At 36.9% G+C, this 58,411-nt stretch overlaps 5 protein-coding genes across 9 annotated transcripts; 1 reads left to right on the forward strand and 4 right to left on the reverse strand.

The window, feature by feature from the left end:
* Nucleotides 1-822: 822 nt before the first annotated feature.
* On the reverse strand, nucleotides 823-6,260 carry LOC128855573 (E3 ubiquitin-protein ligase MARCHF5). Of its 2 annotated transcripts, none has more exons than XM_054090582.1 (4): nucleotides 6,163-6,260; nucleotides 4,948-5,602; nucleotides 4,690-4,886; nucleotides 823-2,282 (listed from the first exon to the last, which is right to left on the reverse strand). In XM_054090582.1, exons 1-4 carry the CDS (start codon nucleotides 6,243-6,245, stop codon nucleotides 1,817-1,819), a joined length of 1,401 nt encoding a protein of 466 aa, XP_053946557.1. In that variant the 5' UTR covers nucleotides 6,246-6,260; the 3' UTR covers nucleotides 823-1,816. The 2 variants fall into 2 exon arrangements, with proteins under 2 accessions (XP_053946557.1, XP_053946558.1); XM_054090583.1 differs by lacking the exon at nucleotides 6,163-6,260 and adding an exon at nucleotides 5,812-6,131.
* Nucleotides 6,261-8,772: 2,512 nt separating this feature from the next.
* On the reverse strand, nucleotides 8,773-15,564 carry LOC128855570 (contactin). 3 transcript variants are annotated; one of them, XM_054090576.1, is made up of 10 exons: nucleotides 15,413-15,564; nucleotides 13,324-14,322; nucleotides 12,363-13,240; nucleotides 11,496-12,300; nucleotides 11,262-11,428; nucleotides 10,312-11,184; nucleotides 10,075-10,243; nucleotides 9,842-9,975; nucleotides 9,605-9,788; nucleotides 8,773-9,544 (listed from the first exon to the last, which is right to left on the reverse strand). In XM_054090576.1, exons 2-10 carry the CDS (start codon nucleotides 14,192-14,194, stop codon nucleotides 9,438-9,440), a joined length of 4,188 nt encoding a protein of 1,395 aa, XP_053946551.1. In that variant the 5' UTR covers nucleotides 14,195-14,322; nucleotides 15,413-15,564; the 3' UTR covers nucleotides 8,773-9,437. The 3 variants fall into 3 exon arrangements, with proteins under 3 accessions (XP_053946551.1, XP_053946552.1, XP_053946553.1); XM_054090577.1 differs by lacking the exon at nucleotides 15,413-15,564 and adding an exon at nucleotides 14,912-15,273; XM_054090578.1 differs by lacking the exon at nucleotides 8,773-9,544 and having other exon boundaries at nucleotides 9,588-9,788.
* A 1,624-nt stretch (nucleotides 15,565-17,188) lies between these two features.
* On the reverse strand, nucleotides 17,189-18,464 carry LOC128855575 (uncharacterized). The gene is made up of 3 exons (XM_054090585.1): nucleotides 18,061-18,464; nucleotides 17,827-18,002; nucleotides 17,189-17,766 (listed from the first exon to the last, which is right to left on the reverse strand). The coding sequence occupies exons 1-3, from the start codon at nucleotides 18,364-18,366 to the stop codon at nucleotides 17,349-17,351; spliced, it is 900 nt and encodes a 299-aa protein (XP_053946560.1). The 5' UTR covers nucleotides 18,367-18,464; the 3' UTR covers nucleotides 17,189-17,348.
* A 1,622-nt stretch (nucleotides 18,465-20,086) lies between these two features.
* Nucleotides 20,087-22,288, forward strand: LOC128855574 (uncharacterized). Its single transcript, XM_054090584.1, has 5 exons — nucleotides 20,087-20,268; nucleotides 20,438-20,611; nucleotides 20,817-21,188; nucleotides 21,254-21,522; nucleotides 21,591-22,288. Exons 1-5 carry the CDS (start codon nucleotides 20,235-20,237, stop codon nucleotides 21,858-21,860), a joined length of 1,119 nt encoding a protein of 372 aa, XP_053946559.1. The 5' UTR covers nucleotides 20,087-20,234; the 3' UTR covers nucleotides 21,861-22,288.
* Nucleotides 22,289-23,523: 1,235 nt separating this feature from the next.
* LOC128855572 (glutamate dehydrogenase, mitochondrial) lies at nucleotides 23,524-52,323 on the reverse strand. Of its 2 annotated transcripts, XM_054090579.1 has the most exons (7): nucleotides 51,611-52,323; nucleotides 29,774-30,208; nucleotides 29,531-29,688; nucleotides 29,304-29,465; nucleotides 25,925-26,129; nucleotides 25,083-25,121; nucleotides 23,524-24,476 (listed from the first exon to the last, which is right to left on the reverse strand). In XM_054090579.1, the coding sequence occupies exons 1-7, from the start codon at nucleotides 52,020-52,022 to the stop codon at nucleotides 24,205-24,207; spliced, it is 1,683 nt and encodes a 560-aa protein (XP_053946554.1). In that variant the 5' UTR covers nucleotides 52,023-52,323; the 3' UTR covers nucleotides 23,524-24,204. The 2 variants fall into 2 exon arrangements, with proteins under 2 accessions (XP_053946554.1, XP_053946555.1); XM_054090580.1 differs by lacking the exon at nucleotides 25,083-25,121 and having other exon boundaries at nucleotides 51,611-52,321.
* Nucleotides 52,324-58,411: the final 6,088 nt, after the last annotated feature.

A 58,411-nucleotide genomic window follows, 5' to 3' on the forward strand; every position in this document is an offset into this window, starting at 1 on the left:
GCACAATTTCTGATGACACTTCCTTCGTCATTGCAGAACTAATTCCGGTTGACATTTTTGCAAAAGAAATGAAGATAGTATAGTAGGCTATCCGAACACGGCGGTAGAACAAGGCAGCAGAAATGCGTCGTTCGATCGCCCACTGGCAAGACCGCTGGAACAGATCACCTAAAGATAGACGGGCATACGAGTTGATACCCACGGAAACATGTGATTACAACGGAAACATGGTGGAGCAAATTACTACCTAACTCAATTGCTTTCTGGGCACGGGGTATTTAGAAAGTACCTCCACAGATTTCGCCATGACAGCTCACCAAACTGCTCAATCTACACGGAGAAGGAAGATGTTGATTACGTCCTGTTCCAATGCCCACGCTATGCGCCCGAAACCTATGGAAGCTTAACCGGGAAAAATATTGTAGACTTTATGCTGAAGTCTGCTGATAATTTGAAAGGAATCTGTCAAATCCGAACATGTCAAACATATTCATAATGATCGAAATAGCGCAGAGCTTCATAGACGCCAACAATAATCAGCAGCCTATAAGCTAATCGGAGAGTGGTAGATTGTGGAGAGGTGTTTAGTACGAAGGTATAGCTATGAGGCTATAAGTCGTGCATACTCCTCCAGCGGTATAGCAGTACTCATGAGAGTTTCCTCTTCACTGACTTCTTCTTCTTAATTGGCGCAATAACCGCTTACGAGATTTTGGCCGAGTTTAACAAAGCGCGCCAGTCGTTTCTTCCTCGTGCTAACCGGAGCCAATTGTGAAGTGAAGTGAACTTCCTTCCCTATTCAACACAACTGATTATGCATAATTTATAAATGTTTATACTTTTATGTATTTACGAATGTTACAAATCGAAATCACAAAATCAAGTCAGAATCGCAACCTTAGGTTTACATAATTCATTATTTTTAATTGTTTTTAATTTCTTCGTCTTTTCTATAACATTATTAAAAAATATGTACATACGTATTTATATGTGTAAGTCTGGATGCACTAAACATTTTAGTATTTAACAAACAAATGTATTTAACTGAATCCAAATAACATGAAATTGGAGCCAATTTAAACACTAGGTTTTATACAAAAAAAAACAACAATTTTTACCCGATTATACCACAAAACGCATACATACAGCAAGCACCAAATTATACTTATTTTTTCAAAATTACCAACATTTTTTCTTTTAAAAATTGTAGAGGAAGTTCTTATTTCTTAACTATTGGCGTTTCACGTACATATGTATGTATATATGCATGTATATAAATACACATTATCATAATGAAATACATGCTCGCATATTGTATAGAAGCCCACCTAACCGAATTAATTTGTATTTATTCATTTTAAAGAGTAATTGTGCATTGAGCGAATATGTAGTTTGATTCGAAAGTTCAGTTTACAATTTCATGTTAATTTTTACTTTATTTAATTTAATATTTTGCGCTACCAAATGTAGCACAAGAAACATTTTAATTGTATATTGTATGATATTGGGTTTGTCTCCAGTTTAGATACAAATGCCTTTTTAATTTATTAGTTTTTTTTTTAATAGTTTTTGTAGCGATCCACATATGTATATTTATAAGTTCATTTCATGCAGGATAGCAATTTGGTGTTTCTAACAAAATTTTGTCAGCACAAAAAAAAAACAGACATAGAGCATAGTTTGCGCCCTGATTTATTACAACATGTATGGATAATAATAAATCTGCTAATAGCACTCTGCTAGATGCCCACAGCATTATTTTTTTGTGTTGCCGCTGTACTTATCAAAGTAATTTTTATGTCGGCTTAGCGGTAATCTAAACAATGCTGACACGATCGGTTGGCGGTATCGGTATTGCGTTTGCATCCCCTTGAGACTGTGCACTTGTACTTCCAGCAGATGTCGGAGCATCGGCTGCTCCAACATTTACACCACCAGCAACTCCACCGGCTCCAGCCCCAGCGCCATGGTGGCGCGTTGTGCTACGATTTACGTATATGCGCACATTCTCATCTGTGTAATCAACAATGCGGCGCTTCTTTTTCCGCGTGTACTGTTGTTGCTTAAGATAGATCTTTAGAATACCTTTAACTGCAATGAATGTCAGTCCGCCGAGAAGTGTACGATGCAGAGTATTTTCAATCGATTCGAATAGCAAGCGCCCAACTATAGTTGATATGGTTGGTAGTATCAGGGCTCCACAAAATATGCGCGTTGCGGAGACTGGATCCGACAATGTGGGTGTGGCTGGATTTTGCGCTGATGGTTCTTCTTCCTCCTCGCTGAAAGTATGCATAGGAAAGTATTTTTTGTTAAGAAAAAAGTGGAAGCTTTGAAATATTATTATTATTATTATTATTATTATTATTATTATTATTATTTAGTGACTGGTATGAATACCAGTACTACAATTATGTTTGAGCATTGGCTGCAGAGGCCATCAGCTCTGTGTCGTCTGTGGGTGTCTGGATTATTTGTTATATTGTCATTTCGATAGTTTTAATGAATTTGCTTATTTTTTCGATGTTTGAATGACTGGGAATGGCGAGGATGTCGCTTATTTGTTCTGAGTTTAGTATTTCTTTTCTTGCGTTGGCGTGATTTGGACATTTGTTGAGGATGTGGTCCAATGTTTGGTTTGTGTTGCAGGTTGTACAGATAGGGTGATTTTCTTTTTTTAAGATACGTTCATGGGTCTGTGTTGTGTGGCCTAGGCGAAGACGGGAGAAAATTCGGGATTTAAATCCGTGTATATTTGTTGGGTAGAGTGGAGGGTTTCCATTCTTATTAATATTGGAATAGTGTTCGTGCTTGTAGTTTTTTAATGATTGCCGCTGTTTGTGTATTATGCATGTATTTATATGTCGTTTTATATCGAGTCTTTCTGTTTTTGGGCTGGTTATAATAGCTTTGAAATAATAGTGTATTTTATTGTATTTATTTTAGACCAATAAATAGACCTCGTTACCGAAGAATAACAAATGCATATCATCATCAGCTGTTTTTCTCACTTGCAAATTCTTACAAGTAAAAATTGATCCAGAAAAACTTTGAACTTCCCCTCAAAATGAAATCTCATTTAGCTCTCTCACTTTCCCCTACTTAGCCAGCCATGATACCCAAAACTTGATAACTTGAAACAATTGAAATTATGAATTTAATAATGGAATATTACAATTGGCGCGAAATTCAGCATCCAATTTTGTTCAAGAATAACTTTTTATAATACTAAATAAAAAAAGTTTTGAGTGATGGAAATCTTTATTTTGTCCTTTAGGCGTCCCATTACTTGTCTGTTTGTTGTTGTTGTTGTTGTTGTTGTAGCAGTATCTTCGCCCTGCCAGTGTAGTGTAATTACCGGTCGTCTTCGTCTAGCTCATCTAACGGTACGCCCAGGAAACTAGCAATTTCGACGGGTTGGGTCCAGAGGGAGAGAGGTGTTAGATGAGTGGGTTCAATGGGGCATGTGAAAAGGTGGTTAGTGTCGTGCGGGGTGCCTTGACATGCAGGACATATGTTTAGTATGTCGGGATCGATTCTGGATAAGTAGAAGTTTAACCTGCTACAATATCCAGAACGTAATTGGGCCAATGTGGAGCTGAAGCTCTGCCGTAGGTGGTGGTTGGATTCCGATTATGACATTCGGTGATCGGGAGCATAAGAAGATGGTAAGGGTCTCCCGATCGTCTTTTGTTTGTTGTTGTTGCTGTAGCAGCATAAACATTCTTGGCCGGATATAAATCCGGGTCGTTTCGGTAACGTAGAATCGACTGTTGTGAAAACGTCTTTTGTTCGTTAGACCGAGCTCCATCTCCATTTTGTGGTGTACGTGTCTTGACGATGTTCCACAAATGGAGAGACATACAGCTAATTTTACACCACTCCGAACGGCAGAAGGTATTTTAAAATCTTTTTCATAGCAGAAATACACTTAGAGGTTTGCCATTACCTGCCGATGGGTGACTATTAAAAAAAAAAACAAAAACACGAATATTAGTTGTGTTTTTTTAACCCGCATATGCGTGTGCGGTATTGCGAAAAATCTCCAAAATTATTCAAAGTGTAAAAAACTCGAAAGAAGTTGAATTTTAACGCCAAAAATTCTAGGTTCCAAATTTTCCAATCAAAGTAAGACTAGATTTTTACAGTTATAAAACGGAATTTAAGTTTTAAAGTATTTCAGCACATTTTACCAGGTAATATTACAAAACATGTTAAAGTATGAGTATTAAGGTTGCACTACAGCCGTGGTTGGATTTCATAAAAAAAAAAAAATGCATGTCAGCGAAGCCATCCAGTTATTGGCCCAAGAATTGGACTGTTTCAACGGCGTTGGACTATTTGGGATTTCAGTTTGATTGGTTGAATTTTTAAATTTCGCAGCCTTAGCAAATCATATTAATGTACATATAAATTTCTTCTAGCGTATTTTCAAGCTTACTAGGGAGTAGTACCGCAAATAACTGTTGCAAAAGCAACTCTTGAAAAAAACCTGCGTTAGCACAATTGACTAATAAGGTCAAATAAGTTAAAAGAGATTTGGAGTAAAAGTACCAGAAGTTTTACAGTTTGTGCATAGGTATTTGTGTTTGCATATGGATAACGAATAATAGTATACAGTTACACAACATTTATTTTAAGGTCAGCTAAAAATTAATTGTCGGTATTAAGTTGGATTTTAATACTCACGGAAAGGGAATAATGAAATTCATCAGCGGGAATTTTCGCGCAATACTTCGTCTGTTACGAATCAATCGAATAACTGCGTCCTCCCAACGAATCATGCGGCCAAGCACTAAGCCAACTGGTATGGCAGGCAAGCCGATCAATAATATTAACGGATCACCATTTTCCATCAACGCCAATCCTTTTTTATGACCTACAATCTGAAATATATAACAGGAGCTTTATTGAATACTTTGATCTACCGTTAGCGGTTTGACACACCTGTAGAAAAGTGACGGCGCCATAAGTAACAGCAGTCCAGTATATTGAACCGACAAATATACCGGCAGCCAGGAAGGGACTTAAACGTTTGATTAAATTATCGAAAGCTTCCAATATATTGGCTACTTTACCCATTTGTGGGAATACAATAATATATTCCGTTTGGCACTGTTGACAACTCACTGCCCGCATCGCATTTCCTTTTTGCTTCTCGTCTACCCAACGATACAAACAACTCTGATGTACCCATTTCGTGGTGCCACGGCATTTACATGGCTGGACCCATGGTGCCAGGCGATTATCTTCGTCGGTCGCAAAACATATCCAACAACTTCTTTCACCCATTTCATCACCAGCTGTGTCACCTGTTATTGCTTTTATACCCCCGCCGACGGATAGTGCATGTGCCGATGTGGACGCTTTCTGTTCATCATTTATTCCAGAGTGCTCTGAGGTTTTGGGCTGTTGGGCCAACGACGTTAAGGGTGTTAAGGACGTTGCTGATGAATTTCGATTCATTAGGGATGAAATAGCAGCTGCGGATGATGATGCCTCATTTATTCCAGATGTGGTGGAACTATTCTCATGGTTGTCCTGGGAAACTGTGTTACTTATCATTTCGATTATGCTCTGATTTATGTCGCTCCTATTCATGCTGAATCACAATTTGAATTGGGCGTGGACGCAATTTATTAATATAGCTCCGAATATATATATACATAAAATTGAAGCCCTAAACTTTACAACACATTTTTTCAATTTACGTCTAGTTCTTGTGTATAGTAAAATCTTGTTGAATGATTATGAAAAAATAAGTCTTCAATTTTTTACTTTTTTGGCTTTTGCTTTCATCAACAACTTCACCTTGTGTACCGCTACTTTGATGCCGTTCCCCTTTGATTAAATAGCACAACACCGTTTCCCACACAAACACTCTTACAAATGCAAGTGTCAGCGCTAGTTTCTGCAGTGCAATCTTCCTTATTATATTATATTCTCCCCCTTTTAGCACCAATTTTATTTTAGCAACAATTTAAAGTTTTACACCGACACTTCTCAATTATAATTTAAAAATTTTCACGAAATTTTAAAGTTATTCGAGTGTTTCCAAAATTTTTGGAAATACTCTGAACAGGAAAAACGTTGCCGGATGAAAAAAATTAACCCTTTGCAAATCTGTCATACTGAAAATTTGACATGTCAATGTTAACTTACAAGTACACCTTCCATCGTTTCTTAGTATCAGTCAGAAAAATGTGTAGACCAGGCAAAGAACATATTAAGACAAGAACGTGCATTTATCCACCCTAATACAAATTGGAAGCCAATCTAATTCTATTAAGCTCCATTTGGTTTTTGGGTGGTGAATTTCATACCCGAGTTTTGTTAGCGAATGGAGCCGGAAACTGCACCTTCTTGTTCGTGGCCCAGGTATATTCCGCTACTTCAACAAAAGAACATAGGTATAAAGGCAAGAAATTGCAACATCTAAAATCCAATTCGTCTAAACTGATTCTAATTAGTTCCATGAAAGTAATAAGACCAATGGAATATTGCTTCCAACTGACAACAACTCATTTTGATGAAACTTTCTTCGACGAAACTGGAGTATTGGCAACTCTAGTACTATTCCACCAATTTGACGTGCTAAATAGAACTGCAGTGGACAGCGAGTAAGGGGCTGACAGAAAAAATAGCCATGGGTCTAAATATTTTCCCGCCGTAAAAATAACCGACAGCAAGAAATCCGTCCCTCGCCACAATTCTGTGCAATTTACGGTGGGAGAATATTTAGATCCACTTCTAATTTCTACTCCGACTTGGAGTTTCAGGGCTGCATTTCTGATCAGTTCAGGACAAACGGCTTGTTTACAAACACACCAGGCAAATAATATTTATTCGCTTTTCCCAAGAAAACCTGCAAATAGCCATGATTCAATTATTAATAATTATATATAATAATTATAAATAGCAATAATTTGAGAAGTTTTGATTTTGTAACAATGAGCTTCAGCGGGTTGCTGATACAGGAAGTACGAAAATAAAGGTGTGTCTACTATTTTTCTCTGAAGGAATACCGGAACGTGCAGAAGGACCAAATTTGGGAGAAGATTGGGGAAATGGTAAATGCAAGTTATACTACTTACAGCTGCATAATGTGTTAATTGTGTACATAATTTTGATCATTCGCAACAGCCTTTCAATATTGTTCATTTCGACATGCACTCAAAAATGTAGCAAACGAAAAGATTTCACTACAAAATTTATTTTATTGCAACCACAAAATGTCAACTGACAATGATCTCGTCGCAATTGTGTTTAATCGACCGAACGGGAGTATATCAGCTGGTCACCACCTGTCAACCATCGCCCACTGCAAATCTGTTTAGGGCATGAATGTCATAAGATGCTTTCGATTCGCTGTGTTAGCGAGAGGTGATTAGATGAAGCTGTAGTATGATTATAAGTTGAACATGCCTAACGTAGAATACTCAGTTGTTTTGAATTAATGCATGCTTCATATTTCAAAGTTTCATTGCATGAGCTGCACAAACTGACAAGAAGCATTTTTCGGCATGAGCCTAAATTGCTTGTCCGCACACTCAATGGAATCAAATTACATTTCTCTTTGTTGCTAAAATTTGTTAAATAAACGTTAAGTAAACATGTATTATGGAATATGTAGAAATAAGTAAGTATAAAAACTCGACCATATCTTAATGATCAATCAATAAATATTTGACAATACAACCTGCCGGTTATCCAGCATTGGTTATCAAACAGAAAGTCGTCTTTTATTTATTACAAAGCAACTGGTTCAAATAAACACGTATTGACAGCACTGATAAGCTGCCTCAAATTACATATGTTTGAAAGCACTAATGTCTATTAGTTAGACCGCGTTCATACAGGGAAACATTTGGTGCTTCAACTTATTACTATGTTGTTATCTATGAGTTGTGATGCTTGTGATCTGCTAACACTCTTTGTGTTCTCGTTCTTCTCATTGTCAAAGTTGCTGTGCAATACCGAAAGAGAATTTTTTTGTGCGATGATTTATTATGAATTTTAAAGTAGATTAACTCGAAAACATTGCATCGATCAACTTAATTCTACTTTTGCCGATGAAACCCTCACGACTTTATACACGGTTTGACACAACAGCCGGTTCTACGTTACAGGAACTCCCCGGATTTATATCTGGCCAATGACTATCACTCCATCAGTATTCCCGTACACGCATGGGAAATGCTATGTTACTACAACTACCGATTTAACATATTCTATCCTTCCCGTCATTCATTCCCGGATGGAATTCGCTGAGTCCGTATAAAAAATATACAAAAAAAAATATACAATATATATATATATTATATATACAATTGGCGCGTACACGCTTTTTGGGTGTTTTGCCGAGCTCCTCCTCCTATTTGAGGTGTGCGTCTGGATGTTGTTCCACAAATGGAGGGACCTACAGTTTGAAGCAGACTCCGAACGGCAGATATTTTTATGAGGAGCTTTTTCATGACAGAAATACACTCGGAGGTTTGCCATTGCCTGCCGAGGGGCGACCGCTATTAGAAAAATGTTTTTCTTAATTTTGAGGTTCGAACCGACGTTCTCTCTGTGAATGGCGAATGGTAGTCACGCACCAACCCATTCGGCTACATAATTGGCGCATACACCCTTTTTGGCTGCTTAGCCGGGCTCTCCTCCTATTTGTGGCGCGCGTCTTGATGTTGTTCCACAATTAAAAAATATATAGAATGTAAAATAAAAAAATATAAAATTTAAATATGTAGAGCATTGAAAAGCATTAATAAATATATGAATTTACATTTTTCTGTATGTAATTTATTTTCAATTCCATGAAAAGTATACAAAACTATCGAAATATAGTTATTTATTTAATTATAGAAGCACTAGCTGTCGAGGCCTTATGCTCCAAGGAAATTTAAACAAATCGGTTTTCGTCAGAAAGTGTAAAAGAAAATGAATTTGATTGCAAAAATAATTATTCTACGATACTGTATAATTAAGTAAACTACAAAAAATTTAATTTTTCTTATAGTTAATCTTTTTTTTTGCACTTAACTATGAATAATAAGGTCACTTTCATTATAAAATATGTATGAATTGTGTGATTGTATACTTTTATTACAATACGAGTTGGTAGAGATTCAGTTATTTACTAAATATATGTACTTAGAAAAGTGAGATAGAGCTTGATTTATACGCGCACATATGTGCGTATGTATGTAAAAAGACGGAATCGTTGCGTTGTAAAATAATAACAGTTGTACAATATTCTTAAAAACTAAATGCATTCGTTCTGTGTCACATAATTACTTCATGGAATGCTTTTTCGCTTTTCTTAAAAAAAAATCTAAATACATTTCTGGACATACTCTCCCACATTAATCGTCGAGTACAAAATGGACGGAATTTAATTCGAATGTTTTAAAAATTATACGCATTTGTGGCGCTACTCAGTTATTGTTTAGGTACTTTGATATGAGGTACAATAAACTAACGACTAATACCGTATTAAGGCCACTGCGGTAGTGACGGTTTCCATGATTGCGCGTCGTTTTACCTAATAGAAAACGAAGAGTTAAGTGTATTAATACTTTTTAAGCTTAATAGTCAATTTTACCCATTTGGAAGCGCAATGTAGGACTGGACATACGGCCATCGCCACCATTACTGAATGCCAGTACACGCATATTATAGGTTTTGCCCGGTGTAAGATTCGTAATGTATGCCTCTAACTTTTCGCCTACCGGGATTACCGTGTTGTTGGCTGTTATCATATTTTGATCACTTTCCCAAACGCGCACCTGCAGTAACGAAACAAATTTAGTAGTACACTCAATTATAGGACAATTTTTACCTTATAGCCTTCGATTGGCTCTTCATCTTGTGCTGGTGATACATATCGCCATACAACACGCACTGTAGAAGGATTAATGCCATACACATGCACTGATGATGGCGGCTTTTGAGGCGCCTTTCGATACGTGCGTTCTATAAATTATTGTGTTCAAAAAAAAAAAAAAAAAAAAATATATATATATATATTTAAGAGAGTTTTGCTAATATATTCATTAAAAGTCGTTCTTATACCTTCGAAACGTTCACTTTCTGGCCCCTCGCCAGCCGCATTGTAAGCCATCACTTTCACAAAGTAATATGTGTCCGGCTGCAAGCCAACAATCAGCGCCCAATTCCTTGTAGTGCGGGACAAATAATATACAGAATCCTCTTCATTATGTGTCGTTTTCCAATATTTCAACTAAATATAAATGGAATATTTTTTTGTAAAAAACTGAAAAAAAGAGACATTACATCGCCTAAACTCACCCTGTGCCCAATCAATTTGCCGCGTATATTTTCGCGTGTCATTTCGATTGGCTGCCAAGTTACATTGAAAGCTGTGGAATTGTATGGAATAGCAAATGGTTTTTGGGGCGCCACCTGCGGCATATCTTCTGCCGAATATATAACTACCGGTTCACTCTCTGGACCCTTCCCAATATTGTTAATGGCTTGCACCTTTACCTCGTATTCGGTGTAATAGTTGTTGAGCGGTATATTAACGACCGCCACACCATCGTTATGCAGCATTTTTAGCTCCTCTGACGCCCACTCGAGTGTGCCTTTCAATTTCCAGAACACTTTGTAGTGTATACCATGACTATGCTGTTCTTGTGGCAATAATGGATCCCATGTAATCGTCAAATCACCAATTTTCCCACCGCCACCACCGACGTTACGCGGCGCAATATACGGCTTGTCTTCGTACGTACTGTAGATCGGCGATGGAGTGGATGGTATGCCAATGCCCAAGTCATTAACCGCAGCTACGCTAAATTCGTATGAGCACCAGGGTATAAGATTCGAGACTTCCGCCTGCTGTCGACTTGTATACCGATCTACCTCACGGCCACGAACATGTGTGGACACATTCACCCAGGTGCGATTCCAGTTGGTGCGGCCAAGTATGTTATAGTAACGTATGGGTCGTCCATTGTTAGCGCCGTCTACCCATTCAATAATCGCTTTTGTTTTGCCAATTTCAACCACTTGCACACCACCAGGTGCGCCCGGTGCGCCTTCAATGACCACAGCAGTTTTGGAAGAGATCTCATTAACAGACGATTTCACTACACACTCATAGTCTCCACCATCCAGCAGTGTTACATTATGCACAGTGAGGCGATTCCGATCTATTATCTTAGAATTGAAGAATAATTATAATTAGAGCGCAGTTTTTAGATTTATGTGTGTGCGCATTTTTTAGTAAGACTTACAATACGTTCGGTACCGTCGTGATTGTTGCGCAATATCTCGCCGTTATGTTTCCAAACGAATGCAATGTCGAGTAACTCATCATAGGTGGCATCACACTGCAGGAATATTAGATCGTGCTCTTGTGTGGTAATGCGTAAAGGTGGTGTCTGTATAAAACGCATCTCCTCTTTAAATAAATAAAAATTGCATTTTTTTAAATATATTTTTAAATTGAAAAATTTCAATTTACTCACGCAAAACGATGACGCGCGCACGCGATTCGTCCGTGCCTGCTTTGTTTGTGGCCACGCATGTGTATAGGCCTTCGTCGTCACGTGATGTCGGTGCTATTATCAACGTCCCACTGGGTAATATGCGTCTATGCCCGCCAGCACCAATAAGCTGGCCATCTTTTTTCCATTGGAATTTAGGTCGTGGCGACGCTTCAGGATCACAAACGATGGTAGTGTTGCCATTTTGCACAGCATAAATCTCCGATTCGAGTGGTCTTTTCTTGAATGACGGCTTCATGGAGAGAACGCGTAATTGTGCGGATGAGAAAGCAGTCTTCAATTGGTTTGTAGCACCACACTGATACATGGCATTATCCTTGTCTGGGTCTAAATACTTTATAGTGAGCACATTATCCTGTATTATATAACGATCTTTATCTATGCGCTCAGGATCGAAGCGCTCCGCATTTTTATACCAAGTGTAATTAACATCTGGTATGGCAAATGCTTCACAAATAAACGTCACATCGCCATTGTAGTCCTTGATTTTGTCCTTTAACGGAATTACGAATTGTGGCTTCATTTGAATATTGATGTGAATCGATTTGTGTATAGTTTTACGTGGGTTGGAGATGGTGCAAATGTATTCGCCATTGTCATTGATAGTTGCATTCTCAATGATTAGGACACGATTGTTGCTTGTTGCGAATGCGTTTCGTTGTAAGGGTTGGCCGCGTCTAGTCCAATTATACAAAGGTATTGGATAACCGAAACCGACACATTCGAGACGGATTTCATCGCCAGCGATGGGCGCTTCGGGGAAAACCTACAAATATTAATTGAATACAATTTAATAAGATTTCATAAAAACTATTGCTATAAGCTGACCTTTGGGAAAGCATTTGCGAATATCAGCGATTGATAGTTGCTGTTCGGCACAACTCGTAGTGGGAAAAACGGGCCATTGCGCCCCGTATCGGAAACCGAAGTTTGCACACTGCACGAATAATTGGCGCGATCAACAATTTCGATGGAAGAAAAATATAGTGCACCATCATTCGAAACAAAAACACGTTGATCTTCCTGCACGAAATTTGGAAAGTAATCGCGCGCCCAATAGTACTTAACCTCTGGATAATGTTGTGGCGGATCACAAAATATCGATTTTCCCCAATTCATATCAGCAGTTTCAGCTGAACGTTTAAGATTAAATTCCATAATAAAACCGAAATTCAAATGCGCACTCTCGGAACGTATGCGTCCGAATTTGTTCTCAGCCACGCAATGGTAGGCGCCCTGGTCTAAGGCCTGTTTTGGATCATATATTATAAGGTTGCCACCAGAAATTGTGTAACGGTCGTTCGTTAGCGGATCGATGGTTATATACTCGAGTGTATCGTTGACATAGACTTCACGGTACCAGCGGTAAGTGGGCGTGGGATACCCACCAGCCAAACAACTCAGTGTAACATCATTTATCAAACGATTTTTACTAGTGTCGAATGTTGTATCGTTGGGTTGTTTTACAAAATAAGGACCACGTGGAATTTTCTCAAAATCGCGTATATCTAATCCATAGTGAAAGGGGCGTTTGTCATCTAATTTCAGATTTACATTTTCAGGATTGTAGAGTACTTTCGATTCACAAATGAACAAGTTCAATTCGATGTCATAGGCAGGCATGAACATCCAACGATCACGTTTTTTTGAAAAGCCATAAACAACACGATCTCTGGTAAAGGGATTATCACCATATTGATTCGGGCCTGTAAAGTTAGAAGTGATGATTAATGAAAATATGAAAAGAAGTTTTACACAGTCAATACACAAAATCTATATAACCACTTACCGATAAAACCACGCAAATTGTTTTGATTTCGATTATTTATTGAACCGGGTATGGTATTGTAGAACTGATTCGGATTATTGCGATTATATTCTGTCTGGTACATATTCTGTACCAGGAAGCGGTTGTCATGTAAATTTTCGTATTCAAGGGCTTGATTTTCGTCGAGTGCAAAAGAGTCTTCCAACACAAGGAATGGTGAATTATCATCATTTGCCCAGCTATTGGGTCCAGTTTGACGCGCAGATATCCAAAAGCGATTTTGCCGCTGATTCTGTATTATCAATTGTTTAAGTATGAACGAATGTTTTTCAATACTATCCACATTTAAGAGTTCAGCATTGTAAGCTTTACAGATTTTCTTTGCCTCTAGCCAGTTACGTTTTGGCGAACGAATAAATCTATAGCAAGTTTGTCGAAAAGGTATCCAATACTCTGGGCAGAAGTTCTGTTCATCACTGTAGTTATCGCCATACTCAAAACCTATGGACGAGGTGCCACGATTGAAGGGATCATAATTACTTATACTACCACCGCCACCGCCGCCGCCACCATAAATACCACCGCTCAAAGTGTTTGATGACTGATCATAGAAGTTGTTTTGGTTCGGCGAACCAACCAGTAGACCCCCTCCTCCTTGTTGTGGGTTTTGTAGGTCTTGCTGTGATTGAATTAATGGGTTTTCATATTGGGAAGTGGGTGGCACTTGTTGATTATTCGTATAGAGAGGATTGTAGCGCGGTTGATACTCTTTGTTGTACGTCGGCTGATATGTTTGTGGATCATTCGGCGCTTGGGCTCCAGCAAGTGCCTCAGCTTTGCTACACCCAAATAATACGAGGAAAACGGCGTAGCTAATGGCTAAATATGCCATTTTCGCTAATAAATATACTATTTAGATTAACGGTATATATTATAAATTCATAGATTCTTGTATTCTAAAGGCACATTTTTCTGCAACATTTGCGTGCTCTAAATTCCAGGCGGTTGCACAGCGTTGAACTACAACAAAATAAAAAGCAAGAAGCTTAATACAGTTTTATTTCGTTTAGCAAATGTTAATAAAGTACTTTGCTTGGCTAATTTTTAATAAGCTGTGAAATACAAAAGCCAGAAAGTAAACAACCTACCTAAGTGCACAGGGCAACACACAACTCCTTATGATAACAGTAACATGCAGAGCAAGCGCGTGAGTATTTCATGGGAAAATATTTAGTTTTATATATACATATGTATGTATATATGATATTTATGACTTATGTAGGCATGTATGCATGTTGTTAAATCAAATTTTTCTAAAATTATTGCTTTTGCTATTTATTTAAATCCGAAATGAATATCCATGTACACGCATGTGTAAGTATATGAACATACATATGCACTTACATATATATTATGCACACAAGAATGGTAGACTCACTGTTCAATTCACCTTGCTATGCACATACCAAGATGTATGTAGTCACACCCAAAACATAAACTACGATTAAGGACTAAACCACATATTTACCGTTATAAATATATTACTCCGCTTTTAAGGGTACATACATACGCACATCAATTAAAATAACTTTATTATTAAAATACTAACGTTCTTGTGTGGAGCCTTAGGTGTGGCACTCATAATTTGCTATAATCATTTATATAGTTTTTGTATTTTCAGATTATCTTTTTCGTTCATTATTAAATTTTTTCGATATTTCTTCTGCGCTTTGCGATATATACTCTTCTTCCTGTCACTTATTGCAGGATGTGCTATAATTTGTATGTTTTCTTTTTGCAGCAGTGTATCAAACGTTAGCTGCGTAGTCTGCGTTACCAGAAAATTGATAACTTGTACCTTATTACTCCCTCACACCCTTTTAAAAAAGTAAATATAAAAGTCTTTTAACTAGTTTTTTTCTTAAGATAGCTTATTAACTTTAATTATTGAGATTCCACTACTATTGCTACCAACTGAGTCACACAGTCGACTCAGCTTCATTAAAGCCCAGCTTACACATAGCCACAACCACACCTTAAAATTTTATGCTCTAAAATTCCGCACAAAACACTGAATAGAGAACTGTTTCAATAAAAAAATGAAAGTTACCTCTCGAGGATTCAATTTTCCGGTGATAATTTTAATGATAAGTATTTCTTATTAGAATTTTTAACTGAAAATTAATGGAAAACAAAAATTACGATTCCGCGAACAACGTACAAATGGGACACAACAGAACGAGTCCAAAAAGAAGAATGAGTGAAAGAAAGATAAGAAATTGAAAAATCAAATTGAGTAAAAGAAAATTAGTGCGTTATTGAATTGAGGAATCTATGCGCCAAAGAACTGGCATAAAAATGCAAAATAATGAGTTTGAGTAGTTTACGCGGTTGTTTCTTTGATTTACGTTAAACGTATTTATTTCAAATTTAAATTACTGAGATATATATAAGTAATGATGAGTTAATGTTAATATCAAAAACTGCATTTTTACTATATTTTTGTTTTAATTTTTATCAAAGGTTTCAAATAGTTCATTTGCTAAATCATGTAGGATATTTCAATTATGCCGACTAATTTAATTTGTTTTATTACAATGTGCCTGTGTACTTTTAATTCTCAAACAATTTTCCAATGATCCATTTGCTTAATCATATCATGACAAAGGCAATACTGCAACTGAATAGGGTCGAAACGCCTACTCTCCAGCGTCTTTAAGTTGTGTAGCACTTTAGGGGCGTACACACGACTTGCATCGCAAAACTCTAAATGTTGTATATTCTTGCTATCCAGCCAACCATAATACTGATTCGTATATCGTGGTACACAAAAAATGTCTCGAGCAAAATAGTTTGTAATTTTATCTAATTCATTTTCATAATGCCTGACCTCTGGTGTGTCGCAGCTTTCCAAATGTTCGTATTTCGAATAGAATTTCTCAGTCAAAGGCAGTTCTCTGTAGTTTGGTTTGAATTTATGACCACCGCCTTCATCTACAGTGCCTTGACAACGGAAATTCGGCTTACATTTAGGATTATTATGCAGCCCGACTCGCACAGTTAACTTATTTGGGGGATAATTTATAGCGAATTTGTTTATCTGAAGAACAAAAAACAAAACAAAAACATGTTAGCAGGAAAGGCTCTAAAGAATGAACTTCTTGATATTTTAATCTTTTCATCTAACCTGGTTGGTTGGTTCAGGCTCAGTGCACGAGTATAGATTGTCTTTGCTTAGGCACTTTTTTACGCCCCCTAACATACGGCAGCATACGCTCATAGGATCACAACGCTTCTTTTCGTTAAAATAGCTAGGTAGAGGACTGGAAATGCACTTAATAGCTTCTGCCAATTTCTCATCCCGCGTCATCTCCTTTTTTTTACAAAGCTGGCATGGCGTTTCTTTCCCTCCTTTCTTGTCCATTTTTACACAAATTCCACACCCCTTTGGTGTCTCATCTTTACTATCGCCATATTTGTATTGAATATTCACATTGTGGTTGCAGAATGTATCAAGAGTTAATGGTTTCCGGTTAGGCCTATCACAGGGCTGGACCGGCTGCTTGGTAGCAACGACTCTGCGACATTCTTTCGCCACCTCATTGGCAAGTAAATTAAATTGTGTATCATTGATATCTGATTCGAGACACTGCATAATTTAGATTGAAAAAATATATAGATTTTTTTATTTTTTTTTTTTAAATTACTTTTTTAAGTTATACAATTTTATTAATTTGAAAGGAAAATAAAACCTTGTCATTATTATGTTTCCAATACATTCTTAAAAGTTGCTCGGCTCTCTGCTATAATTATGAGTAATTTCGTAGTAATATTTCACCGTTCATCGAAATTAGTTTAGTTTTTTATTGAAACAGAAAATCGGTCATATAATTATAAGCATAGAAAAAAGTCACACATTTTAGGGTCAAAGTGGTCATTTTTGTTTTGGGTCAAAGTGATTATTTTTTTTTTTTGTTTTGTTAAAAATTGTATACGTCAATTTTTGATAGAAGTATTCTAATACTATTGCTATTTCTGTATGAATATCATTGTGCCCATATGTTCAAGCCCTTTATCGGTTTCTCTTTGAAACCTCGTACTAATACATCTGCTTCCCACCAAGAAGGCGACGGTTGTATTTCTTTCTCGCCCGCAAAATTACTGTTTTTTGACTGAGCATCATTTAAATTAAGGCTAATTATACCATCGAATATTTCCAACTCTTTACAACAATTTAAAGTTAGTGCACCATTAATTAATGGAAACGGTGAATGTTGCAAATGGAAATGGATATCCTTACAACTTGGCGGCAACTGCGACACATCTTTAGCCATTAACTGTGCCTTCGCATTTGTTTCCCTTAAAAGGCCTGGCTCAGACAATATTTCCAGCTCGAGATACAGATTGGTTGGATATAGATTATGTGAAAAAATGTTGTAAAGACTTTCGTTGGTGAGAAGCGAACTGTAAAAACAAAATATCAGCGTTGCTTTTTGATAATTAAGAAATATAATTTCCACTCACATTAAGGTTTGATTAAGGCGATCGTGTGGAATGCGGTGTTGGCTGTGAAAGTGAAGTCGAGATATGGAATCAATTGGTATGTGTATGGTGTAGGCTTCTTTTGCTGTAAATGTCGTAGGTCCAAAAAGAAATCTTAAACGCCGAACAATGTTTTTATCAAATAACTTTTGTATAAGCTGTTGGAATATTATCAAATAATAATTGTTTTAGTATTTTAAATTTCAAGGCTCTTACCTCACGCATTGCACTTATAGATTCTTTCGTTTGTGTAGCCTGTTTCCGTTGTTGATCCAACTGATAGGTGTGCAGAGTACTTGTACATGTTTTGTCTCTTGTAACTGCTTTCAAATTGGCACCAGTACAGCCTTCAGTTTCTTCTGTCCACAATCCCACATAGTATTTATAAGTCTTGTATACAAATGGAATTTGATTTCGTTGGAAGAGTAGGAATTCAAGAATAGCGTTCACAACATCGGCAGTGGAACCTGCTGTTAGAACATCTACTTCGATGTTGAGATCAAGTTTTTTAGTTGGCGGCATTTCTTTTGTGCCCAATCAAAATTTGTAAAAAAATACTTTTTTAAACCAGCTACAAACAAGCTGCAAAAATAAACGGCACTGCCAAGCAGAAAGGCAAAAGGGATAAAAAAAAATATTGCCAAGTTTCTTTGAAATAATATCCTGTACAGTGAATTCATAGAAGGTGCCTTCGCTAGAGCATCGTTATTCAAAACTTACATGGATTTGGTAGTGTGATTGTCAAAATTTGAATAATGTAAACAAATAAAAACGCCATTTACTGAAATTTCACAAACATGCAATTTCTGTTTGTTTTCTATTGGCAGAACTTCAGCCGTTGTTGCTATCGATCAACTTTTCATTCATGACGTCACTCTCCTTGTTCAATTGGTCATCTGACATGTTCTATTCCACTTCAGTACGAATACTCTATTGGAAGAGTTTTAGTAACAAATTAAAATAACTGAATATTAAAAAGTAAAAGCTTGTAAAAAGTTTTGTTATCAATGAAAATGTGCATATTCTATACCGTTGTCTATAAAAATTCATGTTAAATGAAATTTTAAATAGAGTGGAAAACTTTAGAGAAATTAATTATAGAAGTGGTTTCTAATAAAAGCTTCTCACACAGCTCTTGTTCATTAAAAAAATATTTATTTATCATACACACAGCTCCTTATTGGGCACACCATAATAATTAGCGCACACTTATTTTAGGGTAGTATATCCAACACCTGCCTCTTCTGCCAAGCCACAGCCAGTGTGCGTCACCTACTGGTATCCTGCCTAGAACTTGCTTCTCAAAGGTATCACCCCTTCAGCAATAGAGATCCTCTTCAACTTTAAAAGATGCCACTGAAGATAACATACAAAAATGTACAAATTTCTAAAGGGCACCGACCTACTCCGTCGTATCTGATCCAATACACATCACCAGCCAGCCGAAAGCCTCTGCTGCTAGCGCTATGTTTGCTTGAGTTTAATAATAATTTTATTATCATGTAAGCTTTTAAAAATAAAAAATAAATAAAATCAAATTTTTATCTCATGTATATTTTCCCGATGTTGTACAATACAAAACGCGGTTGATCCGATTTTACACATTCCTTGTTGATTGCCATACCATTTCTCTCACTGTTCAAAATTTTGCCGGTTAATGCTTACTTTGAAACACTTTTTCTTGACCAATCAAGGGAATAACCTTGAAAGTTCCAAGAATGATAGAATAAGATATTGCGTCTTTCGAGTTCGCCTTGTGAAAACCCCCATAATTTTACAGATGTAAGCACATTATTAAATGTAAATATATTATTATTATATTAATGGGAATACCATTTCTTTCGTCACAAAACGTATATTCTAGTTTTTGTTATTGAAAGCAAGAAAAAAATCATAAGGAATGCTATTCTTAGAGGCAGTTACTTGATATTAATCGCGAACCAAGGCGAATTTATTATAGGTGACAGCAACCACATATAAGTAAAACCCTACATGTATTTGTTGTTGCCTTTGGTACAAGCATCAAGTCAAAATACAATACAATACGCATGTAAACATACCAATACATACAAACAAATCATATCATTTTGACGTAAGCCATATCTACGGCGAAAAATTCAGCTGGGTGAATGCTGTCACCTATAATAAATCCACCTTGTCGCGAACGATTGTGATATTCTATCATTCTGAGATGATTTGGTAATTCCATAACAACCTGTCATCTGCCTTTTTTTATTAAAATCCAAATCATCTGGATGTGGCAGCTCTATTTATCACTTGTTCGCTTGTTTCGTGCTGTTGATTTCAAAACTGTTTGTCCTACGATTTGCATAATTCCACATAAACTGATCTGGTCAGCTTCGGAAATACATTATATTATTTAATTAACAATGGAAAATAAACCAACGGTGCTTGTATTAGGTGGTGAGTTATTAAAAAAGTATTGTTGTATTGTGAAATTCTGACCCGCGTTTGAGGTGTAGGTCTGATATACATTGGTCCCTATAATTGAATGAAAAGTTTTAAAATCATTACTTTTTTGTTTTGTATTTGCATCGTATTTTCTGTAATGCCATCGCCCAACTAAAAATAGGGTGTGGATTTATCGGACGTAATATAGTTGCTTATCTGGTTGAAAATGACTTGGCGGAGGAAATACGTGTGGTGGACAAGACTCCACCACAAATGGCGTGGCTAAACGAGCGCCACTCTCAGGCATTTGATAACAAGAAAGTGGAGTTTTGCAGCGCTAATCTCATCAATGCCGGTTAGTATTATACTATATATTGTATTTCCACTTCTTGCTTATTGTGAGTCATACTATGTGTGAGCAGCCCACACAATTTGTATGCACGTCGCGCAAAATTCTTTGCGTTGGCTTGTGTGTACAATTTGACTTGCAACAAACTTTTTTGTTCTTGTTTAATCTTTTAAAATTGCATATTTTCAACAAACTTGTTTCCTATTTGTAGCTTCCTGTAAAAATGCTTTCGCCCCACACCCAACCACAGGCCGAACGTGGGACTTCGTATTTAACTGCGCAGCTGAAACGCGTCCGAATCAAACTGAAGCTGTCTATAAGGAAGGGATTCTTAAATTAAGTATGAATTGCGCCAATGAAGCAGCGAACATAAAAGTGAAGAGATTTGTAGAGCTAAGTTCTGGGTGTGTCAACAGTTCGGAAAAGATTCCGCAGAGGGAAGATTGTAAGCATGAGGCGTGGACGTGTGTGGCTAAGCAAAAGTTGAAGGTCGAACGTGAACTAGAAACGCTAAGTGATGCTTTGCCGTGCACTATTGTACGCCTGCCGATCGTCTACGGTTTAGGCGATAAACGCTATTTAAGTGAGTAACACTACGAACTTGCGATAATGCGAGTGTTTTATCATTTTGTGTTGCTTTCCTTCCAGTGCCTCGCATTATCGTAGCTGCAATATATAAGTATTTAAATGAATGTATGAAGTTGCTGTGGAATGATTCCATGCGACTTAATACTGTGCATGTTGACGATGTGTGCGCAGCTTTGTGGTTTTTGGCACAAAATCCAGCTGCAATAGGTGAAGTATACAACATCGTCGATGATGCTAATTCAACACAAGGAACTATAAGTGATATTTTGTCTGACATATTCTCAATAAACGTTGACTACTTCGGCATTGTCATGTCCAACTTAACAAAGGTAATTGTAATTGGTTCCTGATTTTGACAATTTTGTATGTATTTAAATCAACGTTTTTTTCGTTACAGTTAAGCTTATCAGATACGGTTAGTGATGTAAACGATAAACATATGGCTCCCTGGGCAGAAATTTGTCAAAAGAATGAAATAAATAATACACCTCTTACGCCATACTTGGACGAAGAACAACTGTATCATAAGCATTTGTATTTGGATAATACAAAATTAAAGACTTTGGGATATGTGTTGAAAGTGCCAAAATTAATGCGTGAACATGTTATTGAAATTATCGAAGACTATGAAAAGCAAAAGTTATTTCCAAAATCTCTGATGATCTGAACTTTAGCTCCACAAACTTTGGTACTTAAGGAAGCAACATTTAAGAAAGACATGACTCAACTCAGTTAAAATACGTAAAATGTTTTCATAGCAACTAAGGTAAAAAAGATGTATTTTTTTTTTTTGAAAAACAAAAAACTATTGAAAGTGGATATTAATGTAACACAACTCAAAAAGTTGTATTTTCTAAGATAATAATGCTTATTTTTTGTGCATTATTGTACGCCGCTGATATTTTCTAAAGTGTACTTATAGTATTACTGCATAGTAAGTTAGAGAATTCGAATTTTGAAAACGAATTTTAATGTTTTTACGTATGTATTCGTATTTACACAAATAATTGGTGTCTTAAGACGATTTTTATGTAAAGGATATTCTACGAAATACAATTACATACTTTGTCATATATATGTGCCAAAATAAATATTATGGAAAAATAAGCTGATTGTTTTTCATTCGATTAAAAATATACATACATGTACGTTCGAAAAACCATTATGAGTGGAATAAGCCAATTTTACTTTCTTTACACTGCTTAGTCCTTTCGTTAGATAGGAAGATAAGAAGAATTATACAATATTTTGTTGATAAACAACAATTATATCTGAATAGGTGAGCGCCAAGACTTCTCTGGGCATTTTATAATCTACATGAGATTAGATTATATCACAATCTACACACCCAATTTTCTTTCTGTTAAACAGCTTTAACAGCTCAATTGTTGTTAGCAGCATCAACTTCTGACTTAGGCACAAATAAAGAGATTGCAGGATGTTAATCTGCAAGATCTTTGGTGGTCATGTGGTAGGTGGGATTTCTTTTGTAGAAACTGCATATCGTCTGTATTTTTTGTCAACAAACGCATGAGAAAAACGAATCATTGTTCTATATTCTTGTTGTTGGAGCAGCATAAATATTCCTCATATATCTATAGAGAATGCTGCTAAAGTGATAGTCTTTGTCCGGATATAAATCCGAGTCGTTCCGCCTGTCGTGGGTTCTATATACATTGGCGGTTATTCTACGGTCGTTTTCTTTGAAAAAACACGCCGATGAATATAGCTCACCATACAATAATTTTATCTGTACTCTATTAAGTAATCTATTTTAGTAGTTTCGAATGCACTTGAATCTCTACAAATTCTGCAATTCTGTTTGTTTACATAACCCTTAACCAAAAATGGACGTTAAAAGAAATAAATCAGCATTAATTTGTTTTTGTTTTGTGCTGTTGTCAGTTGGCTGCAGTTCATGAACCAATTGAACCTTGTAAAGGAGTAAGCTAAAGTCTTTACTTGAAATTTTCCAATTTGTCGTTTGAGAAAGTCTCAATTATAGAAGGATTTGGAGTCGTCAATTTTTTATTTGTTTACCGTTGTAATATCATTAGTTATGAAGTTTGCTTAAATTTCTCTTAGTATTCACAATTCGTCAGTGATTTTGATAAAACAATTTAATAATTTCGGAACGTCACCCTGCGGCACATAAGTCTCATAAGAAATGCTAAGCCATAAAATGCAAATCACTTAAAATTTGTTCATCCCATTAATTCATTTAACGTTGCCACCTCCGCACGAAATATGTTAAACACTTTCTTTGAGATTTTTATGTATAATTTGCTTTTATTTTATATGTAGATTAAAATGTTACAGCGATACAGCTCAATCGTCTACATGTCCCATTCTCTTTCAATTTACAATAAAATGCATTGCTTCACTTTTTAAAACTTAAATTTAAACATCAACACAAGACTATTAAAAAAAAACGGAAGTAAACATGAATTAAGTTTAATACAGCGTCATTGGATGATTCTTAGTTTGTGAAATAAATTACAGCAATTATATTTAACATCAAAATGAAGGGCGTGCCTTTGATTGTGTGTCAATATAACGCCGCTTAGCACCATAAGGTGACAAATGATGTCAATGATATATTGGGAGCGACTCACGTTCACTTTCACACATACTTGGATACCTTTGCAGTACTGTTCACTTTGTGTGCATGTATGTATGTTAATTTCACTTAAGACGAATGGCAGCACGTTGATTTTTTCTATATCCGTTACAAATAATTAAAAGTGAAATATTGTAGTCTGAAATTGATGATTCGAATACCGTTACAAAGAATCACATTGAATAAATTTTATGTTCGTTTTTATAATCGCGAATGCTGTGTCTACTTTTTTTCTTCTTTAAATGGGTGTGTGAATGTGTTTATTATATTTGTTTATTTTGTAATTCAATTAATATTTAAATGGTGTGCCTCCGCTTTTATCTTTTTATTCGACTCGATGCTTAATATTAATTAAGTGATATTGCGTCGCGTCGGTTGAATTTCATAGCGCTTAGAAAGCCAAGCCAGCATCGCGGTATGTAGTGAATATCTTCTCAATGGAATTCACATAGGCGGCGGTTCTCAAATCCAGACCCAAATTATATTTCATGGCGGTCTTCATGATGGCACGCGCCGAACGCTCCATAGTGTAGTCTAAACCGGAGTGTACGATATCCTTCTCAGAGGCACCGGAGATGCGTTTCTGGAATGCTTCGGATGGAGTGACTGGAATACGGCCACCGACACGACCGAAACGACGTTCCAGGGATTCTTGCACAGATTCTGTGTTGGTGAGAGAAAAAGAATGAAAAAGTTCAAAAATTAGTACAAAAGTGTAAATTTTAGTGGCTTGATATTTGATAGGTTTTTAAAACACAAAAGCAAACAATGTATGCGGAATGCAGTGAAAAGAAGTCATATATAGGCTAGGAAAACATGGTTAAATTAAAAAAAAAAAAATTAGTTAATTTTATATATATGTACATATGTAAGCATGTAAGTAGTAATTTTCATGATAAATTAAAAGTGCAAAAATTAGTTAGTTTAAATTTAGGGATTATTTTTTTTTCTTTTGGACAAAACATGCCTATATAAAACAGGTTTGGGGAAAGGGTAGCTAAAGTGTGTATCGTTTTTGGTGTATCAAGCAGTTCTTTTACAAACATACGTAGGTATGTAGTTACATACAAACTAAAGTAGGCACAAACATATTGGATTAAGAGTCTATGTAGTAGTCAAAGGAGCTTGGTAATATTGAAATTTCCGTACTACAAATACTAAAACATTTACAAGTTAGCATATAACAAAAAAAAAAATTGCAAACAGAATAGAGAAAGAGAATGAGCTCGTAATATGAGATGATGCAAAGATTAAAAAGAAGAACTGTACCGTCTAAAACAAATCTTTCAATGGATTGTTGGACTGAGGCTAAAGTCGTAATAGAAGAACGGAAAAAGAAAAACACAAATTACTTATTGATGAAAAGTTGGATAATTTTCTTTAAGATTTTTAGATTCGTTTAAATTAATTCCTGTTTAATATGTGTTATCGGCGCTGTGAAATGAATATTATGGATAGTAAAGTTTATGTGGCGTGACAAATAGCAACTAAATAGAAAGCATTTAAATCAGGAAATTGATGATTTTGAATAGAATTTAGGCAAAGATTTTGGTAAACTTAAATGAATTTAAATTCCACTCTAAGCGTAAAAATCAAATATTATTAATCGGCAAATTGAATGCAAATGGCATTTTACCATTTTTATGATTTTCAAAATTCATATGTTTAATACGCATTCGAGTTTCAACTGTAACCCGTAACATGGAATAAATAATTTATAACATAATAATAAATATAACCTTAAAATTAAATGAACATGGAATTTTGAATAGCATTAACACCTTATTAATATAGATCAATCAATCATAGTGAGTGTGCGCACTGATTTGGAAGGTATAGAGAAAGAAATATACAACAATAATATATGAAAATCAATCAATTTTAATTGAAATTAATGAGAGCAATGCAAAAATGCCGGTCATTACTGCACAAGCATAAGGAGCAATCGTGCACGCACGCTAGCATTGGAAGTAGCCGTATGCCTTGCTCTGTGTGGATGTGTCTTTGTTTTTTTTTTCTTAGTAATGCCGAAGCATAAATATAATTAAAAGGTTCATAAAATGAAAATATTTCAAAAAATAAATGAGAATAACCAGTCACGTGGTACTTACCCAGAAGATGGTAGTTGGATTCACGTTCATATTTGAATGTCAGACGACCGTACGAGACGTGGTTCAAGTTTTTCAGCCATTCGAAGAATGAGACGGTCACACCACCGGCGTTAATGTACAAATCGGGAATGACTAAAATGTTGCGTTCGATCAGAATCTTATCGGCAGCAGGGGTTGTTGGACCGTTGGCGGCCTCGGCAATGATCTAAAAAGCAGAGGGGAAATTTTGTTTTATACAAGTATAGAAATACAATAAACAACACTCCGATTAACGAAACAGAATGTAAAACAGTTTAAGGGGTAGGGGTAGTCAGAATTTTCAAAAAAGCATTTTCTTAAAGTATAATATCTTAAAAATATTGTGTGAAAATTTGAAGTGAGTTATTCAACAATTAACAAAGGGCGCTCGGGCGCTCCGGAGCTCTATAGCAAAACTTTAAATGCGTTTTTCTTTAAACTATGTTTTTTGAACTGATGATCTTCTTCTTCTTAATTGACGCGATAACCGCTTACGCGATTTTGGCCGAGTTTAACAAAGTCGTTTCTTCATGACCCAGCCAGCGGAACGGCTCGATCTTTATTCGATGTCTGAACTGGTGATCACTGTAACTTAACACCGCTTAGTAGATTTCAATAAAATTTATACTGCTTTTGTAAAACATAAAAAACCATGCCTGATAGAAGGATTTTTTTTCAGAACTTCGATTTTTTTAAACAATTGTCGGTTTTTTTCTCGAAAATCTGAAAAATATTTCGGATATAATATATTTCGAAAAAAAATCTTCGATCAGGCACAAGATTATCTTTAATAAAACTAATTTCTCTTGTCCGATTGATTTTAGATGAATCTCCAGGACTTGTGATGATCACCGCAAGAGACATCTGGAGAAACGGGCTCCACACAAACAGCGATAACTTTTACAATTATTAATTTTTGAAATTTTCCTAAAGTCAAGTCGAAACATAGTTTATTAATTATATGTTGTTATTATGTAAAATAAAGCAATTGACTAGCAAATCATCATTTTTTCGGGCCTCTGACTATCCCTAACCCCTTAATTAAAAAAGTTTGGAGTAAAAAAAATATTTACTTACGTAAAATATTAACGAATATTAACTTCTTTAATTTTAAAATATTATTGCCTAATTTTTTGCATCAGCATCTTATATTTTGCGTTTACAAATATTTGATTTTCTTCCAATTGCAATTTAATACTTATACTTTAATGTTAGTAAATATTATATTTACAGCCGTTACTTTTTATTTTATGCGCTCGAATATATTTGCTATGATAACATTCATTGAAAATCATGGTGAAAAGAACTCAGAAAGTATGACCAACAACAAAGCGTTAACCGGCTCTCAGCGAATTTGAAAGAATCAGCCAAGGCGAATTTATTACAGGTGACAGCAAACACATATAAGTAAAACCCTACATGTATTTGTTGTTGCGTTTGGTGCAAGCATCATGTCAAAATCAGCAAGCAAATGTAAACATACGAATGTAAACATACCAATACATACAAACAAAGCATATCATTTTGACGTAAGCCATACCTACGGCGAAAAATTCAGCTGGGTGAATGCTGTCACCTTATTAAATCCACCTTGGAATCAGCCAATTGGCTGCCGTCACCGGTGTTATGCTGGTGTCACTGAGATTGTGTTTGTGATATACGAAAAAATCAACACTGCCTTCACTCATGTTAGTTCGTTGCCATCTGAACACCGACTTATTGGACGAGTGTATGAATGAGCGGGCAGAATTCGGCTGCTGACTACCCGGTGACATGGCTGCCGAAGTTGCTCGCACAATTTTGTTTTTCTACTGGTAATTTATCATCCTTCATTAAAATTAGTTAAGTTAATTACTTAAGAACAATTCGGTAATCGTCCTAAATTTTGTGAACTGTTTTCTGTTTTATATTGAAACTGGTAAGTCAAAAATAAAGTATCTGGAGTATTCTTGCAGCACTTTACATTAGTTGAAACGTTTCAATAATGTCGTTAGGGGAAAAATGCTCTTCGAAAAGCAATCATTGAGTTGCAAAAGACCGGATATCCTGCAGTGCTCTTTCAACACATTTAAACGATTCAAAAACTATGGTTTTTAATGCTTCGAAATATTTTTCTAAGTATAAACAAGCAGACAACGTTCCCATAAAAAATATAGCGCGAAACACTACTAGCCAGATCCAGATGGTCAAAACAGAATTCCAGGAAGCGTACTACTGACATCAATCGAGAAATTTTGAAAGCCATGAAAAGAACAGTTGCGTTCGATTGGCAGCAGCAGGGCTTCACGGCCAATTGACACGGAAGAAGCCATTGGTAACAGCATTGCAACGACAACGCCGAATTGAGCTTGCTCGGGAGGTCATATCCTGGACTCAAAATCAGGATTTTCAACAAAATATTAATGTATACTTCTCTATTTCGCCTGCATTTTTTATGATTTGACTAGTAGTTGCTTCGTTCTTCAATAATTTTCTCAAAGGAATTTCGCTTTGTATTAACATTTATACATGAAGAAAAAAAAAGTTTGTTTTTAGAAAAAAGACCAATACAAATTGAAAAGATTTTAAATTTATAAAAAAAAATATTGAAGTGATTTTATTGAAAAAAGTCTCACATGGAGAGGACTAAGTATCGCTCTTAAGTATTATTCAACGGCTGTATGTATGTACATCAGAAAGTAAATTAAATGCTATTATTTTTATCAAACTAACTGTACTAATCTAATGAAAAATTCTAATAAATAAGTAAAAATAGCCTAGGACACAAATTAGCTTCTAATTCGAAATATGCAAAGTGTTCCAAAGTAAATCGTCTTTTATTAAATGAAAAAGACAGCAAACCCACTTCAATTTGTTTCATATAAACTTGTCCTGATTTATAAAGTCTAAAATGATTTAAAAAAAGTGTTTTAGATCTTCGTTCGAAACGTCTTTTACTTTTTTCTTTGCCCGTACTCAACTAAAATATTTCCTTTCATAGGCATATATATTTTTTTAAGCAGTAAAAGTTGCTTGGTTGCGAAAATACGGAGCAGACAACCAAAATCTGATTTTTAATCAAAAGATCGGTTACAAGTGCCGATATTCTGCTGAAATGTTTAGTTAAAATGACACATTGATTTTGATGCGGATAATTTTGAGATGCTCCATTTCAACTTGATAAAAATTTTGACTGGGCTTTCAAATCTTAATATATATTCATCAAATTTTGGCAGTACTTCAGTGAATAATCTACCTTTTCGAAGCCATTGCTCGCATTCAAAAACTTGTTTTTTTTTTAATCCTGCTTACTTTGGAACACATATATGTCTACTTTCGAGTCTGCATTTTCAAAAGCTCACACTTGAGCAGTTTTTCTCACCTTAGCTTGGATTTTGTGCGCATTCTCGCTGGTGATGACCTTCTCAACAGCAGCAGGCACGAAGATGTCGCAAGGTTCGAACATCAAGTTTTCACCCTCGTAGGCCTTAGCGCCTGGATAACCAACAATAGTGCCGTGTTCGTTCTTATAGTCTTCCAATTCCTATAAAAGAAAGCAATCATTTATTGTTTCCATGTAAAATAATGTATCTGATCTATTATACGAACCTTGGGGTCAATACCCTCAGAATTGTAGATGGAGCCATCGTGCTCAACGATACCGACACAGGTGGCGCCAGCACGTGTCAAGTAACGGCAAGTATGCAGACCGACATTACCGAAACCTTGTACAATGAAAGTCTTGCCACCCCAGCCGGGAGTGGTACCTGCATTGAAAACAATATTTTAGTTATCTATTAATCACAATTAATGCGTGCACATAAATCACAACTTATCCGTGCACATGCTTACCAATCATGCTCATGTAGTTTGCTTCATTGATAAAGTTTTCCAGACCGTGGAAAACACCACGACCTGTCGCTGATACACGCCCATGGATACCGCCCTGGTTGATGGGCTTACCAGTTACACAAGCGTGTGCGTTAATATCTAAATGGCCAATGGTTTTGGCGTATGTATCGGCAATCCATGACATTTCACGTTCTCCAGTACCCATATCTGGGGCTGGTACATCAACACCGGGTCCAATGAAGCCCTTCTTTGCCAATTCAAGGGTAAAACGGCGGGTAATCTTTTCCAATTCATGTTCGGAGTATTCTTTAGGATTTATCTTGAGACCAGCCTTGGCGCCACCGAATGGTACATCGACACAGGCGCACTTGAAAGTCATCAGAGCAGACAGGGCTTTGACTTCATCACGTGAAACATCCAAAGAGAAACGAATACCTATCAAATAAAAATGAGAAAAACGAAAATTATAATAATAATAAGTAAAACATTTATGTATTTATATATATAAATAAATGGTTTTAAGAGAAAAATGAATGCAAGCTGTTATATACACGGTGAAGTCCAAAATAAACAAGACTGGCGTCATAAAAATGTTTTTGATGGCGCCATATTTTGAGTGAGTTACATCCCTAGCTGACTTCCAGTGAAAACTTGGTGACATTCGGTACCAGTGGAAGCGAAGTTATTGCGTCTAAAGTGTCAGTATGTTTGTGTCAGCGGTACAAAAATGAGTTTCGAACAAAGAGCTAATATCAAATTTTATTTTAAAATCGGTAGAATGTTTACCGAAACATTTGAATTGATGAAAAAAGTTTAAGGTGATGCTTGTCTATCTCGTGTCAGAGTTCCTGAGTGGTTTACACGTTTCAGAGATTGTTGAGAGGACATAAATGACAATGACCACACGGGCCGCCCAAAATCAGTAATCACCGAAAACTCCATCGATATTGTTTGTAAATTTATGAAAAATGAACCAAAATCATTGTTGAAATTCATGGAATCGAAGTTGAATATCTCCAAAGCATCGATTTATCGCATTTTAACTGATCATTTGGGCTTACGAGAAAATACGAGAACTTCCTTTAAACTGGCGATGAAACGTGGTGTTACCAATAGTCAAAGTGCCGAATGGAAGGCCCCAGACGAGCCACTACCAAAAAAAAATCGCGTTTGGAGAAGTCAAAAATCAAGTCGATGCTCATTTGTTTTTACGATTCCAAGGGCATTGCCCACTAGGAGATTTTTATCCGATCTAGAACTATTTAAAAATATAAAGGATCTAGCGAAAATTCGTGCTTTATTTCAAAACTGTGTGTGCCGACGAGCGTCTTCCGTTCTGTGGCTACAAAGGCATTGCACCTACAAATAGTACTCTGAAAACTCGGTGCCACTATTGCGAAAGAAACATACTGTCAGCGTCAAAAGAAAGTGTATGCCACATAATGACAATTTTAGATTATTTCTTTTTTTCATTTATTTTATAATTTCAATTATTACTAGGTTGGGAGAAAAAGAAACCCATATTTTCGCGGTAGATGGCTGTATTGATCGATATCTCGTAAAGTATCGATCAAAGAATTTAAAGTTTATCCTCTTTGTGAAGGTGACATTTCACACTAAAAAAATAACGAAGTTGACCGAAATGTTAGTTGTCGTAGCATCGCCCAGGAGCTAAAGATTGACCATAAAACGGGTTTAAACCATTTGCGCAAAGCTGGATTCACAAAGAAGCTCAATGTTGGGGTGACACACCAATTAATACCAAAAAACATGATGAATCGAATTTCCATCTGCGACGACTTGGCCAAACGGAATGAAATCGACCCATTTCATAAGCGAATAGTGACTGGTAATGAGAAATGGGTCACATACGACAATATCGTGCGAAAACGATCGTGGTCAAAGCGTGATGAAGCAGCTCAAACGGTGGCCAAACCAGTACTAACGGTCAGGAATGTTATACTGTGTATTTGGTGGGACTGGAAAGAAATCATTTATTACTCGTATGAGTTGCTTCCGTACGGCCAAATATATACTAAATTCAGATTTATGCTGTCAACAACTCGACCGTTTGAAGCTTGCGATTGATCAGAAACGGTCATCAGGACAACGCAAGGCCACACACGTCTGTAGCGAGTCGCCAAAGCCTCCGGGCGCTTGGTTGGGAAGTTCACCAAATTCACCATTCACCAAATAGTCCGGACCGGGCACCAAGCGATTACCACCTTTTTCTCTCATTGCAAAACTTCCTGAGTGACAAGAAATTGGTATTTAGAGAAGATAGTGAAAATCGATTAGTGGATAATTAGTCGCCAATAAGTGGACCAAGACTTCTATGAGAGAAGCTACCTTTAAAATGCTAACAAATTATGCAACAAAACGGTGCATACTTGACCCAAATCGGATAATCCGATTAGTTTTAAATTTTACGCAAAAATCATGGATTTCTTTTTACCCAAATAATATCGTAATATCCTAAACTCATAATCAGCCAACAAAATCTTGGCAGTATACATATTTATATGTATATATGCAGACCGACATTACCGAAACTTTGCACAGTGAAAGTCTTGCCATCTCAGCCGGTGGTGGTACCTGCATAGAAAACAATATTTTGTTCTATAAATACGAATACATATATATATGTACATATGCCATGTACGAAGCTGTAAACAAACATTATAATTAGAAAAATTTTTTTTTTTTTAATTTTACATTGCATACCAGACATTAATCATATGGTTAAAAATTTACAGCGTGTAAATATACATATACAGATAGTCCTCCTCATATATATAGCTAAATCGACTTCGCTTCGAAATACAAAGTATGGCCTTATACAGAGAAAACGTAATAGCCGCATACGCCTTGTTGGACGGAGTCCAATTAATTTCCTTTATACGTACCTCTGTATGTGAGAACAGCTAGTGGGTCAAACACAAGAATAGTACCTTTGTCAAAAAAAAAAGGGAATTCAAGGTGTCGACGTCAAGTCTTAAGTGAAATAGTTGCAATCAACTGACAGCAGAAAAAAAGTTATAAGCCACAGGTGCCGTGCTCCGATGTAGAAATGCAATGCAGCAGCATGTGACGCTCGGCAACAGCCAGCAGGTAAGTTGCATAATATAATTTACTATATAAGTATATGTATGTATGTATGTATTGTATGCCATGTTACGTTTTATTCGTAAAATTTCTATCGCTATCGCGCGACCGACCGACCAACCGACATATGAATGGGAATATGGAATTTGTGTTGTGAAAAATAATAAGTAATAAAAGTGGAATTTAATTTAGGTTTAACATTTAAAAAAATGGGCGTGATTTTAAACTGATATAAATAATTTTTATGTTAGATCCAAATAAGTTTTGGGGGCAAAATGTGCATAAAGCTTTGACGAGTTTTATTAAATCGTTATCGTTATATTTGTGAAGCTGTGAAACCCGTAAAAATTTAAGAAAATATTAGAATTATTGTAAAAAAAAAAAAATTATTGAATTTTTCGCTTAAGAAAATTTTAATAACAAGAATTTGTTATTATCTTGCTTGAAAATCATTTTTTTTAAGAACTCTTTTTATAACACGGTAATTTTTTCCGGCAAATTAAAAGAGGGGTTTAAATGATATACGCACAGAAATAGCGGGAGGAGCTCGGCCAAACGCTCAAAGGGTGTAACCGCCAAAGCATTGGTCAAAACCCTAGCACCCCTAGTGCATTTTTTGCAATTGCTGATTTTCTGATGAAATAAAAATTGTTTGTATTTTATTTTTCTTTATATTGGGTTAGCAACTAAGTAATTGCGGATTTCACTCATAGATGGTTTCAGTTGAATTTTTAGGTTTGCACATTTGGTTATTTGATAGTTGGCAATTCAGCTGTCAATCTGTAAAAACAGTTTTTTGATCGTAGTTTTCGTTTGGCGTTCGTTGAAAAATGGAAAATCAAAAGGAACATTTTCGTCATATTTTGCTTTTTTATTTCCGCAAAGGCAAAACCGCATCGCAAGCTTATAAAAAGTTATGTACTGTTTATGGTGACGAAGCCTTAAAAGAACGGAAGTGTCAAAATTGGTTTGCCGAATTTCGTTCTGGCGATTTTTCACTCAAAGATGAAAAACTCTCTGGTCGTCCAGTTGAAGTTGATGACGCTCTAATCAAAGCAATAATCGATTCGGATCGTCACAGTACAACACGTGAGAGTGCAGAGAAGCTTCATGTATCACATATGTACATGCATTGAAAATCATTTAAAACAACTCGATGCATGGGTTCCTCACGAACTGAAAAAAAACTCATTTAACGCAACGCATTAACAGCTGCGATTTGCTAAAGAAACGAAATGAAAATTATCAATTTTTAAAACGACTGATAACTGGCAATGAAAAATGGGTGGTTTACAGCAATATCAAGCGGAAAAGATCGTGGAGCAGGCCAGGTGAACCAACTCAAACAATATCAAAAACTGATGTTCATCAAAAGCAGGTTTGATAACAAAAGGGAATACAAAGGAATTGTCTACTTTGAAGTCTTACCACCCAACCGAACGATCAATTCTGATGTCTAAATTGAACAACGAACGAAATTAAACAAGGCAGCCCGAATTGACAAATCGAAAAAGTATTGTATTCTATTAAGACCACACACATCTTTGGCCACTCGGAAAAATTTTTTGGAGCTTGGTTGCGATGTTTTGCAACATCCACCATATAGTCCTGACCTTGCGCCATCTGATTACTTTTTGTTGCGATCTTTACAAAACTCCTTGAATGGTAAAAATTTCAATAATGATGATGATGTCACATCGTACCTGACTCAGTTTTTTATTAATAACAACCAGAAGTTTTATGAACGTGGGAATATGATGCTGCCTGAAAGATGGCAAAAGTTTATTGATCAAAATGGGCAATACATTACAGAATAAAGTTATTTAGTTCCATGAAAAAATTGTCTTTGATTTTCTCAGAAAAAAAATCCGCAATTACTTAGTTGCCAACCCACTATATACACTTTTAATAAAGCAGCATAATTGTGACCAATTTTTTTCTATTTCAAAAGTTTAATATAAAATAGTTCGTAGTAGTCAAAAATTCAATGGACAAACTAAAGCACCCCCTATATTGGTGTAAACAAATACTTTTAGGCATTGAAGACATCAATAACATCTTGTGATATGCCTTCCCATGCTCATTTTACAACTTCAAGCAGTTTGTCCTTGGCCCTACAGATTTTCCTATTTATTTTCCTATTAACGATCTCTCATAAGTTCTCAATGGAGTTGATGTCAGGAGACTGATCTGTCCACTTTAAAACGTCTACACCATTACCACGCAACCAAGTTTTACAATGGTTCGGCGTGTGCATGGACTCATTGACCTGTTGGAACCTCCATCTTAATGGCATCTACTCTTCGGCGTAAGACAGCAACACTTTCTTTTTTTGTTATTGAGTCATAGCGAATATAAGAGTTTTACACGAAATTTCTTGAAGAAACTATGTACCTAATATCAATTTTTTCTCGAGAAAATAGTTGCTTTTTCTTATTTTCAAATTTGTTATAAATTTTTGTGGCATGTGGAATCTATTTTTGACGGCATCGGCTTGAAAATGAACTTTTTTGAACCGTATCGTTACTGGTGATGAAAAATGGGTCCTTTACAATAATCCTGTTCGCAAACGCCAATGGTTAGATAAAGATGAAACACCAGAACCGACCCCTAGAGATGGCCTTCACCCCAAGAAGATTCTCCTGTCTATTTGGTGGGATATGGCCGGTATTGTTTATTATGAACTTCTGGAACCAAACCAGACGATAACTGCTGATTATTATTCCCATCTCTTTTATTAATTTTAAAACCACCTTTAAAAAACGCACGAACTTATGGACTTCTTTTAATTTACACTCATTTGTTTGAAATAAGAAAATCTACTTGCTTTTAATTTGTAGTCTGTGAGACGAATGTTTAGTGACGGAATAACCCTGATTTAAGTTTAGTGATTTAAGGTTAACTTTGAGGACAGCAGCGGTCGATTGAGGCTTATAGCGATAGACCTACGATTTTAGAAAACCCTACAATAAAAAGTTTATGTGGCCAATTCGCATTGCGTTCGCAAGAGGTAACACTACCTTCAAAATCGCCATTTCGTATTAGTGAGAGAATAATAAACCAAACTTTTGACCGACGCCGGTAAAAAAATATGGCTGCCACTGCCAGTCAACAACAGCCCGTCCACAGTAGAAAACCTATATACATACATACATATGTGCATAAGTTTATATGTATATGTACATAGCGTCCCTATACACATATGTACATACTTGCCAAAACAAGAAACTTAATGTGCGTATTTGTATTTTTAATAATTGATTTTGAAAAAAAACAAAAAAAAAACAAAAATTTCGAAATTGATCATTATAGCATAATTTACTTTTTAAACCTTTACAAGATATGGGAAGGCTTTATTTTGCTTCATGTAGATACATACATATAAATGTATATGTTTACCGAAAATCTTCGCATTTTCACACCAAATCTGCTGAGATTGGCGTTTTATTTAACTGAATTGGCAATCTATCCTACAACCTTCGTACTACCAGACGATAACAAATTATATCAATATTATTACGATTTAGGTGCGATAATTCAAAACTGAAAGCAGAAGCAAATCGCAGTATTGCCCACCTGCAAAAAAGCCACCCACTAGATGCCTATTTTAAGATGCTTGCTTACAAAAGTGGAAAACGAAAAGCGAAGCAGATGTGAGAAATCATACAAAGACGAACAAGGTATCATACATTTAAAATTATTTATTTTCCATTTTACATATATACATATGTACACACAGTATGTACAGTATGTATGTACATATAGTATGCACATACGCTTACGTGTGGGGAGCTCACAATCGAGAACTTCTATTTCACGGAGCTAACAAGAAAAACCACAAACAGTACGCAAATAATATTTATTTAAAAAAACAAAACAAAAAAATTCGCATGGCTACTGAAATATTTTTTTGACACTGGCAAAAAGTTCAAATAACAATTCGCCCAAACGTGATTTACCACCATCAGATAGTGACTGCTGATGATCTTTTGGCACCATCGAGAATCATTGTTGCTATGTTCTAGTATTAACAAGAAAATATATACATACATATATAAATACTAACATTACTTTAAACATATATATATTAAATATATATGCATACACATATATATAGTATACTCAGTGAATTATAGTTTAAAGAGGGGCTCGCTTTTTTGGGGGTGTGTATGCGCCTTTTCCCAACCGAAACGGGGAAAAGCTTCGGCTGAGATTGGCAATATCTCAGTGGGACAACGTTGAGTAATCTACATCTAAAAACAAATAAAGACATATTTTGAGAACATAAGTACGTATTTATATAAGTATGTGTGTATGTTCGTATAGACTACTGTGTATAAGTAGTGAGTACTAGAACGCACGTACAGTTGTGCAGATGACGTGCCGTCTGTTGTGGTGCTAAGTTTTGTTAATGAACGAACAAGTTTGGTGGTCAGGTGACAAAGAATATACGAACTTAGAATAGAATTTTTAAACATGCATACGTATGTATGCGCTATTAACGTGTGAATAACGAAGAAAATCCACATACTAGCATATAAATACATATATTTATTTGCTTCAAGATTAGATATCAGGATGCGAAGTTGGAATTGGTACAATTTTAAAGTAAATTACATAGCGTGAATGCTAAACGTTTTATATGTGGCGGCGTGCATACGTACATAAATATATATGTAGTTTGTGTTCAACGTTCAAAATTATTGATGTTTTCAGAACTTTGCTAACAGTCGATACTAGGGAATCAGACGGCATAAAATCTAATTGGACTTGTTGCTATGATAATGACTAGCGTAGTAAAAAAACATAAATAAATAAACATGTTTTTTTTTAATTATCACGTTTTCATAAACGAACTAAAAAGTAGGAAATAAAATTTCCTAGACTCATAGTATTAGTAACGATACCCTTTGAGTAAAAAACTTTAACAATAGTCAATATAAATAATTTATGAGACTTAAAATGAAAATAAGACTTCGGAACATGTGCTTTATATGAAAGGAATTTCTCAACATCATATGGAAAAAATGTTGGCACGTTTTATAAATTGGATGGGCTATGAAACTGCATACCTAGAAGTAGTCTACAGAGTCTGGTTAAAAAGTTCAATGAATTCGATGCTTGGTGACAAGTTTTAGAAATTTTTATGAACTTTGTACAAAGTTTGGAACTCGGATTTATAAAGTTTTTGATTTTAGCTTATTTTCAGTGTTGCTCATGGCGTCGTTAACCGTCCAGTCCTATGTTACTTGAGTTTAATGTTCCATTATTTTTGCGCAAATTTTTAAGACATTTTCTAGGAATTATGTTTTATTTATAAAAACATTTTTGGTTTCGAGATTCGTGCAAGAAGGAAAGTCTTGGGCAAAAAAATATATTAGTGCGCCGTGTTATTTAAAAATCGTGTAAAAAAGACCGTGCAAAAACAGAATTGGATTTAATTAATAATGAAGTTATATTTAATACAGATGCGCTAATCAATAAAGTAAACAGAACACAGCAGCTGATGCTCCCTTAATTTTACTGCACATACAAACAATAAATTATGCGCGCACGCTGGATTAATTGGCGTTACTTATCGAGTTTATTTTAGTTGATTTATTTTCTGATCAATGTGTGTAATGTTTATACTGCGTAGTTAGCAAACTGAAAAAAAGTCAGTAACTTTGAGGGTTTTCGACTATGAAGTATTTTGATGTTGGAGTTAGCTGCAGTGCCCCAAAGTTGAATGTCATATGTCCATATCGGTTTCAAGATAGCTGAGTAAAGTGAGAGCTTACGTTCGCGAGAAACATGATAATTTCGATGTAGTAACCAATATAGGCTTCTGAGATTCATTCCTAGAGACTTCCATTTGTTGAAAGTAGGGGTTTTTCATGTAAGTTTGCTATCAAGATGCATGCCGAGATATAATATTTTGTGACGTTAGTTTGGGAGGTAATTGTATTATTAAGCTTAACGAGTGGGCAAGTTTTTCGATTTAGTATAAAAGTAACTTTTGAGGTTTTATGAGTTATTTTATCAAGTTCTTTCTGTAGTTTTTGGGAGGCTACATTTGGGTCAATTGTGAGTACGGCAGTGTCACCCGCGAACGTTCCAACTATTGTTTCTTTAGAAGCTGGTATTAGCAAGTATAAGAAGGTCACATAAATCTGCCTTGGGGAACACTAGGTAAACGTTCACATAGTTCAGACTGTTCTGCGCCTTGTTTGACAAAAAAATATCGATTTTCGAGGTACCTACGTCTTATTAAATATGTAATAATTCATATCATTCCTTCAATTTATAGAGTAAGCCATCATGAAAACCCGCAGTGCAATATTTTTTTTCTTCAAATGCTTTATGTATGCTGTTTATCAGTCTATGGATTTGTTCGATGGTACTTTTTCCTGAAACCAAATAGGATATTTGGTATTATATTTCGTCCACATGGATGGATATAAGACTTAAACATCGTGGTCGCGTGAAGAGTTTTGAAAAGGGTCGTCAAACATCTGTTGAAGTGAGTGAAATAGTATAAAATCACTATAAAGATGGCAAAAACCAACAAAAAATCAATGAAATAATATAACCATCCCGGCATATTATTGAGCAAAATAAGGCAAAAACTGCACATAACAAGATTTTCAATAGCAATCAATTCTAGATGTATCTTGCGAAGAATACGTGCAAATCCACACACGAAAGTGCTTCAATAATTGATAACTCTGAAACTCCCGCAGAGTCCTAAGAGAAGCTGATTTCCATGGGCATACTGCACTGCCAAATTGATATTTGCAAGACCATACAAATAAGGGTGAGAACATAATTTTTGCTGATGTAAGCAAGTTTTAAATTTTCAGATCAGACGGTAAACTTTTTGTTTGGAGAAAATTCAGCGCAGCATGGTGGGGGACACGTAATGGTTTGGAGATGCACTCCTCTGAAAGAATCGGAAATTTAACTTTTATTGAAAGTAATATGGATTATTAAAAGTAATATGGGTAAAGTGAAGGTTTAGGATCACATAAAAAGATAAACAAAATACGAGTGCTAAACAAGTGCGCGACAATTATGTTGTTATGCACAATGAAACATGCGTCGAAGCAGAATTTAAGCAGATTCAGGGCGCTGAGTTTTGTACTGCAACGAAGAGAGGGAGTCCCAGGCACCTTTAAGCTAAGAATGTTTGGCAAGCTCCCTAAAAAGTATTTGGTTTGGTAAGCCATCTGCCAGAGTAATATGAAAAGCAAAACGTTGATTACCATGGACACTAAATATCAAGAAATTTATTTGAAGGAGTGTTTGCAAAAACTTTTGCTGCTATTCATAAAATAATATAAAAGCTTAGTTCTATTCTGGCCCGATTTAGCAAATTTAGATTGAAAACCTGTGGTCGGTTCTAGAAAAAAAAAAGAGATTCGAAAGTATGGAATTTTGCCCAATATGACTTTGAAAAGGCGTTAAAAGCGGAATGGCAAACAACAATTTCTTCTGAATATACTAAAAAGTTGTTCTAGCAGCTTAAACATTCGTCATGGCCCCAGCTGGAGTGACAGTCCTTGGCCGGATATAAAATCGGGTCGTTCCGACTTTATACTGTATACTAAAAAGTCGGTGAAATCGGTTCCAAAGAGGCTCCTAGATGTTTTTTGCAAAAGGGGATAGTACCTTAAAGTTTTCCATATTAGTTATAAGCAACGTTTTTTTGACGTGATAACGTCTTATAATTCGATTTAACAGGCTGCACGCACGAAAAAATGTGTCGTTACCTTGCTCATATGTAGTTACCTTGCTCATTAGTGTTACCTTGCTCATATTAGTGTTACCTTGCTCATTAGTGTTACCTTGCCCATATGTAGTTACCTTGCTCATTAGTGTTACCTTGCTCTTTAGTGTTACCTTGCTCATATGTAGTTACCTTGCTCATTAGTGTTACCTTGCTCATTAGTGTTACCTTGCTCTTTAGTGTTACCTTGCTCTTTAGTGTTACCTTGCTCATTAGTGTTACCTTGCTCATTGCCGTTACCTTGCTCATTGCATTGAATGAACTGCAAGCGAAAGGGCGGAACGAACGACAAAGCAAACAGAGCAAACGAACGGCAACGTTCGACATCTTGCTCTCTCCTACTTAAGTGAGCGTATATATGTATGTATATGCGCATATGTACATATATAAATTCACGTATTTGTATTTGCATATGCCTTCTTACTGATTATTATTAATTTGATTCACTTGAAGAATTTAAAATAAAACCAAGTTTGTTAATAATACCTGTTTTAATGTTATAATTATTAATTTTTTTATTATATATGAAGGAAAAAATGTATGGTAATATAATATTTACCATATACCTTATAAGATATGTTGTCTATACTAATATTATAAAGAGGAAAACTTTGTTTGTTTGTAATGAATAGGCTCAAAACTACTGGACCGATTTTAAAAATTATTTCACCATTCGAAAGCTACATCATCCACGAGTAACATGGATTATATTTTATTTTGGAAATAGGGCTCGAGATATAGGTCAAAACGTGGACCCAGGTAACCTTCGGATGTGTATGTACAATATGGGTATCAAATGGAAGCTGTTGGTGAATGCTTTAGTCCAGAGTATTTTTCATGCTGCTCCGTGACTAGGGTCTCGAGATAGAGACCAAAACGTGGACCCTAGAATGTGTTTGTACAATATGGATATCAAATTGAAGCTGTTGGTGAATGCTTTAGTACAGAGTATTTTTCATGCCGCTCCGTGACTGGGGTCTCGAGATATAGGTCAAAACGTGGACCCGGGTAACCTTTGGTTGTGTATGTACAATATGGGTATCAAATGAAAGCTGTTGATAAGTGCTTTAATACGGGGTAGTTTTCATACCTATTGATGACTAGGGTCTCGAAATATATGCCAAAACGTGGACCCGCCGTGTCTTTGAACCGAATTAAACCAAACTTACACACATTGTTAAGTAGGTATTGAAGATGATTTCCGTATAGTTTGAATATCTATTGGTAGATAGGGTCCCAAGATATAGGTCAAAACGTGGACCCGGGTAACCTTCGGACGTGTATGTACAATATGGGTATCAAATGAAAGCTGTTGGTGAATGCTTTAGTACAGAGTATTTTTCATGCCGCTCCGTGACTGGGGTCTCGAGATATAGGTCAAAACGTGGACCCGGGTAACCTTTGGTTGTGTATGTACAATATGGGTATCAAATGAAAGCTGTTGATAAGTGCTTTAATACGGGGTAATTTGTTATGTTATGTTATGTTATGTAATGTAATGTAATGTAATGTAATGTTATGTAATGTAATGTAATGTAATGTAATGTAATGTTATGTTATGTTATGTTATGTTATGTTGTGTTGTGTTGTGTTGTGTTGTGTTGTGTTATGTTATGTTATGTTATGTTATGTTATGTTAAAGTATATTATGTTATGTTAATGTTAACTCATTCTCTATATCCATACAAAATATCTATCAAACAAATAAAATTAAAATTTTCTTTTGAAAATGCAACCATTCAATCAGTATTTTCTTATGACGTTATCACGTTAAACTATCGTCAGTAAACCGACTTTACAGACAACCTCTTTTTTTTTACAGCATCAGTTTAGCAGAGGGTTGCCTTTTAACTTTTTGTTATGTTTTTGTACATAAAATACTTTATATTGCGAATATTCAAAATGATTTTCAAAAATTTGTTTTTGTTTTTTCGTTAAGCTCAATATGAGGTTTAAAAGTTGTCCGCATGGTGGAGATCAAGCGTACAGTCTTTGTGATTCTACGCGACACTTATCAGCGTTGGTGCGTCAAACCCTGAAGCTTCATTTTTATTTAAAATTTATATGACTAGATTTTGATAAAAGTTTGCACACTTAACCTTGAAGATTAGATAAACACATTGTATATGTATACAGGTGTGGTCAATGCTGGGTATGAAGCAAGGGCTTTTGAATTAATTAATTTAAATGGTCTTAGTGCTTTTAATAATAAGCAGAAAAGCTCCCTCGCTAAAATCGTTTACTCGATTCTGTTTACTGTTTTCAATAGGGCTTTTTTCACAGATCAGGTGTGACTGCTGTCAAACTAAATACATAATTTTTTTCACTGTTCATTGACATTTCGAGGAAAGACTTATGCCTGAACAACGAAAATTGACGCTCTGTGCAAAGTTGCATCGCGCGCACAGGCTAGCATATGGTACGAGTATACACCTATGAAACCTATTCTTGGCTTAATGGCCACGTCAATAAGAAAATTGCCAAATTTGGGCTGCAGAGCAACCCGGAGCTATTCAACAACTGCCATTACATCCATTGAAAACAACCGTTTGGTGCTACCTATTGACTGGAGAAATCAGCGGCACATATTTCTTCAAATACGAGGCTGGCACCAATGTCTTCAACTTTCAGCAAAAATGTCAATTATTTAAAACGATGGGGTGTTATTTTTCGGTTATTAATCGAGGGCTTGCTGAAAATATTTGTCTTCAATTGCGGACGATAGAGATTTTCGCTCGCTGATACAGGAGACTAGAGTTCAATGACCGGCGTTACTCTGGCACAATTATGTTCGGAATATTGTAGCCGGTCAAACTTATCCAGTATTGCCACAGACATACTCAACATATCTACTATCTATAAGTATATATCAATATTTACTTCAATAGTGTCGTAATCTAAAAAATGTTAAGTTAAGTATGTAAGTATTCGGCCGCCGCAGCCGAATGGGTTGATGCGTGACTACCATTCGGAATTCAGAGAGAAAGTAGGTTCGGATCTCCGTGAAACAAATTAAGAAAAAAGTTTTTTCGAATAGCGGTCGCCCCTCGGCAGGCAATGACAAACCTCCCAGTGTATTTCTGCCATGAAAAAGCTCCTCATACAAAAAAAAAAAACGATCTCCTTCAGTTTTCGGCTTCCCGACTACGGTAGTGTCTTTCAGGCTGAACTAATGACAATAATGAAAGCCGTGACACTGGCACAGTGCGATGCGATACCTGGAGATGATATCTACATATTCACTGATAGCGAAGCGGCGATAAAATCCCTCACAAAACAGTCGACGACCTCCAAGGTAGCTAAAAAGTGCCGCGCATCTCTTAACCAAATGTCTGAGTCATTTCACCTAATGATAACATGGGTTCCTGGCCATTGTGAAATTGAGGGGAACTGCAAAGTCGATTAACTAGCACAAATCGTTACCAAATTGACTGATGAGTACATCGACAATGATATAGGTATACCCTTGTAAGCAAGTAAACTACGTATCCGCGAAGAAATTGTAAGAGTAGCGAATGAAAGATGACGCAATGAAGCCACTTGAGAAATCGTCCGACAGCTGTGGCTGACTCTCAATGCGAAACGCACGGAACTTCTACTAAGAAGAGATAAGCACAGTCTTAACACACTAATTTCACTTATTACGGGGCACTGCCTAATCGGTAGGCACGCCCAGAGAATAGGTGTGCACACACATGACGACGAGGAGGAAGAGACGATCCCGCGCCTTCTGTGTTACTGTCCTGCTCTATCCAGACGTAGACTCCCCATTTTGGGTTGACAGTCCTGCAATGAATTGGAAGATCTCGGCTCTGTCGAAATTAAGGATCTTACAAAATTTTTAAAAAGTACACATTGGTTTTAGGAGGGATAAAGGCTAGTTCCCCATGCGGCATCACAATGGGTCATGAGCCTGAGTGTGTCCCACAGTGGACAACGGCTTCGGCTTCAACCTAACCTAACCTACCGTAGCAAATGAAAATTTACAGGAGTCAGGAATAAACAAATTAGTTAACACTGAAACTAACCAATTAAATGTTAATAATGTAATACGGAATTTCTAAATGCAACGGTAGTGCCCGCTACAGGTGAGTCAAATTCATAAGTAGGCTAAATGAGCTGAATACACAAATTAAATATGAATAAAAAAAGAATCAGTGGCATGGTAAAAAAAAAATTATAAATACGCTGCAGGTGATTCAGCGCGTGAAAAAGCTGCCAAACACAATCCTAAATTAAGAATCGTTGAAAATAGCCAGTATATCACAAGTAGCGGGGACGCGTAGCTGCGACTGGGTAACAGCAAGGCCAAGCCATTTGCAATGCACATTTCTCGCCCTCTGCAATGGACGTCTTAGCCCATCTGATTGCCGTAAAGGCGCACGAATGCACAAGCACAAGTATAAGTGAAAGACAAACATGAAAACGAAAGCGAAATCTGCTGAACTCATAGAAAAAACACACAAAAAAAACTACTGTTGTTTCAGTGTTTTTGTTTTTTTAGCGTAAACAAAACAATATAATGCACTCGTATGCAAACTGAAGTGCATTCGACATAGTTGCAATTATATTGACAGCATTATCAGCGGCATTCTCAGAGTATTCAAATATGCATGTATGTATGTATGTACGCTCATATTTCAATGCACAAGTGAACACATATTGATGTCGAATACATACTGACTGATGCCGAGCAGTCAACTGTTAGAAGGCACAGCAACAATCATACTCATACAATACCCATTCTAAGGGCTTTGAGAAATTCATTTGCTAAAAGACGTTGTTGTTGTTACTGTAGTAGCTATTGTTATACCAGCCACTGCAATGGATTTCGGTTTATTTCCTCAACTAAATATTTACATACAAATAATGCATTTAACTATCTATGCATTTTATTTCAATGAACAACAAAGTTAATGGTTTACCAGCTGACACTTGCCCTACTAAAATTGAATGTTTGTTTGAATTGAAAAATTAATTAGTCGATGCCTGTTGACGATGACATAAGCATTTTGAGAGGACAACGTGACAATTGACACCCGACATCCTCTCATATTCTTATAACTTGTTGATTGCAGTTTTTTCTATCCCACAATGTGAATTTCACAGCAAGAGTTAAAAATCCATGTGAATATGCCGCACATTCATCGGACGGATGCTTGTAGTAGAGCATAGATTTTTACAATATTTCAATACGAATGAAGAATTGGAACTACTTGCATTGCTTTAGAATGTTCTTTTAAAGTAGCTTCCCGATATTAATGAGGATACGCTTAAGGCTTGCGACATGCACTAAAATGACGCCCCGAAGCGCCTTATATGAGGCCAATTAGCGAATGATTGAATATGAGTAAATATAGGGGTTTTCAGTAAGAGCGCTTCAACTTTTGAACTTTTTTGAATAAAACACAAACGGTTTGACTTTTTTAACTAATTTTTATAACACACATTTAAGTATGAAATTCGATTTCTTTTGCATGACCACCGCGTGCACGTTTTACGAAGTCCAATCGTTGAACCCAATTTTCGACCACTCTTTTGCATAAAATGGCCGAAATTCCAGCAATTTCGCGTTCAATATTGGCTCTGAGCTCACAAATCGTCGCCGGCTTGTTACTGTAGACCAATGACTTCACATAACCCCAAAACGGGACGGCTTGTTAAATGGACCGTAAAATGGCCGTAATGCTCTTAAAGTAGCAGCAACAGTACGATTATTTTCATAAAAAAAGTGCACGATTTGCAATCGTTGCTCAAGTGTGTAGCGTTGCATGATGAAATGTATACTAATGAAGTTTACAAATGACAAGCGAAAAATAAAAAATATTGCGTCGTTCGCCCTCCCTATCGGAAAAAAGTTGAGGCGCACCTATTGAATAACCCTATATTACGATTTAAAGGTATATGCTGAAAATCCCCTAAAAGAGGAAAGTTGTTGCTGTGACCGCAGATATTCATCCAGGCATTAATTTTTGGCGACTAATGCTCTTAAGGTGTCTTGGCTGGATACAAATCCGAGCTGTTTCGGAAACGTAGACTTGACTAGCGTGGGAACGCAAAGAAAGTGATTGTTCATGTTTACGAAACCCCAAGTCTACCATCTTCGCTATTCAAGCCATGTATCCAGCACGACACTTGGATCATTCCGCCATAGAGCACTGTGACATTTGCTTCGTCGGAAACTCTTTAGGTTTCTAAAAGGAAAATTTTTGTCTGCCACTGACAAAAAGTTAATCTGAAACTGAAAGCAAAATTGGACACAAAAAATTGCCACAGATTGACAATTTTGCTGCACATACATGTCACCTGTGCTCTTTATGCAGAGGAAAATAATAATGAGAAAAGATTGGTATGGTTATGGATTTTTGCTTTAAGCGAAAAAAATTCTGAGCTACTTGACCTTCATGAAAACATCAATTTATGTATGTATATCTATACATAATTGGCTTTTATGCACTTTATTGGGTCTTGGGCATAGCTCCTCCAATTAATAGGTGGCGTGTCCTGATGTCATTTCACAAATGGAGGGACCTACAGTTTTAAACCGCTTCCGAACGGCCGATGTTTTTTATGAGAAGGCAGAAATAAACTCGGAGGTGTGCCATTGCCTGCCGAGGGACGACTGCTATTAGAAAAAACGTTTACTATCATTTCGTGTTTCGTGTCCGGAGATTCGAACCCAGGCACCATCGAGTGGTAGTTAAGCACCAACCTATTTCACCCCTGCGGTTGCCCTGATGGTTGCTCTGATATCTAGGTCATAGCTTGCAAAATAATAAAATCCAGCTAGCGTTAAAAGTGTTCGATGCAGGTGTTGCTGTTGTATCAGCACAAACAATCCCCACACATGTACGGGGAATGCTGCCAAAGTGACAATGGCCGGATATAAATCCGGGTCATTTCGGTAACGTAGCCGACTGTCGTAGTTGTTGTTGTAGCAGTAACTTTGCCCTATCTGTGTAGTGTAATCACCGGTCGCCTTCATCTAGCTCATCTAACGATAGGCTCAGGAAACTTGTTGTTTCGGCAGGTTGGGGCCAGAGGGAAAGGGGTGTTAGATAAGTGGGTTTGATGGGGCATATGAAAAGGTAGTTTATGTCGTGTGGGGTGCCTTCACATGCCGGACATATTTTTAGTATGTCGGGGTCGATTCTGGATAGGTAGGAGGTTAACTTGCTACAGTATCCAGAACGTAATTGTTACAAGGTTACGCGGAACTCCTGTGGAAGTTGGATCTCTTCGTCTGCAATGGGTGGTGGTTGGAATCCGATGACGGCATTCGGCGATCGGGAGCTTAAGAAGGTGGTAAGAGTCTCTCGATGTATTGCGTTAATTGTCTGTCTGTGCACTGTCCACTGTCGATCCAGTAATTGTCGGTCTGTTTTGTCCTAGATCTCGTCCGCGTAGTTAAGGAGGTGCCTCCTGTCATGCCTGGGAGGTGGCTCAGGTTCAAGCAGGTGTCTGCATGGGTGGGACCTGCGATAACACACCTGTCATGGTATCTGCTTTGCAGCTGGCAGATTCTGAGGAAGTTTCATATGATATTTCTCATTAAAGCTTCTGAAGCCACTTAAGAGAGAATACATGAAAAATTTTATAATAAATATTGTGCTTCAAGTGCATAGATAAACATTTTAAATTTTAGTGCAAATAATTAGTACAAATGCAAGTAAATAGAGAAAGTAAACACAATGGCTTTTCTCGTGGCGTAACTAATGAAGTAAGAAAACATATCACCAGGAACGTAAAAAACCTGTGGTAAAAACAATTAACAGTTGCTTAAGTGCTATACGGAGATATTAGCAGTGCCATTCGCAGTGTAGGCATAGACAAACATATGGAACTAATGCTAAAATGTTTAATGTAATGGTTAATCGGAATAGATTCAGAACGAAGCGTAATAAGCTCTTACGCCATATTTCACGCCTCACATAAAACACGATACCTGCATAATTAATTTAGTACATACAACAATCCTTCGAATAGCAACGCACTCACAAACTGAATAACAAGTTTGTACTAGTGCCTGCTAGTACATTGATACGCGATAAACGATTATGCAATACATTGTTGTTTGCGCCGTTGAGTTTTGATAGCTTCATTTATAGAATCACTTAGTTAAGCGTTAAATGAGTGCTTTTTAATAGACTGTACGAAAAGTTCGGCAATTTCAACTAATATTTTTTATATGCCAGATAATGAAAGCATTATCGCACAAAGGGGCTTGGCAACAGTTCTATTTGTATCAGCTGGGCTTTGCCAAAATAGTTGTACACACCATACATACATATATACATTTATTTTGACTCGCTAGCATTTCTACAAAAATCGCATGATCACTTCAAAACAAACAACCTCGTATTTGTACATACATACATATATGATACATATGTACATATATATATAATATATATGTACATATTTAAAAATATATGTATTAAAGTATATTTTTTTAAAGATAACAACCAATATCATACATAATTTAAGAAGTCGCCTCCCAATAATTCGCATTGTTGGCTTGTTGAATTCAATTTCTTAATCATTTGTTTACTTATAAACATTGAGAATATTCCTAATTTATGTTCTTTTTAGTGGCACAGCACACTTTCAGTTGTGTATGTATTAATTTCACCGGATGTTTTTTTTTTTGCAACTTAATTTTTATGAGTGCTCAGCGATTAATTTGTTTATATTGAATGTAGTAAATTAAAAACAAAAATATATGTATATATATATATTATATAGATTTTTAACTCTGACTAAACCTATCACCTTAGTGCAATTCTGGTTTATGATTTCAAGGTTAGATAAGGTTAATAAGTGTTTGGTGTCAACGGGATTTTTCACAATTTTATATATAATATTAGGTTGGGGTAAAAGAAATCCATATCCAATCCCACCAAAGTACCAATCAAACAATTTAAATGTATGCTCCCTGTCAAGCTTGTCACACTAAAAAAAGATTTTGCTGTTTTCTGTTTGTTCCATTCAGTTGTGAGCTACAGGGTGTTAACAATGCAAGTCAACAAACAGAAAATTCGGCATATTTTACAGTTTTTCTCTGATAAAGGCGAGAAATGAAAACGCAGGTCAGGCCGCTGAAATTGTGAATGGTGTTAATTGTGTCGATACTGTAACAGTTAATTACGTGCAATTTTGGTTTCGTTGATTCCGTTCATTTATTTGTAATGTTAAAGAAAATGTCGATAATGTCGAAAAAATCACAGAAATAATCGAAGTTGACTACCATGTTAGTAGTTGTAGCATCGCCCAGGCGCTAAAGATCGGCCATTAAAAAGCTTTAAGCCGTTTGCGCAAATATTTTGCGCAAAAATAATGGACAGGTGCTTATGAAAGCTTACAAATTAATAAATTATAATACGATGTGAAGTGATATATCAGTAGAATTAGCGAAGCCGTGACATCATATTTGATTAAAAAAGGGGCGTCTACTGCGAAATGCGTGGTCGAAGGCGTTTCCACGATAGTACGGCCTGCGTCATAATAACGATCCCGAATTTATAGCCGACCAAATATGTCCACAAAAAGACGGCAAACAATAAACGTCATTACTTTCTGATATAATAGCTTCTTCTTTGGTAACAAACAACCAAAAATATACACATGTAGATATTTTATAGTGTCCTTTGCGTATTCACTATTTCAAATTTACGTTTTTATAAAACAGCAAAAAGGACGAAGCTTAATACCCATACTAATATCATAGAATGAGTAAAAGTTGTTAAAACTAATTATTGAAAATTTAGTTCTTTCAAAATTAAACCGACGAGAAAAGGAAAAACCGAATGTAAAAACTATAAAATTTATAGTTTCATGTGCATATGCAAATTTTCGTGGTAAACTAAAGTACAGTAAATTCGACAACTAAATTGATTGCTCAGAATCTAAAATTCAATTTTTGATATAATCGGTGCCGTCTGATGCTCTGACGACAAGTCTTTGAATAGCTGTGAAATTATTGACGCGTTTTCTTTTCAATAATCCTGCGAGGGAAGTAGATAAAATTTACCGGCAATTGCAAAAATTATACAACAAGCAGTTTTAAATACAAATTAAAAACAAGTTTCTTAATGAAAAAAAAAAAAACTATTTGATATATAATATAATTATTAAAATGAAATTGGTTAAAGTGTTTGAAGTAAATAAAACTCAGTAATTTCATATTCATAGTCCAAAAATATTAAATTTTGTTATGATAACTCATCCCCAAAATCTCAAATATTCGAGCTGCATTTATAACTTCATAACATAACAAAATCGATAAGTCAGCCGAAAGGATAATTAATTAAAATATCATCATTACATTTTAGCAGCGAACATGCATACATACATACATATATGTATATGTTTTCTTTTAGTCTTAATTTCTATGCCATTGCGTTTTTATTTTTGTTTTCCTCCACTACACAAGGCCAAGTCAACGTAGCAAACCGGTCACTCGAATAGCTTGCAAATTCAATTTAAACTCTTCCGGGGTGTCAAGGAGGCACGACCTGCAGTCTTATGCAATGCCTCTTAAGTATCGACCAGTTAAATATCTTCATGTCTACAATGTTACCACCACAACCGAAGCAAATGCAGCTGTATGGTGCCACATACATACATATGTATGTATGTATACATACATTCTTCTGCCGCATTAATTTCAAGGAAAGTGTAAAAGAATGAAAACTATCAAAAGTTGTTACAACTATTTGATGGCATACACAATTACATACCTGCACTAACTTTTTAGGTGTAAAAGTGATTACATAAGTGAGCTGTGAAATAATTGAAAATTTTCACATTCGCCAGAGGCGATATCATATTTTGCTTAGAAAACCCGTCTGGTCTACTCTATTATGGCTTGCAAAAATACATAAACGTCTCGTGTATGCCCTACACTTTTCTCTTAAAACGGCTTTGCTACCCTAATTGCTATATTAATTTGAGTGTTAGCTTACCGCCTTTGGTTGGGACACGGTGGGTACTGTGCTGAGCACGGTAGCCGGTAATAAGCTCGTATTCCCCAGAATCACGACGCAATGGGAACGCAATTTCAATGATGTGGTCACATGGTTGCATAAGCATCAGAATACCCTTGACCCTGTTCTTTTTCTCTTCCAGCGACAGCTTGCCCTTCATATCGTTAATAAGGCGATCCTCGGCAATTTGACAACCCCGATGGAAGAAGTACTCCACCATGTCGAAGAAACGTGGATCCTTGGCTGAAGGTACACTCTTCAAGCGATCGGGTATTTGGTATTCAGCGTAACCACGCGACTGCAATGCAGATGTGGGTAGAGCCTTTACCAAAGTAGCCACTTCCTGCTGACGCACCGCCGCCTGACGTGCCAAATTCTTCAAATGAAACATGTTTTCGTGTTCGTTGGACGCACACACTCAGCCAATATCACTCTAAACAATTTAAATACACTGGTTTTGCTTAAATAAGTTAGACCTGCACAACCGTTTGCAAACCGACCCCGCAACAAACTGATCGAAATAATGTTGCCTCGCACAAATTCTATTCCTCTTTTCGGCTTATTTAATAATCTTCGTTTCGCTCGTTTTTGCCTTTGCTTGACGTGTTTTGTTCCATTGACAATTTGTGCAAAGATAATAAAGGTTGTTTGGCAAATATGAGTGTGCGGAGAAAGACGATATCGCTGTTTGGTCAGATTTTTCAATGTGACATTTCCTTGACAACACATTGTTGGGTGCGTTCAGTGTTAGCGAGTACAGTTCGTTTTATTACAGAGCTGCCATACAACGTATGTATGAATTTTAACATATGAGCCGAAATTGGGAATAATACATTTAAAGTAATTAAAATTGCCTAGATATACAACAAGTTGGGTAAATTATTTGATTTAAACTCTGACCAACATTTCTCCTACTTTCGTTATTTCAAAAAGAAAAACTGATATTTGACTTTCTCGTATTTTAATTGACTCCAAAACATATATAAATGCATGAATTAATTTGTGATTTGTCTGGATATTTATAAATATGCAAAAATATTATTTTATATAACAAACAAACAACTTGAAATTTAAGTTTATATTTATATATGTATAATTAATCAAAAATTATTGCTGTGCTTAAATATATATACATATTTTAAAGGTTGCAAACCCGTATCCCTTCATTTTTATTAAACTTCTTACAGTAAAGAGTGTACCTAAATTGTGTTTCTATTGTCACGAAACAACTGGCAACAATACCGACTGAATGAGATACTAAAAAAAATCTTAGATTGCAGAGGACAGCTGAGATTATATGGTTGTGTAACATGGTTGCATGAGATAAACTATTAAATTTCATAGAAAATTAGAATTTTCATAGAAATTATTTTCTATTTCTTTTTTTTTTGTCGATGTTTTATTGTTTTTAATGTTACCACAAAAATTCGGATTTGAAATAGCAACCCTGCCAATATGCTCAAGCACTTACGACATCACACATTTAGGTGCCTGTAAACTCACACCTAGATGGCTGTTAAAAAAATAGGAAACATGGTAGTATTTTTAACACACTTTTATTAGCTCGGGTTGTATGTATGTATGTAACGGAATCTTTGAGCTTAATTTTCACTGGCTTCTAAAAATCTGATCGACTTGGAATTTGCACACCTACCAAGGACCGATGACAATGCAATAATTTGATAAAAGTTTTCCATTATCCTTATTAGGATTGCCAGGATTAATATTTTCTTTTTTACCTGTGGGCAAAAAGTAAGCAATTTCATCCCCTTCAAAATAATCCCCTCTCGATGAAATACACTTATGCCAACGAATTTTGCCAATCCCCGAAACATGCCAAATAGTCCATTTCCGGTATAGCCATCAGCACCTTCTTCGATTCAGCTTTTATCTCCTCAATCGACTCGAAACGCGTTCCCCGGAGTGGTCTCTTGAGTTTTGGGAATAGCCAGAAATCACACGGACCCAAATCAGGCAAATATGGTGGTTGTGGGACGATATGCGTGGAATTTTTGGCGAAATGGTCACGAAGAACGAGTGCAGTGTGAGACGGTGCATTATCGTGATGCAAAAACCAAGAGATGTTGGCCCTTAATTCTGGTTTTTTTAGACGAATTGCTTCCCGTAAACGAAGCATAACGCTCAAATAATATTCCTTATTAACAGTTTGGCCAGGTGGAAGGACTTCATAGTGCACCACACCACGAAAATCGAGAAAAACTGTCTTCATGACCTTTATTTTTGAACAACTTTGACGTGCTCTTTTCGGTCTGGCCTCGCCTTTAGTACGATATTCGCTTGATTGGTCAGTTGTTTCAGGGTCGTAAGCATAAATCCAAGTCTCATCACCGTAATGATGCATTTGAGCTTCTCCTGATAGTCTGAAAGCATTGTTTCACACCCATCAACGCGACGATTTTTTTCCAAGAAATTGAGAGTTTTCGGTACCAAACGAGATTTGACTTTTCTTAGGCCCAAATGGTCTTTCAAAATGGTTTTCACAGATCCTTCTGATATTCCGATCATATCAGTAAGGTCTTTAACAGTCAACCGACGATTTTTGAGCACTAACTCCTTCAGGATGATGGTTCCATGTGTAGAAGTCCATGCAAGTGGGGGAAAGTTACTGATCGCCATTCACTTGGGAATGGCCAGGACGATTCTTCTGCATATGGTTCAAGCAGCTCACAACGGCCGGGATTAGCCCACGTATCCTCTGGGTAGCTACCGAACACCCGTTCGGGAGTGAGCTAACGTGAGAAGGCGAAACATTCCAGGATAGCTGGTTGTGCGTTGGGTTTGGGACCCGCCACTTAAAAATCCCCCCCCAATGAAAAGTTTGAAAAAGCCTCGGATGAGACCTCCCTATACTGATGACGACCCCTGCAAACGAAATAAGGAATATGATTTGAGGGCATGCACCTGGAATGTCCGGTCCCTTAATGGGGAAGGTGCCTCTGCCCGGCTGGTTGATGTCCTCGTGAGAGTAAAGGCTGACATCACTGCCATCCAAGAGATGCGATGGACGGGGCAAGGTAAGAAAACCATAGGACCTTGCGACGTCTACTACAGCTGCCATGTAAAGGAGCGCAAATTCGGTGTCGGATTTGTTGTGGGAGAGAGACTTCGTCGTCAAGTACTGTCGTTCACTCCGGTGGACGAGCGTCTCGCAACAATCCGCATCAAAGCGCGATTTTTTAACATATCGCTAATTTGCGCCCACGCCCCGACGGAAGAGAAGGACGATGCGACAAAAGATTCTTTCTATGAGCGCCTGGAACGCTCCTATGAGCGCTGCCCCCGCCACGACATAAAAATCGTGCTTGGCGACTTCATCGCCAGGGTGGGCAAGGAGTGAATTTTTGGTCCCACAGTCGGAAAATTCAGCCTGCACAACGAAACATCCGGTAACGGACAGAGGCTGATCGACTTCGCCGGGGCCCGAAACATGGTAGTCTGCAGCACCAGATTCCAGCATAAGAAGATTCACCAAGCCACCTGGCTGTCTCCTGATCGAAAAACACGAAACCAGATCGATCATGTTGTGATAGATGGAAGACACGCTTCTAGTGTATTAGATGTACGTACGATCCGAGGACCCAACATCGACTCGGATCACTACCTTGTTGCAACCAAACTGCGCACACGCCTCTGTGCAGCAAAAAACGTACATCTACCTACGCAAAGAATGTTCGACATCGAAAAGCTGCAATCACAACAGACAGCCAGAAGATTCGCCACTCGACTCTTACTCCTGCTCTCAGAGAGTACTGCCCAACAAACCGGCATCCACGAACAATGGAGCAACATTTCTCGTTCCCTACGTACCGCCGCCGAAGAAGAAATCGGATTCCGGCGAGCCCGAAAAAACAGTTGGTACGACGAGGAATGTCACGCTGCCGCAGAAAGAAAGGATGCCGCCTATAGAGCCACGCTCGGGCGCAACGCGAGCCATGTGAGATCGCCACAAAGAGCTGAAAAAGGAAGAGAGACGTATTATCCGAAAGAAGAAACGAGAGGCCGAAATACGTGAGTGCGAAGAGCTTGAGATGCTGGCCAACAGGAACAACGCCCGAAAATTCTACCAGAAAGTTCGGCGGCTTACAGAAGGTTTTAAGACCGGGGCGTTTTCCTGTAAGAACAAAGACGGCGAACTGGTGACTGACGTACAGAGCAATCTTAAATTATGGAGGGAACACTTCTCGAACTTATTAAACAGTGACAGGTGCGCATGTCACCGAGAAAGTGAAGATCCCGATACCCCAATCGTTGACGACGGAATTGTCGTTCCGCTACCCGATCATGACGAGGTGAGAATAGCGATAACGCGGCTAAAGAACAACAAAGCCGCGGGCGCCGACGGACTGGCGGGTGAGCTATTCAAACATGGCGGCGAGGAGCTGGTAAGGTGCATACATCAGCTTCTATGCAAAATATGGTCGGATGAAAGCATGCCTGCCGATTGGAATTTAAGTGTGCTCTGCCCAATCCATAAGAAAGGCGATCCTGCAATTTGTGCCAATTACCGCGGGATTAGTCTTCTAAATATCGCCTATAAGGTTCTAGCGAGCGTATTGTGTGAAAGGCTGAAGCCCACCGTCAACCAACTGATTGGACCTTATCAGTGTGGCTTCAGACCTGGAAAGTCTACCATCGACCAAATATTCTCAATACGCCAAATCTTGGAAAAGACCCATGAAAGGAGAATCGACACACACCATCTTTTCGTCGACTTCAAAGCTGCATTCGACAGTACGGAAAGGAGTTACCTGTATGCCGCGATGTCTGAATTTGGTATCCCCGCAAAACTAATATGGCTATGTAAGATGACGTTGCTTAACACCAGCAGCGCCGTCAGAATTGGGAAGGACCTCTCCGAGCCGTTTGATACCAAACGAGGTTTCAGACAGGGTGACTCGGTGTCGTGTGACTTCTTTAACCTGATGTTGGAGAGCATCGTACGAGCCGCAGAACTTAATCGCTCAGGCACAATTTTTTATAAGAGCGTACAATTGCTGGCGTATGCCGATGATATTGACATCATCGGCCTTAACAACCGCGCTGTTAGTTCTGCCTTCTCCAAACTGGACAAAGAGGCAAAGCGAATGGGTCTAGTGGTGAACGAGGACAAAACGAAGTACCTCCTGTCTTCAAACAAACAGTCGGCGCACTCGCGTATCGGCACTCACGTCACTGTAGACAGTTATAATTTCGAGGTTGTAAAAGACTTCGTCTATTTAGGAACCAGCATTAACACCGATAACAATGTCAGCCTTGAAATCCAACGTAGAATCTCTCTTGCCAATAAGTGCTACTTTGGACTAAGTAGGCAACTGAGCAGTAAAGTCCTCTCTCGACGAACAAAACTAACACTCTACAAGACTCTCATCATGCCCGTCCTAACGTATGGCGCAGAAGCTTGGACGATGACAACATCCGATGAAGCGACGCTTGGAGTGTTCGAGAGAAAGATTCTGCGTAAGATTTTTGGACCTTTGCACGTTGGCAATGGCGAATATCGCAGACGATGGAACGATGAGCTGTATGAGCTTTACGACGACATAGACATAGCGCAGCGAATAAAGATCCAGCGGCTACGTTGGCTGGGTCATGTCGTCCGAATGGATACAAACGCTCCGGCTTTGAAAGTATTCGATGCGGTACCAGCTGGTGTTAGCAGAGGAAGAGGGCGGCCTCCTCGACGTTGGAAAGATCAGGTGGAGAAGGACTTGGCTTCACTTGGTGTGTCCAACTGGCGCCGGTTAGCACGAGAAAGAAACGACTGGCGCGCTTTGCTAAACTCGGCCAAAATCGCGTAAGCGGTTATAGCGCCAATTAAGAAGAAGAAGAACTCCTTCACTTTATTGACGTGTTGGTCATCTGTTGACGTCGATGGTCGTCCGGAGCGCTCCAAGTCATCAACACGTTCTCGACCCTCTTTGAAGTCTTTGTACTACTTATAAACATTTTTCTGCGACATGGTCGAATCACCAAATGCCTTCTGCAACATTCTAAACGTCTCCGCAGCCGAAATTTCATTCCGCTAACAAAATTTGATGGCACTTCTCTGCTCAATCAAATCAGACATTGTAAAAATCGAAAAATGCACTCTTGGTTGTTTGGTAAACACAAGCGTAAATATATTACTGATAATGACATTCACATGAAAGTTGGCCCAGATGTTATTAACAGTGCTGCCAACTAATTAAAAAAATAACTAGAGCGAAATTTTAATCCCGCGAACTTTGACAAATAAATTCACCTTACTTTTTGCCCACAGTAGCAGATATTCTGTAGAAGAGTAAGAAAGACAGAGCTAACGCGCGGTCTGCGCATGCCTGCACTCTCCGAGTTACTCTAACTGATTTCGGGAGTCTACGACTTACTCTTTCGAATTCGAACTTGCTCGGGCACGCGGCACTGCAGTACGAATAGAAGGCTAAAACGTTTTCAGGGTAGTTGCATTCTCACTTTGTATAGTCTTTACACATGCGTAGATACTACAAGTCTCATACACGCAAATTTACTCTATTCAATGTTCATATAAAATGAAATAGCTTTCATATAAGATGTAATTTTGTTAATTACAATAAAATAATCAAAACATAAATTTTGAAATTAAGGAAGGTAAGGAGAGTTAAAAGCGTGGGATGCATTTTGCTTCACTTTCATAACCTTCTGTACATAGGTAGTTGCCAATAGAATGATTGTAATATTTACTATATCAAGCATCCCACGCTTTTAACTCTAATTTGAATTATTCTATTTGTATCTTAATTT

This window comes from Anastrepha ludens, chromosome 2, assembly GCF_028408465.1.
Source record: "Anastrepha ludens isolate Willacy chromosome 2, idAnaLude1.1, whole genome shotgun sequence".
In the NCBI taxonomy this organism is placed as follows: domain Eukaryota; kingdom Metazoa; phylum Arthropoda; class Insecta; order Diptera; family Tephritidae; genus Anastrepha; species Anastrepha ludens.

Excerpts from the sequence above, each read along its gene's own strand:
- LOC128855570 (XM_054090576.1), bottom strand. The coding sequence starts at position 14,194 with ATGGCATATTTAGCCATTAGCTACGCCGTTTTCCTCGTATTATTTGGG. Across the intron at positions 11,185-11,261 it reads ACGACGGTACCGAACGTATT|ATAATAGATCGGAATCGCCT; the intron begins GTAAGTCTTACT and ends TTCAATTCTAAG. Across the intron at positions 10,244-10,311 it reads GCAAATTGATTGGGCACAGG|TTGAAATATTGGAAAACGAC; the intron begins GTGAGTTTAGGC and ends ATTTATATTTAG.
- LOC128855574 (XM_054090584.1), top strand. The coding sequence starts at position 20,235 with ATGGAAAATAAACCAACGGTGCTTGTATTAGGTG. Across the intron at positions 20,269-20,437 it reads AACGGTGCTTGTATTAGGTG|GGTGTGGATTTATCGGACGT; the intron begins GTGAGTTATTAA and ends AACTAAAAATAG. Across the intron at positions 21,523-21,590 it reads TCATGTCCAACTTAACAAAG|TTAAGCTTATCAGATACGGT; the intron begins GTAATTGTAATT and ends TTTTCGTTACAG.
- LOC128855575 (XM_054090585.1), bottom strand. The coding sequence starts at position 18,366 with ATGCCGCCAACTAAAAAACTTGATCTCAACATCGAAGTAGATGTTCTA. Across the intron at positions 18,003-18,060 it reads CTATAAGTGCAATGCGTGAG|CTTATACAAAAGTTATTTGA; the intron begins GTAAGAGCCTTG and ends ATATTCCAACAG. Across the intron at positions 17,767-17,826 it reads CGCCTTAATCAAACCTTAAT|TTCGCTTCTCACCAACGAAA; the intron begins GTGAGTGGAAAT and ends TTGTTTTTACAG.
- LOC128855572 (XM_054090579.1), bottom strand. The coding sequence starts at position 52,022 with ATGTTTCATTTGAAGAATTTGGCACGTCAGGCGGCGGTGCGTCAGCAG. Across the intron at positions 30,209-51,610 it reads CCGTGTCCCAACCAAAGGCG|GTATTCGTTTCTCTTTGGAT; the intron begins GTAAGCTAACAC and ends TTTATTTGATAG. Across the intron at positions 24,477-25,082 it reads TGAAAGATTTGTTTTAGACG|AATCTGTGCAAGAATCCCTG; the intron begins GTACAGTTCTTC and ends TCACCAACACAG.
- LOC128855573 (XM_054090582.1), bottom strand. The coding sequence starts at position 6,245 with ATGCACGTTCTTGTCTTAATATGTTCTTTGCCTGGTCTACACATTTTT. Across the intron at positions 5,603-6,162 it reads AAACGATGGAAGGTGTACTT|CATGAATAGGAGCGACATAA; the intron begins GTAAGTTAACAT and ends ATTGTGATTCAG. Across the intron at positions 2,283-4,689 it reads AATTTCATTATTCCCTTTCC|CGAGGAGGAAGAAGAACCAT; the intron begins GTGAGTATTAAA and ends GCATACTTTCAG.